The sequence below is a fragment of the Argopecten irradians genome, chromosome 3 (genome assembly GCF_041381155.1).
Source record: "Argopecten irradians isolate NY chromosome 3, Ai_NY, whole genome shotgun sequence".
In the NCBI taxonomy this organism is placed as follows: Eukaryota; Metazoa; Mollusca; class Bivalvia; order Pectinida; family Pectinidae; genus Argopecten; species Argopecten irradians.
Genome location: NC_091136.1, coordinates 50055013 through 50127101, shown reverse-complemented (window position 1 = coordinate 50127101; position 72089 = coordinate 50055013). Strand labels below are relative to the sequence as shown.

At 34.7% G+C, this 72089-nt stretch overlaps 3 protein-coding genes and 1 long non-coding RNA gene across 4 annotated transcripts; 3 read left to right on the top strand and 1 right to left on the bottom strand.

Moving 5' to 3' along the window:
* The first annotated feature begins 13115 nt into the window (after positions 1 to 13115).
* LOC138320071 (uncharacterized) lies at positions 13116 to 20130 on the top strand. The gene is made up of 3 exons (XR_011208082.1): positions 13116 to 13235; positions 13524 to 13815; positions 19999 to 20130. It is a non-coding gene; the product is annotated as an uncharacterized lncRNA (long non-coding RNA).
* Positions 20131 to 37520: 17390 nt separating this feature from the next.
* On the top strand, positions 37521 to 42266 carry LOC138318947 (centriole, cilia and spindle-associated protein-like). Its single transcript, XM_069261773.1, has 4 exons — positions 37521 to 37667; positions 38383 to 38893; positions 39600 to 39841; positions 40540 to 42266. The coding sequence occupies exons 2-4, from the start codon at positions 38404 to 38406 to the stop codon at positions 40783 to 40785; spliced, it is 978 nt and encodes a 325-aa protein (XP_069117874.1). The 5' UTR covers positions 37521 to 37667; positions 38383 to 38403; the 3' UTR covers positions 40786 to 42266.
* Positions 42267 to 53155: 10889 nt separating this feature from the next.
* LOC138318946 (ras-related protein Rab-4B) lies at positions 53156 to 59798 on the bottom strand. Its single transcript, XM_069261772.1, has 7 exons — positions 59674 to 59798; positions 58466 to 58546; positions 56141 to 56255; positions 55117 to 55179; positions 54778 to 54932; positions 54414 to 54509; positions 53156 to 54034 (listed from the first exon to the last, which is right to left on the bottom strand). The coding sequence occupies exons 1-7, from the start codon at positions 59687 to 59689 to the stop codon at positions 53925 to 53927; spliced, it is 636 nt and encodes a 211-aa protein (XP_069117873.1). The 5' UTR covers positions 59690 to 59798; the 3' UTR covers positions 53156 to 53924.
* A 3710-nt stretch (positions 59799 to 63508) lies between these two features.
* On the top strand, positions 63509 to 64462 carry LOC138319726 (octapeptide-repeat protein T2-like). The gene is made up of 2 exons (XM_069262864.1): positions 63509 to 63573; positions 63919 to 64462. The coding sequence occupies exons 1-2, from the start codon at positions 63509 to 63511 to the stop codon at positions 64460 to 64462; spliced, it is 609 nt and encodes a 202-aa protein (XP_069118965.1).
* The last annotated feature ends 7627 nt before the right edge of the window (positions 64463 to 72089 follow it).

The following is a 72089-nucleotide window of genomic DNA, read 5'->3' as shown; positions in this document are numbered from 1 at the left end:
CTCATGACATTTTGTAGGTAAACAGATCCAAGCTGATGGCTATACTAGCTAGCTAACTATACGGTTAAAATGCCACTAACCTTGTAGCTTGTTAGTTTTGCTGTAATAATATTACAAACCACTGACTGAAAATCCTAAATATATGACAGTTTAGGACTCATCTTATAAATCCCATGTGTGTTTTGACTTTTTGCACACGGCCTGCAGCCGGGACATGGTATGGCGGTTCCCTACGTAATGAGCATTACAAGATCTATAAGGATTTTCATATACAATTTTACTAGAAATATGAAGATTTGTTAAAATATCTAAAGCAAAGACACACTAGTCAAGAGAATGTTGATGCAATTTGAAGAATATTTGTTTTGTTTTAAGTAGATACAGACGCATTGTTGATGATATATAGATCGGTTAACCTAACTAGCCATTCAGTTTCGTTAAACTGGATGAGAGGCCGGAGCGTGGCATCCAGTACCAATTTACCTGTATGTGTAATACTATAAGACTCTTTCATATGTTGATATGAAGGATAGTGATATTCTACCCCCGGGATCACAAAATGGTGTAAAACCCGAATCTTTCCGAGGGTTTTACAACATTTTGTGATCTCGAGGGTACAATATCACTATCCTTCATACCCACTTATGAAAGAGTAGTTTTCTTTCATACCTCGACGTTTTATTGCAATATTACAACTATAATATCCAGCCATTTTTGAAATAAATTCGGAGAAATCCACGACTGAAAGTTATTTGACCATACATGCAAAATTACTTGATATTTTCAACACAAATTCCTTTGTTTGCATATTTTATAGTAAAAACAGTCAAATTTTACCGAGGAAATAAAAATTTTGTTGACGCCATGACGTCACGAGGCTTTATTGCATGGGTAGTCTTGCCCTAGATCGGCCAGTATTGCACCAATAGGTATGAAAGAAAACACGGCTACAGTACATACACGCGTCGTTCTCAGTTGGGGTAGCACTGCTGCCTGCTAGTTTTTACCCCCCCCCCCCCCCCCCCCCCCCCCCCCCCCCCCCCCCCCAGGATACGATGTACATGTTATGCATACTATGCTCTCCAACAAGCATGTAAAAGTAACTAATAAGAATGATATTTATGTGTTTCAAATTTATAAACCTTTATGATTTTTAACCGGTAAATTATTTGTTTGTCCTAACAAACTTCAATTGAAACAGTTCTAAAATCACATGTATAAATATACGAAGCGATTTAGCACGTACCCCAACTTCACAACTTCAAACACGAAATAATATATTAACATACCTTTATTTTACTAGGAACGTGGACAATGCAGTCAGATTTCATCGCTGTCGTTTTGCTTGTCCACTGAAATCATCGCAATGGAATTGGCAGGAGTGAGACGGAGGCTTAATACAAAACAACCGTATTTTGACTGACGTTTGTTAGTGATTATAAGACGATGTAATAGATTAGGCAGATAAAGATTATCATGGGCATGATATATACATAGAATATACTCTGAAATACGAATGAATGCTAAAGCTAAAACTAATTTTAGGAACAAAACTAACTGAACTGCATTGTAGCGTAATTGAAAATGTTTTATTAAAGTGAATTGTCGGGCAAAGAAAACCAGTCTAAATGCGTTCATTGGCCTTCCAAAAGTTCTCACATATTAATACGACTGTCAAGTTCTGCTTAGTTTCCCAGTTCTGACCATTAAAGTAAAGAAAAGTTGAAAGCATTGAAAGCGAGGCTGTGTGGAAATGTAACCACGGACATAGTGTGCCGGGAGGACGTTTTAGAATTCCCATACTTTAAATTAATCAATTCGTACGCAGACAGATTTTGACGAGAGATTTTTATTTTTCCATTTCATAAGAAATTATACTGAATATATTCACACCATTTTTACCAACTTTAGCCATCCTTGCCCGACTGTTCACTTTAATAATTCGACATAAGTGTGCCTTTTCCTATTTCAAATAATGATGACACAGAAACTTAATTCATCATAGAACATTTTGGTAGGAATAATATCACAGGCTTCTCGTTATCCGGGCTATGTGCCTGTTGGCGTCTTGTGGAGTATCTCAAAGAAGACATGACAAGAACATCATTATAACACAGCCGAATTCATTGCGACGCCGGATGAGTTTACCTCTGCGACAAAGATTCATCAAAAGACTATTACGTCGTAGAATGATATGTCGTTTCGGCATTTGTGGTCCCCGTGTCGTAATAAATCCATTTTTGTTCACTCCGGTGAATCCTTAATGATGAAGCGGGACAGGTGGGGAAACTACACACAGGTGTTTCTCAGTGTTCTATACAATGGAAATGGTAATAGACACGAGCTTTGTGTTTGTTTTGAAAAGTCAGATCACGAAAATAAACCGTCTGACTTTTTAAAATGATCATAAAATGACAAATACGTGTATGTTAAACTATAATATATCAATAAACTAAATTTAATAGCTATAAATGTTCAGTTACACGAATAAACCACACTTAGAAAGGCCCACAAAGGAATACATCTATATAATATAGTGAACAACTTTTTGTTTTTATTCCACCAAACAACAGATTGATAAGTACATTTTTTTAATTATTTTAGAAAAGAACGAAGCTATACAAGTATTACAAAATCACGGAGAAACATCCTCGGTCTCCTGGGGTTCCGATCACATACGCTCTCTTAGATCGGTCGAGGATATATACACGTTGAACAACAGATGTACGATAAAATTACACCAATCTAAACAACTGCGCGGTGGTCCACACTGATTTTCTCACTTTCCAATTCCATTTCATCTTACTGGGCATCTTCGACAGAGTGTTTACATTGGTGAAGACAATGATATATCTCAAACAGTGAAAAGAACCCAGAACTTCTGTCATGTATGTGAACGCTCAAACATCAAGACCAAGTACCGGTACCAGGTGTGTCACGAAATACATTAAGAAAAGTGAACGTTTCAAACAAGACAGAAACATTAAATAGCCAGTTTTTATCTGCATTTATTGTGGCAACAGGTGCACGCATTGCACGCTATCAGCAAGGTACTCCTATCAATCACCCCTAGTGTTAAATGCATCGTGTTTTGTCTATAAAGAGAGTTAGTATCGATTGTTCAAACATCCATTACAGTATATATATATATATATTTTATCTTTCACATTTATAAAATGTCATGATTTAAATGTATATACTATATAATGAATGATAAATGTGTGTAATCGATAAAACTAAAACTGCATGCCCAATACTTAGTCATACATTTCCAACGACACTTTTGTCCAGTATACTTGAGAAAGTTATATTACTTTAAAAAGGTATGCGGATGTCCCGTACATTCCAATTTGTCAGTATTCGGCGCTCCTTATATAAATCCCTGCTTAAAATGCATGCCCTAATACATCTACCACAAATTATCACAACGATCCATCGTCTGTACGTAACGGAGGGAAACCCCCTTGTATTTTATATACGTACATGTGATACGCATCGATGGAAACTGATCTTCATTAATCTTCAAGATTAAGGGTCTGTCCTAACATAAAGGTTAATATAACAATAAATTAGACCGTTGTTAAAACACGTGTGTTATGTATAGCTATTCTGTTCTTAAAAGGGGATGAGACAATTTTCGGATCAGGTGATTGAACGTAAGGTCGGCTATGACATATCAATCATTGAACGATAAAAGGTTTTAGCCTAAAATTATACCGATATTTGGAAGAATAAAGGACAGCTTAGTACTTATTTTTGATGTAGCTAAATTTAAACATCAACACAAGTTTCACTTTATGTTTATGATGTAAGTTTTCATTTCGTGTAAATTATCCAGCATTGATTGTCGTATTTTGACATGCATTGATGTGTAACTAACGTTGGTTGTTCTAAAACCCAGTCGATAACTGTTTTGTTATACCCAATTGACTCAAAACAATGCATTGACGTCACGAATTGTAGGTCACTCCGGTCCAACAGCACATTTTAACAGTCGATTTTAACAGTTCTTTGGACCGCTCGACGGAACAGTTCATTTATTGGCATTTTTGGCAATAGAGTTTATATAGGAACTATTTTATAGGGGTATAACAATAATGTTTTGTTGATCGTGTTTACAGTGCTGAGCACATCATGTGATCAATAATAGCACTTATGGCAATAAACCATATAGTGCGGTTATCGGAGGGCACCTGTTGATTTGGTAGCGTGATACCTAAAAAAGTTATGTCAGAATTGCTGACGAGTTATTCCCCCTTTTTAAATGAAGACAACTTGGTACAATGACAGCTTTGATAGAGGCTAAGTTTATGTGAAAAAATAATTGGTTTGAACACTCAATTTCTTCACCCTCCCTGAAATCCCTCCCATTGTTGGTTTTTGTTTCTGCTGTTGTTTTCTTTTTTGTGTTTCAGCCATGGTAGTAGAAGACAGGATCGTCACGGCTCCTGGACATCGCCCATGGTTCTACTGTTTTTATCAAAAGACTACTCCACAACTCATTGGACTTTGTGTTAGTGACAGAATTTTCCGTGCAGTTTCTGGTGTTGCAGATTTCGCGGTACATATTAATGATTTATATTGATTGATTGACATCATATTGATTATATATGCTGTTTATATTGACGTGAATCAGTTGATATCTGTTTCCCAGTATCACTGATCACTATTGACATCTGATTGATTGATTGATTGATTGATTGAATTTATTGTTTAATTGATTGAGGATGGTTTCCCAGAATCAATCAATTTATTTGATTGATGGCTTGCCATTATGGTCTATTGATGGACCGGCGGCCATCTTAATTGGTGGATTACTGTTTCCCAGAATCTATCAATTAATTTGTGTTGCAATTTTGATTGAATTTGTTTGATGGCGTGCCATTATGGTCTATTGATGGACCGTGCCGCCATATGTATATATTCATTAAAGCTGTGACCATAAATCCCAAATTGAAATTCTTTGTTGTCTGTGCATCTAATGATAACGATATTACAAGCTTCATTTTACCTGCATTTGCCGTAGAATTAGATTACAGTATGACAAACAATTTGAGTAGAACGTTCTTCGCAATGAAAGTCACTCGAATTTCGTCTTTATTATTTTACTACTAACGATTCCTGATAATGATAGTCTTGCAGGAATTAGTATACACACACATATGTAGATCATCGGCAGAGAGAGTAGTTTACGTGGTGCGTCTTCCTGTAGTAAACACTTAAGACACCACAAATAAATCATTAAATACAGCAGGGCAATAACGTCGTCACCCAACCTGGACCGCCATTAGGACGTACACAAAAACCAAGAGAAATGTTTTATCTCCATTACAGTGTTAATCAAACACCCAAAACAACTTGAATGCTATCGATGTTAAGATCGGTTCGGCATAAAATGCTTAAAGATGCTCCACGGCCGACAGAGCATGAACGACACCCATCATTAGAACAACAACTGATGTATAATCGTATGTGTCTAATCAACACAGAAATGCATATAAAATCATTTATTTTGCATTTGGTGCATACACAATCAGTACTTAATTCCATATAGTGCATAGTGCCATCATTTTTTTTTCGGGAGGCAATTATTTATTTCTAACATTTTAGTTCTATCTTGAATTAAAATAAGAAGGTCAATTCTTTAAAGGTGGTAATGGTGTAAAGTAAGTAACTCTTGTAACTGAAGAACATACTAGTTCATCTGCTCCTGTATTTGATGAAAAAAAACATTCGTTGGAGCATCTTTAAATATGAAGGAGCCCGAGTCGATGCGTTGAGCCGAGAGGAGACTAAAGAAGAGAAAGACAAGTAATCAGGGGATATGTCTTAAGGGGTACGAGGCGCCTGCGGGCACAAACAATTGTTAACTTTTTGAGCAACGCTCAAAACAAAGTAATATAAAGATATATAATATGCAGTTCGGACAAATCAAACTGTTGTAATGGAATAAGACAAAACAAGAGTTGTTTGAGAACTTAAACCTTAGCGAAATATTTTTCTCTATTATCAGCATTTTATTCCTTTAAATAATTTTCCATACCAATCACAACAATTATAATCCAAACTTTTTGTACAAATCAATGTCAGTTGTTACGGATAAGAGTTTTTTCAATACTGGCACCAAAACATTAACCTGGACATTTGTAACTCCGATGCCGACGCAAACGGCATTTCCATAAGCCCACTTCTCTCCGAGAGGCGAGCCAGAAACCGTTAGTCAGTTGATGATATATACATATACAAACACTGATCAACTTAAAAACAAACGTAACATCAGTTATGAACATAAGACAATAGGAAAAGTAGAGGACTCTATCATACAGTACTGTAAGTACAAAATAGATAAAAATTTAATCCAAATGAATCTATGTATACTAAAACACAGTAGATATACTCCAAGTAACGCTGTTAGATTGTTATGATAATGGAAACCAACAAAGCCATGGGAATACATCAGAATAGTGTTATCTAAGGGAATGCAGGCATATAACAAAGACAACATTTGGGTTAAACTAAAATTATCATATGAACCCAATTATTTTCCATAACACATATAGTCTGCAAGAACGATAATGAATCTGGAGTATTCTTAGTGGATCTGCACGACAATTATCTACACCAACTTGTGAATAGAATTAAAAGAAACAGGAAAGGAAAAAAATAATAACTTAGATCTGATAATAAAAGAAATTTAATACAATAAGAAAAGAGATTCAAGATTCAAGATTTTTATTGACGCTCTGACACAATTGTGTGTAACAAGAGGTGAAAATATTATACATGAAATATTACATGACAGGATGGATGGTTACAGATTAACATGATAGTCATACTATCAAGACAATGTACACTAGATGAATTAATTAAGGTTTTTTTAAAGTATGGAAAGGAGACAAAATATCAAAGAAGTGGACCAAGGGAACGTGCCCCAATTTCAATATATTTAGCTTCATTATAGAAGCTAAACATCTATGTACTTTTTAACAACACATTTAACATAAGTATGAGAATTACATCAAGCAATATTTATAGTATACCAGGATACTCGCTATAACTATCATTTCCTGAGTTACTTCCCTTCATCTAACTCTGCAGTACCAAGGGTCACAAAGGGAAGCAACTCTGATAACAAAATGGATAACAGGAGTTTTAAGAACTGACACGGATCTATGATTATTGTACACTATACTATACTGGATATACATCAATCATAAGTCCTATTACAAAAACAGTTAGTACGATTTATATAACTAATAACAGGAATGATAAATACTAGGACATCGGGATATTGAGGATTAACATTATTTCTACTAGTATTTACAAATAAACATAATATTGATTTCAAAGGTATATGGAAACTATATCATATGAGTATTGAGCACAAAAGCATAAATACATTAAACTCTAAAACATAGGTACATTTATTTGAGCAGAGTGATTAAAACATAATTATCCGATGGAAAGAAGTGATCATTTGGTTTTGAGATTGAGATCCAGTGTGAAAAAATGTCTAACTTTCCATAAGAAAACACTCCTGAAATATAGCACATTAAAGGAAACTATGAAAAAATGAGGGAGATGACACTGGAGTGAAATCATGAGAGAGATTATCCTGAGAGAATGAAGAGTGGGCTCATGAGTGAGATTCCCAAAAAGATTGTAGTGGACTCATCTGAGATTATAGCAAGACACTGAAGTGGACTTACGGGAGGGATTTTCCTTAGAGATTGAAGTGGACTCATGGCTGAGATTGTCGAAAGAGGTTTGAGTGGATGAATGAGAGAGAGTATCAAAGAAGATTGGGCTGGACTCATGGGAGAGTCTGTCCCAACGAGATTTTTAGTTTCACCTTCGGCAGACATGCTTAACCAATCACCTGGAGAAGAGAAAACGCCTAAAGATTAGAAAGAGGCCAACATTACAGCCATATTCTAAATAGGATAGAAATAACTACTACAGACTACTACAGAACAGTTAGTTAAGATGTATTATTGTTAAAACTTTGAAAACCTAATGAGAAACAGTATCATAAGCCATGTGGGGTATAAACAATGTACTTCATCAAAAACAATTTAAATTTGTTGCAGTAAGAACAGTGCAGATCCAACTAATAACTGATCTGGACGGAGATTGCATAACTAGATGCAATCTATATGGGCTGCATGGAAGCATTCGATAAGGTATAACATAAACGGTTTTTGAAAACTAGCATTAAATGGAATAGTCAATAGTTTGTTTATTGGATAAGAGGACTTTCTCCTAAGCAATAGATATCAACGTGTCACTGACGAAATATCAAAAACGTACCGAGTAATCAGTGGTTTTATACAAGTTTTACGGAATAATAATATATATCAATGACTCACCCAAATACCATTGTCTTCACTTCGTCTTTTCGCAGATGATATAGAAGTAAGACGTGGATAAACTGCAAATATCTTTAAATAAATAGTTTTAAAAAATGACCAGGATAAATGTTAGGTAATATCAATAGGGCCAAAAGGAAATATTTCGTGAGAGGACAAGGAGGAACATGGAGTTAGTTTAAAAATGTATCTCACTATATTGTAACTATCCGTATCTATCGATGACAATTCAAACTTCAAAATAGAGTACATTCTGTTCTTAATAAAGCACATAGATAAGATGGACTTATAGAATATTATTTTGCATATCGTGATGAGATGATGTTTACGTTGTTGTTTAAAGGCACAACACAGTCAAGTTTATAAAGATGTTTTAAATTGTATAACCGAGGGGTATTGTAAATTATGTAGAATGCCGGCAACCCTCCCACGTAGCTCATAATATTATCATGCAGATGTAACGTTTGAAATATGACCTCAAGTATTTTGATCTAATAACCCTTTTCTAAAGTTATGACTAAGTTGTTTTTATTAGTTTTGAAAAATGATATCCTCACCAACCGTATATTGCTATTTTATAATATATGTATAGGCCTATATCGTTTAAACAATGTTATTTATTTTAAAACTAAAGGCATTGCTATTTAAGAGATATTATTATAAGAAAGCATGCATGTAGTGAATGTATAAATAATGAATATTTCAACTTACATGACGCGCTAGCTTGTCATTTAAAATATCTGTACACACAATGCAGTTTACACACAAGTAAACAACAAAAAATAAATATCATGCCATCTATTTACATTTGAACCGACCATTTCTTTTGATTTTAGTATTCCGATAAATTAAACTTTTGTTTCTTCCACGTCATGCGATTCATGAAGCCGCGAGTGTTATAGCAACCAGTCAATTGATGGAATCCCGGAACAACTGGCATGGTTTGGCGGGAAAAGTTTATGATCAAAGAGTACACAAAATATAGTTCCTCAAAAACTTTATTTGTTATAGTCCATTTATACAATATTTCTTAAATATTATATTTTCTGATATATAATTTCCATTACGTTCATACATTTGTAATGGTCGCGTGACTGAGTATACCTGCTGTGCTACTAAGTGCTGTGCTGCAACTAAAACTGTAGTACGGTCCGTTACCAAGTTCTGTCTTGGACCCAGGCACTGTTAAACACAAACTAAATGTTGCCAACAATATATATACATAAATGGCTAGTCTACTTGACTCATGGTCACATGCAAACAACTAGTTTCTAATCCATTTACACCTGGTAAATATAACACTGAATCACTATGAACAACCTATGTTCCTTAACTATCTGTAATACATTCGTACCAACTAAGTATAGAGACTACTTCACTATAATTGCAAGTCAGTTTCCTGTGTACAAAGCATACAACACCTATGACCGAGTCACCTTTTTACCGCGGCACCGAGTGTCTTGGCAAACCTTGTGTCTAACAATGTTCAAGCAACACGTCGCCCTGTGTTGCTGAACCCCTGATAACAATCTGACACCCCGTTACCCTGTACTCGTCAGTACGCCGCCCTGTACTGCAGTAGCCCGTAACGTAAATCACGAAGTGATAGTAACAGTGGAACCCCTATTTACTCAGCTGGACCCAAATTTATTCTGCTTTGTCACTGACAGAATCTCGCCAGATCATAGATTCACCTCCTTGTTTGACAATCTAGCTGAACTACTTTTATCAGTATGTTATTCTTGGTATACAGAATTTCAATAATACTTATTTATTTCAACTGTAATTAACTTTTCATTTGCAAATATTTAAACCCTACATATAACTGTTAAACCTTTAGAAACTTTCTACATCACTCCAGCCCTACACATTAATTAGTAATTAGTTATTAATTAATTAAGAACCATTATACACTTCCGGAATTCATGGGGAATAACTCTAATTAAAATATCGTACAATCATTCACTTTATTATTCACGCCTCCGATTCAATACGTCCCGCATTGACTATTAATTATTTTCAATCATATATGTTAATGTTCTTCTGTTTCTTTGGACAGCATCACACCATTGTGTGCACATATCATACTACATATTCAGTCATCAAGACTGGTCATCTCCTGACACGACCTTTGATGATATCTAGGAGATCTTTATTTATCAGTCTCAAGCTCTTCTGTGTAAGTATCAACGCATTCATCGTCTGATCCTGCTTGATTCTCATTTTTCCTCCTTTCAGAACAATTGGCTGACACCTTCGCATTCTGTCAACATGAATCACATGTTGTTTCTGAGTTTCTTCACTTGCAACTTTATAAATGACATCGGAAACCTTGTCAATAATCCTAAATGAATCTTGCCAGAAACTCATCAACTTGGGCGTCCTGACAACCTTCTTCTGTGAGAACAATACATAAACCAATTCTCCCTTCTCATAGCTGTCCCACTTTAGCTTCTTATCATGATATCCTTCTATGTGTTCTCAAGAAACTACCACTAGATTTTCTCTAAGACTGGTTTGGATTCACTTGGTACATCATACTTGCCAGAGTACGGTTGAACCTCTCAATCATACCATCATATTCCGAGTGATATGGCGTAGGTCTTGTTTTCTTGATACCAAGCAGAAGGCACATTTCCTGAAAGAGTCTGCTTTCATATTGTCGACCTTGGTCCAAGTGTATGACGTTTGGTACACCGAAGCGCACAATTACTTCCTCCACGATTAGTGCTACGACAATTGTAGCTTCCATGTTTGGCATAACAAACGCTTCTGTCCATTTGGAGAAGTAATCGCCGACCACCAGAATATATATGAAACCATCATTTGACTCAGGTAATTGCCATAGTATGTCGATAGCCAGTCTTTCCATAGGGTATCCTGTAGGCTCTATTTGCATTGGAGCTTTTTGTTTTGTGCATTCCTTCCTTCACCCACAGTGTTTGCATCCGGGGATGTGCTGGCATACATCTCTTTTCGGGCAATTCGGGCCAGTAAAACCGCTGCCTAATGCGACTCATAGTTTTCTGCACTCCAAGGTGTCCACTAGTCCTTTGGTTGTGACACATCTCCAAGATGTGTCTCCGTTCGATATATGGTATTACAATTTGACACTTTTTTTCTGTTTGGGTTGGTTCACCCAACGCCAGCAAAGCAGTCCGTTTTCAATTGTCAATTGATCCCATTGTGCAATAAATAAGTGACCTTAAATAAGTGTACCACGGTACCAAATCTCTGTACTGATACCTAATTTGGTTTTGAGCCGTGTTTCACCCAATCAGTAACTTGTTTTAAATCACTGTCAGACATTTGCTTTTTTGTAATGCTTTTGCTTCTTCACCTTCTTTGACCGTTACTTTGGTTGCTGATTGCTCTTGATAGCCCACACTGGAATTTGTTCTTGATCTCGTTCCCAATCTTCATAGAATCCACACTGCTTGCATGGTATTCGGCTCATAGCATCAGCGTTTTGGTGGAGTTTTCCAGCTCAGTGTTGAATATCTAGATCATAAGTTGAGATGACCTCCAGCCAACGCGCCAGCTGTCCTTCAGGTTCCGTATACCTCATCAGCCACTTCTCAATGCGCTATGGTCTGTTCGTACAAGGCACTTGTGTTTGTACATGTATGAGCGACACTGCTTTATATGGTATACAATAGCCAACAGTTCTTTCCGTGTCACGCAGTATTTCCGCTCGCTCTTGGTCAGAGCCCTACTGTTGTAAGCTATCACACGTTCTTTACCATCTATACACTGTGACAGTGCTCCTCCAATAGCAAACTAGCTGGCATTCGTGTCCAAGACAAATGGCTTGGTAAAGTCAGGATACACAAGAATGGGTGCTGTCGTAAAACATTTCTTTAGAGCATCAAACGAAACTTGGCACCTTTCTGTCCATGTAGAGGATGTCCCCTTTTCTGTCAGCTGGTATGGGGGGTTTGGCTGTCGCGGCAAACTTGTGAATGAATCACCTATAGTAGCTGCAAAGCCCTAGAAATGATCTGATATCTGTCTGTGTCAAAGCTCGTGTCTTTTATAACTTTAAAAAAATAACTCACTCGTGTGGAATAAATTCCATATCCAACAACCACTCGTTGTGTAAACTCTATATAATCACTTATGCCAGCTTTGCATCAATTGTTTCTATATTATAATAAGTACAATACTATATAATCAACAGTTTAGTACATTGTCCCCGTTCTTTTTCTTATACATCCAGCATCATATTCACTGTCATGAATATTTCGGTCTAAGTTAAACCTGATAATCTTGATACTTTGCTATATTCTTTAGAGTGTAGCAGGTTACGCAGTGATACGGTCGCCTTCTAGCTTCGCGCTAGGGGGGGGATTTCCCTTTAGCTCAGTCGGCACACTACTCTCGCCCTGTTACATTTGGTGCCGTAGACCACTCCAAGCGAAAGCTATACGAGATTGAGAGGCTTCGTTGGAGACAGAACCTGGGTTGGTCTGTTTTCGGGGGCGAACACGTTTGAAAGGGGGGAGTAGTATAGCAGGTTACAAGTGTATGAGTTCATACTAACATATATAAATATATAGTATAATACAGAGTTGCAATTAAAATGTCAGATATAGGAAATTGCTAGATGATGGATTAAAATTACGCAATTTAAGAGCAAAAAGAATTGTCTATCAGTGTATGTGCAACGTCTGCACTTACTGTCTCCAGTTTCTACGTAATTAACCTATGAAGATTGATGACTGCGTTCAAAGAATTGGTTGGTTAGTCGAAATGGGTCATTGACAATGGCGTGGTTAAGATTTACCTGTTCTGTATAAAAGCATCGTTACATTCTATTCTTATGTGAATAAGATTCTAATGAGTTTGTAAAGTGATTCCTACAAGGTAGGTAAATATTGAGTTTCGAGATACGCAAATTTAATTTGATGAGTGGTTTGTGGTAATTGTTATTGGTGCAATACATGTGATTTTACTAAAGTTTATTGTATCCTTTACCTCGGTTTATTTCCTGAAGGCATTTTAAATATAATTTAATTGATTGGACGGATCATGCTTTCTCATCCATTTGAATGTTATAAGAAAAACAAATTAATACTAATACATCAACTACAGTGAGTTTTTGCCATAACGGGTATATAAACGGCGCCTTTCGTGTTCTCTTTTCATTAACAGTAAAATGAGGGGCCTTTTGGTTTTCGTTACCGTTTTTTGTCTGATGACGGTCCATACCACTGAAGCTCGTATAAAGATAGGGCAAGTATTAGGCGGGGCGATTTTAGGAGCATTGGGTAGTAATTATTTACGCGGACGGGGACTCCATGGTGGATATGGATACCATGGTGGATATGGATACCATGGTTATGGATACGACCCGTACCATCACCACTACCCTATGCCACATGGATACCCGCTTTTAGGAGGATACTCTTCCTTTGGATACCCAGGGCTGTATTAGAACTATCAGGTAGGTCTACCGTAGCAAAGATTTTCTTTTCATTTTTATTCTTTCAGCCACATGAAAATGTGTTACACGATGATATACATGGTATACAAATAAAGTCGTGATAAGATCGATACATAATTTGTGTATATATATATGTGTATCAAACAATATGAACGCCCATCATGACCGTTCAAAGCCTATTACATGTATATTACCATCTGGTTTACAAAATAAAAAGTCCAGATGCATAAAAGCAAAATGACGCAAACCATATGATAAGCAGAAAATTAAATATAAATAAACAGCATAATGAATTGGGTATTTTCATTTCTGGGAATAACATTTACACTCGTAATTTGAAAGAGATCAATGAGATAGTTTTTTGTGCTAAACGAAATGAGATTAATAAAATTATAAAATAATGGAACATGAGAAAATTAACAGTTCTTGGTAAGATAACAGTGGTTAAATCGTTACTGGTTCCAAATTGCACTCATCTTTTTATGTGTCTAGCAAAACCAAATGATAGATTCTATAAGGAAATGAAAAGCGTTAAAGTTTATCTGGAATGGAAAAGATCGAATAGTTAGAAAATCAAATCATCAAAGATTATAAAAATTGAGGATGTAGAATGACTGATATACAGTCTTTTAACAAAGCCTTAAAACTAACATGGAGAATTGTAAACACAAACTCGAGTTGAATTTTTTTTTTATTTGATTAGTAAAATGCAACAGTAAACAATATGATAAGCAGTAAATTAATTATAAATAAACAGCATAATAATTTGGGTATTTGTATTTCAAATAAAACAGACTGTTAACATTTATGGCGGTCCAACGTCCGTGGTTACTTCTGCCTTTAAACTTGGTTTCAGCGATCTAATGCATGTATCATTGACAATGACATTATAGAAGTGGTTATGTTATTCAAATACTATCATTATTTTCCAGATATAAAATCTAATTAATTTATCGGCATTATATCTTTGATTCTTTTCTGCATAAAGATCTGATATTACCAGTTTTCCTATTAAGATATTTTAAAACATGAAAATAAGCAATGTTACCTAAAGGGTTTTACGGAAATTTCGGCCACTTCGAGTGGTTGTTTTAAATTGACGGATCACCAGCTGTCAATCAAACTGCACGTGACTTTGTATTTTGTATTGTGTGTTCTACGATGTTTGCTCCGACACTGAATAGAAACGCGTGCGTTTGTGAGCACGAGGCGTGGCTATATTACACCTGGCGATCGGTCAATGCTGCCCGTCGGAGCCAAACGGTATAATTCTCATTTTTTTTATCTTAGGAATATCATAAGCACTTAATGGGGTAAATATTGAGCGACGAAAATGATATTTTGAGACTGTCAATATGAGGATTAAAGTATCTAAGTGGTGTTTCTATCGAAGAAACTCAACTCAAACAAGTTAATCCTTCAACAGAAACCTTAGAAACATACTTTAATCCGTAAACAATTGTTCGCAACGCCAAAATGTCTGTGTATCCCCGATATTGCGGGGGTAGCTATCACTGTCGATACATCCTTGATATTTAAGGGGTTACTATCATTATTGTTATATCCAAATTTGGACTAAAAACTAAAAAAACGAACAAAATAAACGAATCGAAATGAAACAGAACAGTTTTGTTTAAAGTCAAAAAGATAGAGGAATATTTTTTTTTCTAATTCACATACACGCTTTTGTGTGTCCCTCGCCAATTAAGTGAACGAGACTTTTGTCAAAAATTCTATCAACCTGTTGTTCGCAGAATAAGTACATTCTGTTTCCTGACTATTTTTTATGATTTCGTTAATGACGATAACAATATACTATTACGGTGGCAACCCTATTTATGACACTTTGTTGAGATTTCAATTACCTTATAGTGAGCCAATCAGTCAACTTTATGAAATCTTCGGTGTGGTCGAATCTCTCGGAAGTATAAACGACTACTAGTTCGTTCAAAGTTGTTTCTATTCTAGGCCAGGGGTCAAACTGAGGTGACCCAAATGAGGAGTTGTTAGATCTTGTATTGGAGCGTATTATTTATATTATCATTATGTTCGATAAAGGAAACTACAGTGAACTGTCTGAGAAACTAAGTCTAAACTGACAAGAGTATTTCTTAAATAGTAGTTTGGATGTCGATGTCCAGTAGTGCCGAAAAACTGGAACAATGTATAAAAGAAACTATTCCGAGTAAATTGATTAACCGTCAAAGAAAACAAACTGCCTTCAGATATAAAACTCATCTTGATAAAAAATACTATCAAACGTCAAAAGAAAAAGCAAATTAAGGCGTAAATATTTATGAACCGGAGATCAAGAGATAACCGGGGAGTATTGTAAAAAAATAAACCAGGTAAAGGCACTAACAAGAACGGCTGTTCGACTGCACGAGAAGCAAATAGTAAAAAGCAATGTTGGCAATACGCAAATGATAAAACTACAACAAAGAAAAAAATTCCAATCTTTATACCGATCAACAAGGAAAGCATAACAATATCCCATTTCGAAAAGGCTTATGTTCTCGAATACTTTCAAACGGTGTTTACTAGATAGTCAAACGAGGCACTGTCCGATATCGATAAAGTAAACGTGGAACCAATTACGGGTCTCGATATTACTCCTGAAAAAGTGCAATCAAAATTATCCAAGTTGAAAACTTCAAAATCTCCGGGACCTAATATGATTCATCCAAGAGTACTAAAAGAAATATGTGATGTCATTTGTCAGCCATTAGTACTAATATTTCAAACACCATAAGATATCGGTAAATTACTGGAAGACTGGAAATGCACTAACGTACATGTATCAGCAATATTCAAACAGCGAGACCGTAAGGAAGCTTCAACATACAGGCCAGTCTGTCTAACCTCTAACCAGTGTTGTATGTAAGGTAATGGAATTAGTATTTAGGAAAGAAATAATGAACCATATGAGAAGAAAAATTATGTTAAGCACAACACAGTATAATTTCAAAAGTTCTATGGTTCTGTACATCTGATAAAGGTTATGGCTAAATTGACAGTAATATTACATAAAGATGGATGTATCGATGTAATTTATTATGATTTTAAGAAAGCCTTTGATAAAGTTCCCCATCAATGCCTAATATATAAACTCGAAAAATACGAAATTTCTGGTAGATTTTCTATTTGTATATCCATCGTTTTTCTCGGAAGAAAATAGAGGGTCGTCGTCAACGGAGCGAAATCAAAATGGATTCATATTATAAGTGGTATACCACAAGGGTCGGTTTTAGGGCTACCATTATCTGTTCTTTATACCAACGACATGTTGGAAGTTACAAGTCAAGGAACGAAAACATTTCTTTTCGCGGACGATTCAAAGGCAATTAAGGCAATTAACAAAGAGGAAGATTGTAGGATCTTACAGAAAGAGATGTATGCCCTACAACAGTGGTCATAAGTTTGGAAACTCCGATTTCATCCAGAAAATTGCAAATTGATGCACGTGAGGCATTCAAATGACAACCTAATAGATTGTAAACTCCAGGAAGATGCAAGAGTTCTAGATTCCGTGAAAAAGATATCGGTGTCACTATATACAGTAAATTAACATTTGATAAACATGTATGTGAGAAAGTCAACAATTCAATTATGGGGATTTTACAGAGAACAATAGAGTACATGAGCTTGAATAGCTCTATGTTGCTTTACATAGCTTTGGTTAGACCGCATATATAGAGTATGCGAATCAAGTATGGAACCCTCATCTTGAAAAAAACACATCGAAATGATACAAAATTTACAATATCGTGCAACAAAACAAGTACATGGGTTAAAGGACTTGTCATATACTACAAGATTACAGAAAATGAAACTACCAACGTTATTATACAGGAGATCACGCAGAGACATGGTCGACGTCTACACAATACTGTCATGGACATATGATTGTGGGGTATTTTCAAAATCAGGAATGATTCCTCAATATGTGGACAAGGCCTCAATGTTTATCAAACACATTCGCAATTAAACGTAAAAAAACCGCATTTACACAGAGAACCGTCGATGTATGGAACACTCTTCCGTCCCTTGTAGTATACGCAAAAACTGTCAATTCGAATATAAATTACATGAACACTGGCATAACCAACAACAAATATAGTGTTTTAAAGAAAAAAATCCGACAATGAATGTTACAATTTTATTTCATATTATGAAAAACATAAACATGGTATTACAGAGCTGAATTTCAAAGCAATGAATACTAATCCCTACTTTGTCAGAAAACAATCTATGTATCTAAGTATCCATGTATCGTCGAGCATCGTAGTGGAGCTGAATTGCAGGTCTTATTAAACTGCCTATGGAAAAATACTGAAGGGTCCACTTTATTCAATGGTAATCCGGACAATGGTTAAATGTGTACATTGTATGATTAATGATATATATCAATACAATATTTATTTTTTATACATTTAAATAGTCCAGTAATTCCAATGATTGCGTCATTTGTTAAATCATTGTGATATAATTATCATATTATCATTTTTCTTTGTTTTCATACTAAATCTGACTTTGTATTTGACTATTTTTGTTCATACCACTGTGAAAACAATCTAAGAATGGCGCGTTACCTACGTTATCACAATAGCGACATCGAAGTTATGTATTGTTTTGATAAAATAACCCCTTGAGGATGTACTCCTCTGAGAAGTCAAAATTTTCTTATTTTAAACTTTTTTTCTCATATAGATTTTTGGAAATAGGAGTTCATATCAGAAAAGAAAATGGAAGAAAAACATATGTCCGTGAGCTCGTTTTTGAGCTATTGTCACTGAAAGATACCTAGTTGACAAGATATTGGATTTTATCCGAATTTTGCCGTTTTGACCACATACACGAGAGATTAAAGCCATAATTTCCCAATGAGGTGTTAGATATGTATGGATGTTTGTAGAATTTATTTTCCAATGGTCTTCTTTAAAATTATACCAGTTATGATTAATACGACTCATATTTTGTCTCAGAATAACAACAAATGCTACCCCTACCCCTTAATTTCGAGCTACAAAATGTACCATTTTCAGCCAATTTTTCCAATTTTAATCCATTATAAAAAGTTCTGGTATTAAACTTTTGTTGATATTTTGCATATCAATAGGGAAATGGTTATTCTTTCTAAATCAGGCAGAAAAATAGGGGGTCCGTGTAGGGGGTCTGCGGTTCTGCTCAAAGTGCAAAAAGACACATTTTCAAAATTGCCGCCAAATGGGTCATTTCTTAAAATCCCTGTATAAAAAAATCTACTAAGAATAGGAATATAATATTTAGACAAAATTTGCAACTAGTAATTGCTACCGACATGGATACATTGTATTTGAAAAGCTCATCAGATTTTTTTATCTATGTCGAAACGAGACTTCAACGGGACTGAAACCTCAGAAGAATACATCCTCAAAATAATGGAGCCGTTCTTTGAAACGTATTTTATTTTGTCAAGTATTCTGAAAAGTTAATTATGAACATTGATGTCACTATATTGTTAATTTCATCGAGTTATGGAAAACTATTATTTGAACAATTTTAAAAATACGCTACGGTGATTCACATTTTCTGTTATACCTATGCCATAAAGCATAGTGATATCAATGCTTGAATAAAAAGTGTTTGGCATTAACATTTCAAGAAGTGGAACAAAACATCTGTTTTCCTTAACACAGTTCTGATTTAAATATAAAGATATTGTTCTCAAAACCTTCAGTATACATGATAAGAAGTAGGCTGAAGTCCTTTTTATATTAGATTATGTCTGACTTCCATTTATATTAGAATTTTCTCTTGTGGGTTTCAGTCTTGTCGAAGTCTCATTTCAACCTTGATCTAAGCGGGTTTTTTTAACTACACATTTGGCGGTTATTTTCGAAATGCGTGTTTTTAGGCTTTGTAGGGATGCGAATTTTCGTTTATTTTATCTTATTTTATTTACTTTAATATTTTCACAGAAATTGTCAGTTTGACAGTATTCCATTAATTTCATTTCTGCTGTAGATATATTAAATGTTTACGGTAAAAAAATGTTATGCATCTTACTTGTGTAGACGTTTTTAAGTATTTTAACCGTAATCATGTTAACAAGGTTTGGAATTTCGCCATTAAGCCGTATTTAATTTGACTTGCGTCATTCTCAATTGTAACTATTTATGAATGTTGTTTGTGTTATTTCAGTCATCCAACCGACGTTGCAGGGGTATTGACGAAGTTGTCTGATTTATGTGAGAATCGGCTGGATATTGCAAGCGATCCGTCTGTCCGTCTCTTACGTTGAAGATATGTTGTGCAATTAAATCTATTTAAACATCCCACTTTTAATTATTTGTCATCGAATACACGATATAAATCATACAATTCAGTTATAACTGGTAGATAGCTTTACCTGTGTTTATACATGAATCTATGAAACAACACAAATTAGTATGAAATAGGCTGTAGATATCATTAAACACCACACGTTAGTATGAAATCGACTGTATACATCATTAAACAACACATGATATAAGCTGTAGAAACCCCATTTTATATAAATAGTGTGAAAGTATGAATGAAATAGGCTGCGGACATCAGTAACACCACAAGTTAGTATGAAATAGACTGTAGTAAATATTTAAGTCCCAATATCCGTATCTGCCTATTTTTTCATGATTTAAAAGAATTATGAAAAACATCCTAAGTGGGTCTCATTTTACAAACAAACAGAAGTTAGCCGACATCTTCCGAACTCTTCTGATAACGGGTCAAGTTTCCGACTTCCGTTCAGCAACAATCGTAATATCTATGGCGGGCGACCAGTTTAAAATGGAGGCATGTTTACAAGTATCGACTTTCAACAACTGCTTTACCAAAGTTATTCAGAAATCATTATAGATAATATTTGATACAACTTCGATATAACTTAATTTCAACTACATCTACAAATACTAACAAAATCGAGGTCGAATCTAACTTGACTTTTTGCAGCTAGTTACATGTATTGTGTGACGTTGGTATGAAATCGGCTCTAGACATCATTAAGCACCACAAGTTAGTATGAAATAGGCTGTAGACATCGTTAATACCACAAGTTAGTACGAAATAGGCTGTAGACATCATTAAACACAAAAAGTTAGTATGAAATAGGCTGTAGACATCATTAAACACAAAAAGTTAGTATGAAATAGGCTGTAGACATCGTTAATACCACAAGTTAGTATGAAATAGGCTGTAGACATCGTTAATACCACAAGTTAGTATGAAATAGGCTGTAGACATTATTAATACCACAAGTTAGTATGAAATAGGCTGTAGACATCGTTAATACCACAAGTTAGTATGAAATAGGCTGTAGACATCGTTAATACCACAAGTTAGTACGAAATAGGCTGTAGACATCATTAAACACAAAAAGTTAGTATGAAATAGGCTGTAGACATCATTAAACACAAAAAGTTAGTATGAAATAGGCTGTAGACATCGTTAATACCACAAGTTAGTATGAAATAGGCTGTAGACATCGTTAATATCACATGTTAGCATGAAATAGGCTGTAGACATCGTTAATATCACAACTTAGTATGAAATAGGCTGTAGACATCGTTAAGCACCACAAGTTAGTATGAAATAGGCTAGACATTATTAATACCACAAGTTAGTATGAAATAGGCTGTAGACATCGTTAATACCACAAGTTAGTATGAAATAGGCTGTAGACATCATTAATACCACAAGTTAGTATGAAATAGGCTGTAGACATCGTTAATACCACAAGTTAGTATGAAATAGGCTGTAGGCATCGTTAATATCACATGTTAGTATGAAATAGGCTGTAGACATCGTTAATACCACAAGTTAGAATGAAATAGGCTGTAGACATCATTAATATCAAAAACTTAGTATGAAATAGCCATCTTCTTCCCCATCGGACAGAGATATCTGCACTTCCAGTGAGGGGAAGATTTCTCTGTTTTACCCTGGGGAAGACAGTCTGCACGTGTAAAACATATTCTCATGATAAACCTGAAGTTGTAAAACGCCATATGCAAATAAAAATTGACCTGTGCAGTCCAAATGGACAATCAATATCACATTCGAACTCGAGCTCCTGCTTCATGTGCGTGCTGAACTTTGACTTAATGAGCATCGCAATTGAAATTCCATCTACATCTACATGTACCTTCATACATTTCGTTGATGTTTAACCAGTAAAAAGATTGATTTCACTTGGTTTTCATCCAATATCAGTAAGAATTTCTATGACTGTAAATATTTTAAAATGATTTAGATTCTTGTTTGTCACAGTGCAACAAGTTTAACAAAGTTTTTGACAAAATGTAATAGAAATCTCTAAGTTGATTTATATTTTTAATCGCGTATTTGTAGTTTTAAATTTTTTTTGGGTAAATTACAGGGGCAGAAAAAGGATCATTTCCTGCCTTGAGAGTAGGACAGGGAAATCTCTAGGAGTAGATTCACGGCAAGCCTCGGGTTGACAGTCGTGAATCTCCTCCTCAGGTAGAGATTTCTCTGCCCAACCCTCAAGGCAATGACAGATCCTATTAATCACCACACGTTAGTATGAAATAGAACGTAGACATCATTAAACGCCACACGTTAGCATGAAATAGGCTGTAGACATTATTACAAACTATGAACAAGTCATTCAGAGCTATCAGAATTATTTTCGTGCTAACGATGTGAAACAAATGTAAGAAATTCTCATAGAGCAGAATGTGGAAAAGTATACATCGTGTTTGATTATTAGTAAAAATACAGACTTTACACAATGCAGAATCAATAGGCTCAAGTCCTTCACTACCAACCATAAAGAATTTTATGGATTTTAACCAAATTTCGCCAGAAACATCTTTTGGGAATTGGGGATTAGATTTTGCATGCATGGTGACTGACACCATCGCCCCCACCAAACCAACCCGTCCGTTCTGGATCTGGAAGGGTTGGGCTTAATAGAGGAAATAGAGGGAATTCGCCACTGGCAAGTGCTTGCTGTAATTACTCCAACTCTGGTCACAAACAGGTAATGTGAAGGGAAATATTTTTGTGCATAAATGTGAAGGAGGCCATGGTGGAAATTAGGGTAAATAAAAATGATTAATTTAAAATACTATCCTTGAATGAAAGAGATAAAGCTATTTCATCTTTGATCAAATTTGATCTTAAATGAGATTTTCTCCATTAGCATGATGAATGGCATTTTTTTAACAGAAAAAAAAATCAATAAAAGTGAGATTCTTTGAAATATAAATCAGTCAATGAATAATTTCATATAATGCATTTTTCGGCCTAAGTCTAACCTGACATCGTAATACTTCGCTACATTCTATAATGTATACCTTCATGCTAACACTTCACGTATATAAAATACGTATATAATACGGAATTGCAATGTATCAAATAAAGGAAAATTGTCCGATGATGGATCAGAGTGAAGCAACCGAAACGCAAACAGAATTGCCTAACAGTGTATATACTACGTATGTACTTACTCTCTCAAGTTTCTGAGCAATTATTTATAATTTATAATTATATTCATTTGGATTTTTCAGTAATACCAATGTTTATGTCATTGGTGAAATCATTGTGATATCATTATTATATTATATTTTTTCTTCGTTATTATTAAATAACATTCATAAATAATTGCAATTGGAAATGACGAAACTGAGTACGACTTAATGACGACATTTCATTGTTCAAATCTTGTTACCAGCGTTCAGTAGGGGCAACTACCACACATGGGATTCGAACCAAGTGGAGCAGTTGCCAGGTACTGACCGCTGGTCGGTGGTTTTTCTCTGGGTACTCCGGCTTTCCTCCACCAACAAACCTGACACGTCCTTACATGATCCTGGCTGTTAATAGGACATCAAAAAATAAACCAAACCATAACTTGATATCATGATTACGGTTTAAATACTTGTTAAAACAGCAGAAACGAAATTGATATACATAATATGTAAATTGCTACCACACTGACGATTTCAGTGAAACCAAATGAAATTTTATCTTTCTACAAAGCGTAAGAAACACAAAGTTTCAAAATAGCTGATAATTATAAATGGGTAATTTCTTGCGTTTCCTGTATAACATATATTCCGATAAACAAAAGAAGTATATGTTTTGTCACATATTTATAAGGCAACCTTTTAAAAATAGGAGAACAATTGTTTGAAAATTAAAGAAAAAAAAAAAACAAGAAAAAAAAAATCAATTATTTTTTCAAAACGATACGCAACGTCAATTATTCTGCTATGATGTCACGATCTATTTTCATAGTGACATAAAAAAAATTATCAGTCAGAAAGTCACATTTAGAATGAAAACAAAGAGAATATAATCATAGTGGTTTATTGTAATCATATATGCTGATTGCATTCGGAATAAAATGAATTGAATTGAATTGAATAAAAAAAAACAGAAAGACAGATTCAGTATAATAACGAAGAAAAAATATAATATAATAATAATATCACAATGATTTCACCAATGACATAAACATTGGTATTACTGAACAATCCAAATGAATATAATTATAAATAATTTTTTGAACAAACTTTGTGTACTGATGATTATATGTTTATTTCCAAAGACTTATATTTTGTTTTTGCCGCGAATATCGTCGGGACTACTTCATCCTCGATACTATAGGTATTTCTATCACTGACGTTATATCTACCCCTGGACTATCTCATAGTAAAACTGGAGGCAACAGAACACAGGTAATTTGATCTTTTACAGTACATCAAAGGAATTGTATAACGGTACACTATTGTTGACTTTGTGGCTTTGAAGATGGGTGTTGCTCTTTCTGTAATCTTCAAGGAAAGTCTCTGCAGGCCTGTGATTGGTCAGTTTTTTTTCTCCTGAACAGCCTCCAGTTTTACTATGAGATAATCCAGGGGTGGATCATCCTCGATATTCCAGGGGTTCCGATCACTTACGATCTCTACACCCCTGGACTATCTCATAGTGAAATTGAAGGCAGCTCAGCGGAAAACATTTGACCAATCACAGGCTAGCTAATATTTCATTTGAAGACTATAGAGAGAGCGACGCCTAACATCAAAGGCACAGACACTGGTAGCCCTGTTCTGTTAATTTTCGTTCTTAAACTGTTATTTTAACCATATTCGTGATTTTTTAAATATTTATGTTGGTTATATCTGTTTTACTGTTATTATCAAAATTTTAGTTATCTTAAACTAAAAGCATGTTATTATTTTCTAGCACACGTTATATTTTTGCTTGTGTGTTATCTCTATCTTTGCATGCGTTTGTCTTTTTTAAATGATGTTAGATTTAGTGGCTGATGTTATTATTTATTTTGCATTGTTATTCATTTCATTTCACGTGTTAGTGTCAGCAATGATTGTTAATGATTTTGTTTCCCATGTTATTGCCAGAATGTTACGTGATTTTTATGTGAAACTTTGTTAGCATCAACAGAACATGTGATTATTTACGTGACCACGTTACGAGTATCGTTGGAAACGTTATTTATTTTAGAAGCGTTATTTTTTTCATGGAAATACCACTGCCTATTGTTCTCATTGACCCCCTACGGCGACAGCGCAGTGAGCCGGCGGGCGAGCTTCGCTAGTGTGTTGACCACTCACCCATAACGAGAGCACGGCACGATATAGTCGACTGGCGGTATCGCTGTCACTGTATCGCTACCGTATCGCATGTGCTGTGCAACTGATATATATATAGTTTTCAGTTACTATATTTACAGTTCTTTTTCTCCAAAGTTTGCATTCACTGTATAAATTTATTGAAAATTCCTTACATATTAGGGTTGTGATGGAATCGGCAAGGACGTTTAAATCCTTGGAATCGGTCATAGTTTAACTACAGTACACTGTACAAAGATTTGATGTGTTTTAACATATTGTGTATTTCAAGTTTATTGATTATTACGTTATAAATGTGATATATAGATATGTTTCTGATAACGTACGTAATCTGTTTTGATTAACGAAATTGTGTACATTTCTTGAATGGCTGATTAACAAAATTATTTGTCGAAGTTATGCATATTGTGGAATCTGTTTTGATTAACGAAATTGTGTACATTCTTGAATGGCTGATTTATATATATCACAACATTATTTGAGGCATATTTTGGAACAAGTGCTATATATTCAAAATGAACATTACAAAATCTACTATACCGACGGTAATTCTATATGATATGTGGTATCGTACAGGGAAGACACAAATAAATATCAAATGCACGTCCCTTGAATACAGTTACAATACGCATGATGCAAACTGACATGCATTTATTTAATTAAATACACTGTATTGTACGTTTGTCTACGTTATGAAAAGTGAAATATATATTCAAGTTCATGCTAAGATCACTGTCAAAACAAACTCCGTTGTATCCGACTTGCTACCGCGCAGGGACATATAACATGTGCAGTGACCCGTGAAAATTGCCCGCGGGTCAAGCAGTCGTGGATCTTTTATTTTCGTCAAGCATTATTATCTACGCTAGAAGGTCGTTACCATTAATTTGTATGTACTGTTTGGAATCGGCTTGTTAACTTAAGCCATTAACTTTTAACTTCAACAAAGATTTTTGAAAAATGGTACCATGACATAGAGTCATCTAACTAAAGGAAAACTATACTCTACTATCAAAGAATTTGTGTCACGATAAAATGAGGTGTGTTCTCCTTTCAAGACACTCGGAGTCATTAGTTGCCGGACACCTAAATATTGTGGTAACGAGACTTATTTGGTGCGTGACGTAATCGACCATATGCGAGGCAGCACAGCTCATCACTATCAATGCTTGCATACGGCGCTCGACACACCTACCTGTGATTTTCAAAAACGTATTTTCAGCGATTTGGGATTGTTGCTACGTTTCTCTGATTTTTTTTTAATTATTAAATAGCATTGTCATGAACTTTCGTTTTCTTATAAAATGTTAAGCAATGCGGGACGAAAGCGTAATTGTGAGAACCGCGATGAACAACGTAACCCTGTACAATTTCACCTGGATGTGGAAGCTGGTGGATAATTATGTATATTTAATGAGGGTAAAACTTTCGTGTAGATTTCTTACTTTTTTCAATAATTTATGCATTCTTTCTAAAGACTGTAGTAAATAGTAACGCATACTTGTATTCATCTTAGCGATTAACATTTTCTACATATTTAATTCTCCTTTTCTCTTTCTTTCTTTCTCTCCCTCCCTCTCTGAGTGACAGGTCACAGCACTTACAGGTTCTCGCCATGTTTGCTAGTGTGATTATACACGGTGGAGAAGGATAACGGAATCGTGATGCGCCCTGACTTACGAGGCTCGACTTACGGGGCGCTTATATTTCATTGTATTTAGGCGGCACTAGTAGGAGCACGAAGCGAGAAAATGGCCGACACTAATTGTATACACTTTATAGACAAAGATATTGAAAGGGAACATATACATGTATGTGTGTGTGGGGATATGAACAGTGTATATAGGTGTATGTATGCATTGTATATAGGCATATGTATCGTTCGGTAATGTAATGTGACATATGTATGTAATGTCTTTATGTATAAAAAGTGTGAATTGTAATGTATATGTAATGTGTATAATATATGTAATGTAATGGATTTATGTATTTATGTAGAATAGTGTATGTATGTAATGTGTTTAATACATGTATGTAATGTGTATAATATATGTATGTAATGTGTATAATATATGTAACGTAATGTATTTATGTAGTTATGTAGAATGTATGAATGTAATGTGTATAATGTATGTAATGTATTTATGTAGTTAAGTAGAATAATGTACGTATGTAATGTGTATAATATATGTAATGTAATACAATGTATTTACACAGGTATGTAAAGTATGTACGAAAATATATTACATGTTAATGTAAGGGTGTATGTAAGGATGTGTAATGTATGTATTATTGCTAACCTTGTAGAACAGTATTATGTAATTGATGTATCTCTGTTCTGTCATCTCTATATGTATTTGTTTGATTGACCTCCTGTTACACACAGCTCGTGTGTCTGGAGTGAATAAAATGAATTGAATTGAATTGCCATGTCTGCTAGTGTGATTATCCTGTTTAGACAGGAATTCACACTAGACCTATACACGGTGGAGAAGGTTAACGGAATCGTGATGCGCCCTGACTTACGAGGCTCGACTTACGGGGCGCTTATATTTCATTGTATTTAGGCGGCACTAGTAGGAGCACGAAGCGAGAAAATGGCCGACACTAATTGTATATACTTTATAGACAAAGATATTGAAAGGGAACATTAACATTGAAAGTTGCTAGTAGACGTAAAAAAAATCTCTTTATGAGTTGCAAATTGGTTGAAATCTTAGCGAAGTACGGGATTAGCTGGGCGGGTGGTTACGTTATGTATAGTAATCTTCAGAATGTGCACACAAGTCATCTACAAGTATTTAAACCAGAGACTTAAAGGATTTGTGCAGTCAAAAATAATAATTTCAGTTTATGCTGGAAATGGCTTTATCAGACCGTGTAGAAACCTCTCCGTGCCGCGCGCGACCGGAATAACCTGTAAACCGCCGATATCGAGGTCAAATTTTCTGACCACCCGATCATGCATATTTTCTAGCTCTAAACCGTGTGACGTCATAATAGTCCGTGGCTATAACTGATGTGTTATCACTTACATCGACGGTCACAGGAAAAGCCGATCAAAGATTTTTTTTATGATTACTTTTGAGTGAAGTTAATCGTACAATAACGTTAACTCTAATATAAATAACTAAAAGAGCGAAATTCGATGTTTCAAATACTCTAATTTATGCTCTAATAGCAGGTATTTTCGTGTAATTATGAAAGAAAATCCACACAGAAATAAAAGTTTCAGATTTTTTATCGAGGAGTTCAGCAACGAATAAGCTTTAATTAGATAATATTTTCCTGTAGTCTGTATCTTTGATACATTGTGAATTGCAAAGTTTGTGACTGTTAAATGAAATTTTACGTTACAATTTAAGAAATCCTTGATTAGAGCATCAAGGATATGATGCTTGACATACGTACACACCGATGTTTGATAATTACAAACATTGTGTTGTGTGTTGCTAACCGAATAAATCGAGATACATTTATTGCAATACCGTAAAACGTTTCAACATGTGGTAGAAAGAATTTACTTTTGATATTATAAAAGATCAAAATATTGAGATATTAAGCAAAACAAACTATTTTTTTCAGACCGAGCAGTCGCTTTCAATTTTTAATCGATATACGAGTAGATACACCGATATTATAGATATATAATTAGCCATGCCTTTGGTTTGATGGTTATGTAATACCTTGACCAGGATGTTGTTTACCTGTACACGCCGCCATTCATCGAACTCACCTGCAATTACCTGGCCGCGGGCAATTTGCTATTCGGTGGACTATATCGGGTATTTGCTATTGTCTTACTGTCAATCAGGTTAGGACATCCGTTAATTGGATTGTGATTTGAATTATGGAAACCCCGTACATCTATGCTCTAAGTTTTTTATTGTCACCTCCATTTTTAAAATGAAGATGTAAAAGCAAATGGAAATTAAATATACCTGATCATACCTAGGAATATATATTACATACACATATATATATGTCGTACACAGGTAAACAAAAATGGAAAGTGACTTATTCAGAAACAAAAATGGTTCTAAGAACTATTTCAACAAAAGGTTTAACCTAAAATTATTCCAGTCTAGTACTGTAATTACGGAATCGTAGCATATAGCAATCTTCCGTAATTTCTAAGGTATTAGTAAAAATTCTAAGCATGTATTTTCACAGTTTCGAATCTAAATGTACATGTATAGTCATACAAGAATGGTGTAAATGGAATGTTTTGAAACTGAAATTATCTACATCTCAAAGCTAGAACATGTATAGTACTATAGGCTTATCTTGTGCAGCCGCGGACTGCTCTGACATCACAAGACCACGAGACCGCCTAGCTCATTATCTCTGAACCCTAGTCGACACTACCCGTAAATCACGACCAAAACCAACCGATAGCGCTAGTGTGATGTAGATAATTTCAGTTTCAAAACATTCCATTTACACCATTTCAAAAATTCAAACAAGCATATATCTTACTTACGATTAGATATTCAGTCCAATTTGATAGCGATATCAAAATGATGTTCGGATCAGTCTGGACTGAGATTTAGATAGCTATGATGTGGATTTCAGTGTAATAAAAAAAAACCAGAATAATGTAACACTTTCTTTTTACGAGTAAAATCCCAAAATTTAGCATGAATATATCTAGAATCCGTGTTTTTATTTCAAACTTCTGCCATAACGATGCAAACACGGCACAGGTTTGAGTAAAAATAAAATGTGGTCGGTTATCTTGGAGTAACAGTACCGAACTTATACCGAAAATTATATGTAAATCTATATTGTTGCCCTTGAAACTTTATCCATAACGTTTACTAAAAAGCACATAAAGTGTTCAAATGAAAATTGAAATTACCTGTATACAGGGATTATGAATAGATATAATATCTTGTAACTTTTTAAAAATATACTAAGTGATATTTAGGTAAGTATATTTAGTGTGATAATGTTGTAACCCTTCTTGTATGACTATACATGTACATTTAGATTCGAAACTGTGAAAATACATGCTTAGAATTTTTACTAATACCTTAGAAATTACGGAAGATTGCTATATGCGACGATTCCGTAATTACAGTACTAGACTGGGATAATTTTAGGTTAAACCTTTTGTTGAAATAGTTATTAGAACCATTTTTGTTTCTGATGAGTCACTTTCCATTTTTTACCTGTGTATGACATATATATATGTGTGTGTAATATATATTCCTAGGTATGATAAGGTATATTTAATTTCCATTTGCTTTTACATCTTCATTTTAAAAATGGAGGTGACAATTAAAAAACCTAGAGCATGATTTACTAAAGTCAATTCAATTTTCAATTGAAAAATTGAATTGACTTTAGTAAGGCAATCAAAGACAATAGCAAATACCCGATATAGTCCACCGAATAGCAAATTGCCCGCGGCCAGGTAATTGCAGGTGAGTTCGATGAATGGCGGCGTGTACAGGTAAACAACATCCTGGTCAAGGTATTACATAACCATCAAACCAAAGGCATGGCTAATTATATATCTATAATATCGGTGTATCTACTCGTATATCGATTAAAAATTGAAAGCGACTGCTCGGTCTGAAAAAATAGTTTGTTTTGCTTAATATCTCAATATTTTGATCTTTTATAATATCAAAAGTAAATTCTTTCTACCACATGTTGAAACGTTCTATGGTATTGCAATAAATGTATCTCGATTTATTCGGTTAGCAACACACAACACAATGTTTTTAATGATCAAACATCGGTGTGTTCGTATGTCAAGCATCATATCCTTGATGCTCTAATCAAGGATTTCTTAAATTGTAACGTAAAATTTCATTTTACAGTCACAAACTTTGCAATTCACAATGTATCAAAGATACAGACTACAGGAAAATTTTATCTGATTAAAGCTTATTCGTTGCTGAACTCCTCGACAAAAAATCTGAAACTTTTATTTCTGTGTGGATTTTCTTTCATAATTACACGAAGATACCTGCTATTAGAGCATAAATTAGAGTATTTGAAACATCGAATTTCACTCTTTTAGTTATATATATTAGTGCCAACGTTATTGTTCGATTAACTTCACTCAAAAGTAATCATAAAAAAAAACTTTGATCGGCTTTTCCTGTGACCGTCGATGTAAGTGATAGCACATCAGTTATAGTACAGCTATAAGCCACGGACTATTATGACGTCACACGGTTTAGAGCTAGAAAATACGCATGATCGGGTGGTCAGAAAATTTGACCTCGATATCGGCGGTTTACAGGTTATTCCGGTCGCGCGCGGCACGGAGAGGTTTAAATTTCTACACGGTCTGATAAAGCCATTTCCAGCATAAACTGAAATTATTATTTTTGACTGCACAAATCCTTTAAGTCTCTGGTTTAAATACTTGTAGATGACTTGTGTGCACATTCTGAAGATGACTATACATAACGTAACCACCCGCCCAGTTAATCCCGTACTTCGCTAAGATTTCAACCAATTTGCAACTCATAAAGAGATTTTTTTACGTTTACTAGCAACTTACAATGTTAATGTTCCCTTTCAATATCTTTGTCTATAAAGTGTATACAATAATTGTTGGCCATTTTTCTCGCTTCGTGCTCCTACTAGTGCCGACTAAATACTATGAAATATAAGCGCCCCATAAGTCGAGCCTCGTAAGTCAGGGCGCATCACGATTCCGTTATCCTTCTCCACCGTGTATAATCACACTAGCAGACATGGCGAGAACCTGTAAGTGCTGTGACCTGTCACTCAGAGAGGGAGGGAGAGAAAGAAAGAAAGAGAAAGGGAAAATTAAATATGTAGAAAATGTTAATCGCTAAGATGAATACAAGTATGCGTTACTATTTACTACAGTCTTTAGAAAGAATGCATAAATTATTGAAAAAAAAGTAAGAAATCTACACGAAAGTTTTACCCTCATTAAATATACATAATTATCCACCAGCCTCCGCATCCAGGTGAAATTGTACAGTGTTACGTTGTTCATCGCGGTTCTCACAATTACGCTTTCGTCCCGCATTGCTTAACATTTTATAAGAAAACGAAAGTTCATGACAATGCTATTTAATAATTTAAAAAAATCAGAGAAACGTAGCAACAATCCCAAATCGCTGAAAATACGTTTTTGAAAATCACAGGTAGGTGTGTCGAGCGCCGTATGCAAGCATTGATAGTGATGAGCTGCGCTGCCTCGCATATGGTCGATTACGTCACGCACCAAATAAGTCTCGTTACCACAATATTTAGGTGTCCGGCAACTAATGACTCCGAGTGTCTTGAAAGGAGAACACACCTCATTTTATCGTGACACAAATTCTTTGATAGTAGAGTATAGTTTTCCTTTAGTTAGATGACTCTATGTCATGGTACCATTTTTCAAAAATCTTTGTTGAAGTTAAAAGTTAATGGCTTAAGTTAACAAGCCGATTCCAAACAGTACATACAAATTAATGGTAACGGCCTTCTAGCGTAGATAATAATACTTGACGAAAATAAAAGATCCACGACTGCTTGACCCGCGGGCAATTTTCACGGGTCGCTGCGCATGTTATATGTCCCTGCGCGGTAGCAAGTCGGATACAATGGAGTTTGTTTTGACAGTGATTTTAGCATGAACTTGAATATATATTTCACTTTTCATAACGTAGACAAAACGTACAATACAGTGTATTTAATTAAATAAATGCATGTCAGTTTGCATCATGCGTATTGTAACTGTATTCAAGGGACGTGCATTTGATATTTATTTGTGTCTTCCCTGTACGATACGACATATCATATAGAATTACCGTCGGTATAGTAGATTTTGTAATGTTCATTTTGAATATATAGCACTTGTTCCAAAATATGCCTCAAATAATGTTGTGACATATATAAATCAGCCATTCAAGAAATGTACACAATTTCGTTAAACAAAACAGATTCCATAATATGCATAACTTCGACAAATAATTTTGTTAAGCAGCCATTCAAGAAATGTACACAATTTCGTTAATCAAAACAGATTACGTACGTTATCAGAAACATATCTATATATTACATTTATAACGTAATAATCAATAAACTTGAAATACACAATATGTTAAAACACATCAAATCTTTGTACAGTGTAGTTAAACTATGACCGATTCCAAGGATTTAAACGTCCTTGCCGATTCCATCACAACCCTAATATGTAAGGAATTTTCAATAAATTTATACAGTGAATGCAAACTTTGGAGAAAAAGAACTGTAAATATAGTAACTGAAAACTATATATATTCCATGCTCAGTTGCACAGCACATGCGATACGGTAGCGATACAGTGACAGCGATACCGCCAGTCGACTATATCGTGCCGTGCTCTCGTTATGGGTGAGTGGTCAACACACCAGCGAAGCTCGCCCGCCGGCTCACTGCGCTGTCGCCGTAGGGGGTCAATGAGAACAATAGGCAGTGGTATTTCCACGAAAAAAATAACGCTTTTAAAAATAAATAACGTTTCCAACGATACTCGTAACGTGGTCACGTAAATAATCACATGTTCTGTTGATGCTAACAAAGTTTCACATAAAAATCACGTAACATTCTGACAATAACATGGGAAACAAAATCATTAACAATCATTGCTGACACTAACACGTGAATTGAAATGAATAACAATGCAAAATAAATAATAACATCAGCCACTAAATCTAACATCATTTAAAAAGACAAACGCATGCAAAGATAGAGATAACACACAAGCAAAAATATAACGTGTGCTAGAAAATAATAACATGCTTTTAGTTTAAGATAACTAAAATTTTGATAATAACAGTAAAACAGATATAACCAACATAAATATTTAAAAAATCACGAATATGGTTAAAATAACAGTTTAAGAACGAAAATTAACAGAACAGGGCTACCAGTGAGAGTCAACCACAGTGTACCGTTATACGGCTCTTTTGATGTACATCAAATGACTAAGTTACCTGTTCTATTCTGTTGCCTCCAGTTTCACTATGAGATAGTCCAGGGGTGTAGAGATCGTAAGTGATCGGAAGCCCTGGAGTATCGAAGATGGGGGTGGATATAACGTCAATGATGGTAACCCTACTTATGACATCACTAGAAGAGGCTCCACTGACGGGCAGCGGGAATAGCGCTAACAGTGTACATTACAAGTTGGATTTAAAAATAACATAAAACGGAAATATAAACCTTAAACTGCCTTCTTGGGTGATTTATGATCTTCTCCCAGGATTGCAGACAAATAAATCATCCTCGAGAATTATAGGACCATAGATACCGCAAGAAGGCGCTTTAATGCTTAAATGCATATCGTACCTAAAAGTACCGGATGTCCCTCTGCCGTCAGTAAAGACAATGAATCGCCAGGAGTTTGCAATCGCTATGTTTATATGTTTCTAGATATTTTGGTTAGCTATACATTTTGTGTATCTCAAATCTCTATCATATTTACTCTTTTGTCTGTACGGTGTATGTATGATCCATCTAGAGCTTAATGGAAAGTGTAAGCGAGAGTGTTTGATATATAGAATTGCATTGTATGAAAATGATTTTGCACTTCAAAAAAAAGTAACTAATTATCTATTATAAGTTATAATTTCTTAATACCGCTTAATTTTCTATTGTAATCTACTACACCCATGGGAAAACTGTGTAATCCCAATTTAATGTTATGGGCGGGGATGTTGTGTATATTTTGACGGTAGATAAAAATACTTGGAACAGGAAACACGTGTTGTCGTTTCTATCACTAAAATGTAGCGAGTTCCCCAACTCAACCTCACATCTACGACACTTCATCTCACCATGTCACACACCCAATATCAGGTATCTAGACAGAAATATTTTAGTCAATTTGACCTGTGTGACCATGAATGAATGTGAATGTCATTAATTGTAACAAACTCGGTAGCCCTTCATCCCAGTATTAGGCATCTTAGTTATTCACAAGAGGTCGTTTAAAGATTTCAGCCTTTTTTACCCTGTGACCTTGAATGAAGGTCAAGATGATTCATCTGAGCAAGATACAGGCCAAATATCAGTACGTACCCTGGGCCTTTCAGTTATGGAAAAGATGTCATTTGAATGAAAAGTTTAAGCATGGCGGACGGCGGACGATGCATGATGACAATACAATGTAAAAATCGAAAAGAAAATGAAAACTTGTGAAACACTTGAACCAATTACTGAAAAATGTACTATTCCATTGTGCGGAAGCCGAATAGATGGCGGACGGCGGACGATGCATAATGACAATACAATGCAAAAATCGAAAAGAAAATGAAAGCTTGTGAAACACTTGAACCAATTACTGAAAAATGTACTGTTCCATTGTGCGGAAGCCGAATAGATCACCATAAATATAAATTGTATGTAAATGGGGAAAAAAGTATTTTTTATTCTCGTTATTACTTGTAAATATATTTTTTCGATATTACAAGATTTTTCTCGCATGAATTTTTTCTAAGATACAAGATGGATTATCATCAAGATTTGCTTTAAGAATATAATTTGATTGAAGGAACTGCATTAACATCTTAATTTAGTGTGTATATCATTTGATTTCTATCGCCGATACTAAGTAGGAGGGTGGACGTATGCCAGAAGAGAGAGTGTGTGTGGTTTAAACAGACTTATTTAGAGAAGGCAAAGATCGTACAGATAAATATAATGAGTTACATGTAGGAAAAAGTCGACGGAAGGAAGGGAAGGCGATATTCAAATAGGTAATCATGATCGCTCTAAAAAGATGGAAGATGGAAGATAAAGATGATGCACTTATATCATCCTCGATGCTCCAGGGGTTCCGATCACTTACGATCTCTACACCCCTGGACTATCTCATAGTAAAATTGGAGACAACAGAACAGAACAGGTAATTTAGTCATTTGGTGTACATCAAAAGAGCCGTATAACGGTACACTGTGGTTGACTGTGTGGCTTTGATGTAAGGCGTCGGTCTCTCTGTAGTCTTCAAAGGAAATCTTTGCTGGCCTGTGATTGGTCAAATGTTTTCCGCTGAGCTGCCTTCAATTTCACTATGAGATAGTCCAGGGGTGTAGAGATCGTAAGTGATCGGAACCCCTGGAGTATCGAGGATGCACTTATATATGCTGCATACTGTGTTCCAGCAGGTTCAAGTACCCAAAATGGAACAACTTCTAAATATGCTTTGATTAATAAATTTCTAGACACAGTGAGACTATTTGGACTCACATATTTTTAAGTCAGATATATGTCAAAAATATATGGTATGTTTAGGGTTGGCGCACGACGTCGTTTTCCGATTTCTTTAACCATTTTATTATGTTCATGTTTAAATAGAGATAATAAGCCTCAGGAGAGCACCTTAATTTTATCATGGCAGTTATTGCTAGTTTAGATTGTAAACGGAAAATTCTGTGTGTAATGTTCCATTTTGGGTAGCGTTATGTTATTTTTTTTTTTTTTTTTTTTTAGTTTTTAGGTGAAAATATATGTGGTATTTTTCACCCGAGTGAAAATTTTCATTTTTCATTTTTGGAGCATAAATGATCTTATGTTATTTTTCCACGAAATGTGTGCCATATGTGTAGAACTAAGAGGGAGATGATAAAAATGAAATAAATAGAATATTCATTGATTTTTGATGAATGACAGTTACATTTCATCTAGTGATCAAGGTGAAATGTATCTTCTCTATATGTGTACATCTGTTATAATTCATGTACATGAATATAATATAAGGTTCTACTGATAATAAATTCCAGTGTGATACAGAGCTTTTACTGTAAAAGGATGACTACATATAATAGCTTAATCACATGATTAATTAATGAAATTTTCATTTCTCATTTTCTGCAATATTGTAATTATATCTTCATTAAAATCAGCAAGAAAATAAAAAATTGAGTTCTTCATCATCGATTACCCACGAAATCAGCCTACCCGGTACTGGTCTTAAGTTGTAGAATTCGTATGAACAGAATTATTTTTTATCTTGATTTGAAAATTGTCGTTAAAATGTGATTAAAGCCTAATCACCTTTTGAACAACCCCAGCTAATTTTCATGACAATCCGTATTTGTCCGTTATCCGGCACCACGACGGTTTTAGAATACCCCTAGCATCCAAATCAACTCTGCGCTTGACGAAAACGTACGTGTTATTCTGAGCACTTTCTTGACAACGATTGTTTTCTTTTTAACGACTGTTCCATAGCCAATGAAAGTGGTAAGTGTATATTGGTATTTAGGAGTAACGTTAATTTGTCGGACAGTTTGGTATTTCAACATGAGTGCAACTAAACACTTGATCTACTGTTCAGCAAAATGTAATTAGTTTAATACAAATATGCGGTTGACATTTGACAAAACAGAAAAGGTGTCAAAGCGCGAAACACTTGATACAAGTTGAAACAGATCGCAGAATTAAAAATCCTGAACTGTCAGTATGGAAATATTTAGTTTCATACAGATTTTAATTCGTAATACATAATCAGTTGATTTCAATTATTTCAAACTTGATCGCGATCAGGAAAAAAAATATAAATCAATTATAGCCTATTGAACTGTTATCTTTTCTATGTAGTATTGTACTCTACTGCATTAATAAAGACAGAAAATCCCTCACATGAGAAAAACATAAAAAAATGACCCTAAGTAAGATATAGATTTGTACCCATAAGGAAAAAAAGGGGGGGGGGGGGGGGTTTCCAAGTATTTGGATCACATATATCTGGTACAATTTGTACATAGATATAGGCTTACAGTCAGATCATTTTTGTCAATATTTTTTTAAGACAATTTACAGTGGTGTATTTATAAAGTCAATCATCATAATTCCATTCCATATGCATAAACATGAACAGATTATTATTAGTGATTTTAATCTCAAATTTTAAAGATATTACATACATAATTTTTTAATTTGCGTTTTATTTTTTAAGGTGATATAACCTGACTGCAAAATGGTCTTCAAAAGATCAGAATATGGACGGGTATTCAAGACCCAAAATCATGTAGTTAACATACCTACATACTATGATAACCTTACCTACCGGAATCAGCGGAGAGAACTGGAATATGCTCATACTTCCATTGCATGGGTAGATTCTGACAGCAATGATGAAACAACACAAACTGAAAATTCTAAAGAAAATAAGTCATTACCAAACAAAGAAATGAAAGTAGCAGAATCAACAAATGACCCACTCTCTGATTCCAACAAACAGGAGGAGGCCTGTAAATCTGAAGAAAAAACACCTGAAAAGCAAACTAAAGAGCCTGCTGAAACAAACATGGGAGATGTTAATGTTCAGTGTCAATCTAAAGAAGAAGGAGAACTTAAGAAAGCTGCAAAGGAAAAGCTTGTCAAGTACACTTGTAAAGAAAACATTGATGTAACTGAACATAAAACAAAAGTTGTTCATAAAAAATCACGTGAAGGAAAAGGAGATGGTAATTATATAGCTTTAATAGTTCTCATCAAAGAACGATATATATATGAGGGAAATATCAGGTACATATATATATACTAGTAAAGTAATTATAAAATCCTTATAAATAGACAAGTTTTTAAAAACATGCATTTCATTATTTTCAATGCACATTATCATAGACTAGTATACTAGGATTATTGCAGGTTTAGCAAGTGTTTTTTCTAATCCTGAAAACTTTTTTTTAGTATTTTTACAATGCTTTGCATTCTCAGACTTTATCCCTTAGAGCATGCATTAATTAAGAATATTGACTCGCATGTATATAGATACACATGCACAGTAGCCACATTATGTAGGGAATATCTGGTTTGTTTTTTCATTGGGTGTCCTACATTTAAACAGCTTATAGTCATTTATTATTATTAAGTAATAGCTAAAACAATCTCTTTAGACTTGACACTGTTTGTTCACCATATATGTACATGTAGATATAGCAAACTTCACCTCCCGAATCAAGGATTCTTAAGTATTCCTTTTCTCTTGGATACTCATGATCATCAGTCCTGTCAATAATTTTACTACGGTATGTTGATATTCTTGGTCTTAAGGTATATTTATTTAGCTATTAATTCTCTAGTTAAGCCATTTATTAAAATATAAGTATAACTGTATGCATTATTTGTTATAAAAATCAGCATGATTCAAATGTCACTAACATTTTTCAGAACGCTCCAGTTTTAATCTTCGACCAAGGAAAGTTGATGATAAAACATTTGTCAACAAACCTAAGATTCCTGACCAACCTCGAGTGTCAAAGTCAGCATCAGGTGCCCGACCAAAGTCTGCGCCATCCGTCAGACAGTCTGAGCCAGGAAGACCACGACCACCATTCCTGCCGTATGGATGTGGGGACTCTGAGAGGATGACAGGAACACAGAGAAGCCATAATGTTCTTGCCTCAACGGATGTGAGTTCTACAATCACTTTCCATTATTTCCTCTATATTTCTTGTTTAAGTGCCTCTACCCAGAAATGAAAACTTGTGTAATTGGCACACATTTTCAGTGCTGAAAACACAATTAGATGTCGGGTGAACAACCTGCATGCATGAATATACATGTAAAAGGTTTCAAAATTTTGTTCGGTAAAATTCCCAAGGTCTTCCAATCTTTTAATAATGATGAAGTACCGCTCTGTTATAAGAGTAGACAATTTTATTTCATAAACTAAAAGGTACAAAAGATATTTTTTTTAAAAATTCACTTGTACACTTAAAAGTCACTCCTTAGTCCTAAATGTTGTTGTATTTGGATATTACCCATTATACATATTAAGTTTCTGAAAATTATGTATCATCCAGAACTTAGACTTTGTTATTTTTATACCTTTAATGTTACTACCTACTGCATGTACATATACTTTAAAGTGATCAATAGAGTAACTTTTATTCATATCATGTCCCTGCTTCCATTGAAATAAGACCAAAATATCCTACTGTATGTCTTCAAATTGCATATAATTATAAGCTAGTATATTTAACATCTGAATGATAAAAACTTCTATTTTTCACAAGAGATGATTTGTATGTGATTAATTCATTATTTCCATCGTCCATATTTGTATTATTCACACGTACTATAGAATATTTTTATCTATTTAACATAGGTATATCCAGCAGCTCTTAAAGCTCACAAAAAACAAGTGGAAGATGCTATACGACGTAAAGATGCCAATGTGAAGGCCGCAAAAGAGGCCAAGAAGAGACGACAGTTATTCCGAGATAAAATGCTGCGTGATGCAGCATTCTGGAAGTCCGAATATGGCTTTAGGTATCCTGCTCATCCAACAACTGAATATGCTAAGAACTGTGACAGACCTAAACGTTGCAAAAGTGCATTTGGACTGGTGTGAAGTTTTATAGATTTGTGTTTTTTTCTGTAGTTTAGACTCACTGCTAGTTCAGGTTAGAAAGGAAGAAGGTTATACTGACAGGAATAATTACAGGACTAGTTTTCTTCCTTTTTTTTTTTTTTTTTTGTCTTTTGTCATTGCATTGAGAAACATATCAAGTTATAACTACAGTTATAATACTTTATAATACAGCAATTTATGTATTTTTATTATAATTTTTAAGTAAAGGTTTACATAAAAGAAGTCTATTTTTCATCAATAATACTGAGTAAAGATTTCAGGTTAAAGAGTAATATTCAAATATTAATGTGAAGTTTTATGGATGTTTTTTTGTATACATGATGAATGCTTAGTCAGAACTGTCTGTGATATCAATTGTTTTGTGTGAAAGTTTGTGTTGTCATTAGAAAGTATGAATGTGAAAGTATGATATGTTAATATTTTATTTTAGTTTGTTAACTTGTTTATGCAACCTCAATGTGTTAGTAAATTCCACAAGTTTTGATGCCATCAACTTGTGTGTGACGTTTTGATAGATAAGCTTCATTAAGAGCATCATGGGCTAATAATTCTGTTGTACCAGTCAATCTCAAACTGACATGAATATTGACCTCTTGGGTGGCCTTGATCTTGTAGGAGAGTTTGAACTCTATAAAGGTTCCAAGTCATTAGGGGAGCTCAACTTCCATGTTGTGGTATGAAGTTGTTAACACAAATATATAACTGCAAATCTAGCCATACAGTGGAGGGATTGACATCACAGCAATCTCGCTATACAGCGACAGCTGTACATGTGTTCTAAAGCTCTAAAATTAGGTATCAAATGAACTTTTTTGTTACAGTACAACTTTAAAGTTTTACATATTTTTGTTAAGAGTACATGAAACTTAAACTTATACTTATCTGTCACACTTTTTATCGATGTTATTGTTAATTCAAACATTGTTTTCTGTGTTGTTTTTTATCGTTTTTTGGCACATGTTTGGTTAAGATTCTAATGCAGTCTATAAAAATTATGTTATCTCTATATATATGTTTACTGAACAGGCAGTATTGCTAAAAAGCAACCATTTACAGTTATCCCATTGCTATATTCATACAAAATACATGTATTGGAACAATTAAGAAAAATGCCTTGATTTTTTTATGTACTATTGTAATGTATAAGTAACAGTATTTCAGAAAGATAATCTTCCACATGTTCAATTTATTGCAGATAAATTATTCTTTAATTTTGTTTATATTTAATCAAAATTTACTAATACAGGTATATTTACTTCAAAACACGGCAATTACACCAAAATACATAAAACTCTATATAGCTCATACCTTCTGTCATTGAATGTTAGAGATATATTTATATTCTGGTAGTTAGGTGAATACTATATAATGATACATTATGTACCTGTACTTCACAATGCAGCTATTTTGTAATTACAGCTATCACTGGGTAGTACAATAAAATCCATTATACAAAATAATCAATAGCGTTATTTCTATGTATGCCATAGATGGAAAAATTTATCATCTTCCTATCATTAATTGCACGGTATGAAGAAATAACCACAAAACTTCATTCCAAGCAGAAAGGCGACATACATAAATAATCCTTGTATACAGTCAGAAGCATCCTCTATACTCCAGGGGTTACTATCACTGCCGTCATATTCACCCCTGGACTATCTCATAGTGACACTGGAGGTATTTCAGGAGAAAACAAGAGGCCCTATGGCCTTAACGGTCATCTGTCTACCTTATATATCTTCCTATATAGGAAATTACATGGTGTCATGGTAGCCATCTTAGATTTTGGATCGACCCTAAAAATAGCAACACTGTTGGGACTATGTCAGTTGTCAAATCGCACCGGTAGAAATTGAGAAGAAGTTTTAAATGTGTTTTCAAGATGACGGCAGTGGCGACCATCTTTGATTTTGGATCGACCTGAAAAATAACAACACTTTAATTTGTCGGGACCATGTCGGGATAATATCATGCAATTTTCAGTCAATCGCACCGGTAGAACTTGAGAAGTTCAAAATGTGTTTTCAAGATGGTGGCTGTGATGGCCATATTTGATTTCGTATTGACCCGAAAAATAACAACACTTTGTAGGGACCATGTCGGGATCATTTCAGTGAAGTTTTAGCCAAATCGTACCAGTAGAAGTTCAAAATGTGAAAAGTTTAGGCACGCCTGACGGCGCACAGTGGATGATGATGGAAGAAACATGATGACTATAGGTCAGATGACCTAAAAAGCTGACAATCACAGGCCTGCAAAGACTTCCTTTGGAGATTACAGAGAGAGCAACGCCTGACTTAGAAACCACGCAGTCTACCATATTTGATTCTTTTTATGTACATCAAATGACCAAATTACTTGTATCTCCTGAACTGCCTCCAGTTTTACTATGAAATAGTCCAGGGGTGGATATAACATCAGTGATAGTGATCCATTGAACATCGAGAATGAGACAGAAGTAGCTTCAGAGATACTTTCCAGTACTTTGTTTTCCATCTTGAAGTTGTGAGCTTTAGGCCAGTTTATATACCGTCTTTGCATATTACAGAGTTAGCTCCCTTGCGGGTAGGTATCCATTGTGATGTCATTATTTTACGAGCACAATTCCCGTAGTTTTCTTCAAAAATTATGACGTTATGCTTGCAAAAAACATGACGTCAAAATCACAAGGTCAGACAACTCTGTAATATGCAAATACATGTACAGAATAATTATTGCCAGATGAAAGCCACATTGAGTGTTGTTCTCTGGACACTACAGTTTCCCTTAACAGCAACTAGCACAATATCGACAGTGATAAACAAAAACTTAGCCAATTATATGTTATCAATGACAATACAAGACCATATCTATAATATGTAACATTTATGTTTATTTATATTAAAAAACATGATGTACATCAATTCATGAATGGATATATCAATATTTTGATGATATTGGACTTCTAACAATTTCACAATGAACATAAAAGCATACCATATACATGATATCTCTACAGAAATCCATGAAAATGGGTACAATTAGAATGCCAACAAACTCGACCAACTTACTGACATTCTCACACAGAGATTCCAGAACAACCAGCTACAGCACAAGTCAAAGGTATATACTGTAGGATAAACAAACAATTATAACAAATATATCAGGAACGTTTAACAGGGAAAAGCATGGATGGACCTATTCAATGTCTGGTATTAGCCATAATTTCACAGAAAAAGTAATAGCTGGTAAGTTCACTGTGATCCGGATGAAATTAGTAGATAAAATTACTGACAAAATCAGAAGAAAGGGTTGAAATAAATTAAAGATTCTGATTTTCAATTCGTAAATTAGAATGGCTAAAAATTTTGTTTTCCTGATATGTAAATCTGATATCAATTTATAAAATATTTCCAAATTATATTTGTATTCTTCTGAAAATTTATTTAAATTACAATATGAAATGTAAGAGAATTGCAGAATTATACTCAAAAACAACAATCTAATATCGTCGGTTTAGCATTATTCACTTACGCCCTCTTTCTTGGAAGGGGCATTTTTAGCTCCCAATACAGCAAGAAAAAGAAGGAAAGTAATTCTGAAAGATCTATTTAAAGATTAAATGTCTATTTAAGGAACGATTCACAATTCAATATTACTTGAAAAAGTTGGAATTGCATTCATCAATATTGCCAGTTACATTATACATGGTTTCCTCAAGGTAATCTTATTAAAGATTACAACAGCAACTTCCAGACATCAGCTGGAGGCACACTTAATACAAATATATCAATGGATATACAAAACACACAGCATTAATTCATAAATTGTATATTAAACATTTGTGTGTTATATATTTCGTTACTATACAGGATTCATTTGTGATACAACTTGACCACAGAATTTTGTTTGAAAGATATTTTAAATTTATGAAGCACCTAATATGTCCCTTCTCTGAAATTAGGTGGCTGATAAATTAAACCATACAGCACTGTATGTTGTATACAATATGAAGAGTAAAACACACATGCACACAAAACTTATGTTATACCTAAATCATGTGTAATATCTTATAACATATTGATGTTTTTTACGTACAGTATTTGACTGTCTTTAGCTGGACAAATCTAGGATAGGCTAAAATACATAAGTGTTTCCTTTGGAATGTGTCTTTAAGGAGGTGACATGCTAAATAGAAAATTCTTTCATCTTATATTAGTAACATATTAATATCAACTGTACAAGAATTACAGTGATTAAAATAACACGTGCTTTTTAAGACATAAGTTCAAAAAGGGATCATGTTTAGTGATTAACCTTATCATTGAGGGTTTATCTTTCTTTAGCTGTTCTTTCTCCTTTGTTCTCCTTAGTCCTAGACACTGACTAGAATAATAATAGTAAAATAAAATCTTGAGACAAAAGGGGAACATTTATCTGTTGTATTGTTTTAGGTAAACTACAGCATCAAACTTTTTTACGGGGCCAACAATAGATTACCAATAGCAGGTCTGAAGTGTAACAGACAACAAACACAACTAAAGGTCATGATGACAGAACAGGTGTAGATATGCGTCCAAACCCAGACTACCAAATACAACTAAGGTCATGATGACAGAACAGGTGTAGATACGCATCCAAACCCAGACTACCAAACACAACTAAAGGTCATGATGACAGAACAGGTGTAGATATGCATCCAAACCCAGACTACCAAACACAACTAAAGGTCATGATGACAGAACAGGTGTAGATATGCATCCAAACCCAGACTACCAAACACAACTAAAGGTCATGATGACAGAACAGGTGTAGATATGCATCCAAACCCAGACTACCAAACACAACTAAAGGTCATGATGACAGAACAGGTGTAGATATGCATCCAATCCCAGACTACCAAACACAACTAAGGTCATGATGACAGAACAGGTGTAGATATGCATCCAAACCCAGACTACCAAACACAACTAAGGTCATGATGACAGAACAGGTGTAGATATGCATCCAAACCCAGACTACCAAACACAACTAAGGTCATGATGACAGAACAGGTGTAGATATGCATCCAAACCTAGACTACCAAACACAACTAAGGTCATGATGACAGAACAGGTGTAGATATGCATCCAAACCCAGACTACCAAACACAACTAAAGGTCATGATGACATAACAGGTGTAGATATGCATCCAAACCCAGACTACCAAACACAACTAAAGGTCATGATGACAGAACAGGTGTAGATATGCGTCCAAACCCAGACTACTAAACACAACTAAAGGTCATGATGACAGAACAGGTGTAGATATGCATCCAAACCCAGACTACCAAACACAACTAAAGGTCATGATGACAGAACAGGTGTAGATAGATACGCATCCAAACCCAGACTACCAAACACAACTAAAGGTCATGATGACAGAACAGGTGTAGATATGCATCCAAACCCAGACTACCAAACACAACTAAAGGTCATGATGACAGAACAGGTGTAGATATGCATCCAAACCCAGACTACCAAACACAACTAAAGGTCATGATGACAGAACATGTGTAGATATGCATCCAATCCCAGACTACCAAACACAACTAAGGTCATGATGACAGAACAGGTGTAGATATGCATCCAAACCCAGACTACCAAACACAACTAAGGTCATGATGACAGAACAGGTGTAGATATGCATCCAAACCCAGACTACCAAACACAACTAAAGGTCATGATGACAGAACAGGTGTAGATATGCATCCAAACCCAGACTACCAAACACAACTAAGGTCATGATGACAGAACAGGTGTAGATATGCATCCAAACACAAAGGTCTAACAGGTCATCACAACTAAAGATGATGACAGAACAGGTGTAGATATGCATCCAAACCCAGACTACCAAACACAACTAAAGGTCATGATGACAGAACAGGTGTAGATATGCATCCAAACCCAGACTACCAAACACAACTAAAGGTCATGATGACAGAACAGGTGTAGATATGCATCCAAACCCAGACTACCAAACACAACTAAAGGTCATGATGACAGAACAGGTGTAGATATGCATCCAAACCCAGACTACCAAACACAACTAAAGGTCATGATGACAGAACAGGTGTAGATATGCATCCAAACCCAGACTACCAAACACAACTAAAGGTCATGATGACAGAACAGGTGTAGATACGCATCCAAACCCAGACTACCAAACACAACTAAAGGTCATGATGACAGAACAGGTGAAGATATGCATCCAAACCCAGACTACCAAACACAACTAAGGTCATGATGACAGAACAAGTGTAGATATGCATCCAAACCCAGACTACCAAACACAACTAAGGTCATGATGACAGAACAGGTGTAGATATGCATCCAAACCCAGACTACCAAACACAACTAAAGGTCATGATGACAGAACAGGTGTAGATATGCATCCAAACACAACTAAAGGTCATGATGACAGAACAGGTGTAGATATGCATCCAAACCCAGACTACCAAACACAACTAAAGGTCATGATGACAGAACAGGTGTAGATATGCATCCAAACCCAGACTACCAAACACAACTAAAGGTCATGATGACAGAACAGGTGTAGATATGCATCCAAACCAAGACTACCAAACACAACTAAAGGTCATGATGACAGAACAGGTGTAGATATGCATCCAAACCCAGACTACCAAACACAACTAAAGGTCATGATGACAGAACAGGTGTAGATATGCATCCAAACCCAGACTACTAAACACAACTAAAGGTCATGATGACAGAACAGGTGTAGATATGCATCCAAACCCAGACTACCAAACACAACTAAAGGTCATGATGACATAACAGGTGATGACATAACAGGTGTAGATATGCATCCAAACCCAGACTACTAAACACAACTAAAGGTCATGATGACAGAACAGGTGTAGATATGCATCCAAACCCAGACTACCAAACACAACTAAGGTCATGATGACAGAACAGGTGTAGATATGCATCCAAACCCAGACTACCAAACACAACTAAAGGTCATGATGACAGAACAGGTGTAGATATGCATCCGAACCTATCCAATTAAATGGATTTAGTAAAACAAAAATTACAGTGTCATTCATGGTGAAAACAATCAAATATATATAAAAAATCTATTTTTCCACCTTTAATACATTATACTGTATATAAAAAGATGTACAAATGGAAACAGACTTTACATGTCTATAGTTACATTTTGCCCCAGAGACTCCCATTGATAATCCTGATCTGAGTCAATAAATGCAGCCTAGACTTGGTGTAGTGATTACTATATATATAAATGGGGGTCCTGTTTAACGACTCCAAGTTAGTCCAACAGGCGCTATGTCAAGATCGAAATTATGTTATAATTTAGAAATGAGAAAGTAGAAAGAACTTGTACCAGATCAAAATGAAAGGTAATTTATCTTTCTCCAGAATTTTAGCAAATAAATACTGAATTCAAAAATTCATATTTACAATGTCTTCAAATGATCATGACTGATGGTGACATATTATTGTTCCAGACTGATATTATATCTATAACAAGTCTAATCATCTCTCTAGTCTCACAAATATCCTGTATTTATAAACATAATAAAAATTTATTTGTTTCGATTAACAAAATGGAATGAATATCGTGCCTGTACACGAACCTGGTTCTCTGGTTCCGACCCACAAATGTGAGGTTCATGTCAAACTAGCAATGGCAAGGATTAAACACCAAGATGTATCAAACATCTTATTGCCCACAAAAACACAAGGATAGAAAATACTTGTTTACCTTTCATTCAATTCCCACACCATATAAATGTTAAATTATATTATCACTGAAACAACTGTCGGTATAACCACTTCTTTTAACATTTCATTTCATTTCTAATTAGCACTTAAAAACTGATGTCCATTTGAAGAATGCCTCTTAAAGCTTAAAAGCTTTAAAAATTTTAATTAAACATTAAATCAGTTTTTCGCTTTCTATTAACAAAGAGGTTAAAACAATACACATATTTTGTAAATGTCACATAATAGAGTAATCAGTGTTGCCATATATTTCTATTAGAATATTGTATCTCACGGGATCTCGTAGTACTAATCAGGAGTGAAGGCACAATTCAAAAGTGCTCCAGGTTAAAAAATTAGGAATTGTAACTTGAGAATTTATCTAAAAGTAAATCCCAGACATGAAATCTGAAATTTTCAATGAATCTTTAGATATGATGTCGGGAAACAACTTTTTATGGTTTACAGGGGAGACAACTCAATAATTTAAACATACACTTATATGATTTCCATTATTTTCAGATACTCTCATGATTGCAGAATTTCAAAATAATACATGATAATCTAAACAATGAGAAATGAAAACTTGGGTAGTTTTAACACAGGAACTGAAGTATTTTTCTCACAATCTGTTGATTTACAGGCTGTCATTTCCCCTTATTCTTGTAATTATGAACCTAATAAGAAAATAAATTATGAAAAAAAGTACAAAATATAAAAATACAGCAAACAAAACATTAACACAGAAATTTCAAATATCAAACATCTCATACATGTACAACAGGTTTGCTTCCCAAATACATGTACTTGAAATAATGTTAATCAAACAATGTACATTTTCTATGATGATATGAAATACCGTATACACACTCTATAGGTCATGGGGAATACTCATTGCCTCCTAGGGGACACACATAGAGAGTATGCATACTGACTATAAGCATTAACTATAAGCTCATGACATACTACATACAAATTAAATCTGTTAAATTACTAATACCCTATCACAATGTAAAATTTACCAGTCAAAATTCTTTCACCAACTATCTTGGTCCCAAATGTGGTAGAACTGTCCTCATGTAATGAAACATTGCGAGTTAGCTCTGAACAGTTCTCAACAAAAAAACACAACAATTCTAACACACTAAATGTCTCATCCAATACAAACATTTTACAGAAATGAAATATTTGTTGAATTCTGTACAAATATATAAAGCAATAAATTATATTGACAATTATTTTTTTTCCTGATGCATTACATGGCACCTCTAGATCTGATATTACATAAAATACATGGCCAATACATGGCCAAACCTCACAAAAACCTACTTTCTGCTCCATTCCATACCCTAGTTGGTCCTATGGTATTGATCTTGGGTAGTTAAATGGTGTAGTACATGTATTTTGTCAATTTTATGTGTGAGATACCTGCCCTTTGTGTAGATATTGATTGTTATGTAACATTTCTCAATAAAAGTTTGGTCAATTTTATCATGTATGTATGCTAGATTGTTTTTTAACTGTCAAATGATCATCCAATTTAAGTCTGATTAAGTTCCAACGCTAAGTTTATCTGGTAACAATTTGCCGTCATATATACCGCAATGAAATACCTACACAACATTGCAGAATTGATTAAAATTTATTTTTATTTACTATAAGTGAGGGACAGATGGCACTTAATTAACTAGGGTATAGCTAGGTAGGGTTTAAGATACTGTTATAACGGAAAAAATATCACCTTCTGACTGACTTTCTTTTCCGCTGCAACAGTAGCTAGGTAGGATTTGAGAATAGCGCACATTACCCATCAACAGTAGGGAGCAAAAGGGTTATGAATTGGAAAACAAATTTGATTTCAATTACTTTTAATAGAGATTGTATGTATGGCTATCATTTAACCTGTATAGGACAACACTTATACGGATCCAGTATAATTTAATTACATTTAGTGCATGAAACAAGTAATGAAACATACAAGTGCAATGTCCTATCACAACCAAGATATGTACATAAATTTCTCCAAAAGTGTTGTTCATACAATTGATTTAAAGCTTGGTAGCCATTTTTACAAGTAGGAGTAATATCTATTACTACAACAACATATCTACTAAATTTCAATGGCTGTTTGAGAATTATCTATATGGGAGGCACTTACATTGAAATTGGATGGCTAGTGGAAACAGATCTCCTTTTTTTTTAATGTATCTCGATCTCAAAGTGCCTCCTCTTTCTTGCACAGCGATGAATTTTGGACAGCTCCCAATAAAGAAAACATGATAACAACAAATCTATATTACACACCATTATGATCATTGATCAAGTTGTCTAGTTGATTTTAGTCAATCAATTTTCAACAGAATATAAAGTCAACAATAATGGAAAGACAAGCATGGTAATTGGTATCCATGGTAACCATACCCAAGTATATATGGTCCAGAAAATTTACAGAGACAATTAACTTAACAGTGTTTCAAAGTACATGTGTACTTTTAATCGACTTGAAGCTTTACAAAGCTGGAGTCTAGCAAACAACTGTTTCGATATCAAAAGTAAAGTATTATGAAATATTATCATACCTATATTACATGTTTCAATGTTTATGTGATGTTTACAACAGAATTTATTATACCGTTTGTTGAGAAATATTTTCTTGTTGATTTCATCATCGTCTGAAACCCACGAGTCACCGTTGTACGTTTGTGACACAAACGTAGACCGGTGACTTGTGGGTTTCCAACGATGTGATTTCATATGAATTATCAAGGATGAAATATACCATTTGGCAAATATATTATATTATACTGGTTTAAATGTAAAATTTACAATATTTATAATTTCAAACTACCAGGTATAGTACTCAGATCTGTGTATTATCACATATGTTTTGTAACTGGTATCTCAATTTGTACTATAAAACACAAATTAATGGTTTGTTTTTGTAATGCAATATCTTTTTGGGTGCCTGTGAACCTGAAAAAACTGCGGTGGGAAAATATCACAATGTTTACTTGGCTACGAAAAATCAAATTGAGGTAAAAATATACATGGAAAACTAGGTTATCAGAAACCCACGAATGATTTCTCTTCTGTAGTCCACCAATCACCAGTGGACTATGTGAAGCGAGATCATCCATAAATGGAGTAAGAGCGAGATCAAGAGTGAATTTGAGATAATGTAAAACGATGTATGTTGAAATTACATTAAAATTTGGCAATATGTTCATATGTAAAAATAATTAATTCCCAGCAAGCGGAAACAATATGAACTGCCCATCAAAGCAATCCTGAAAGAAATTTCAAAATCAAGTATGTGTAAATACAAACTAGTGAACAAAGAAAAATTATTTATGTAGCATTGACTTTTTATGTCTGTTTTTTTATCATTCTAATATTTTATGGTAATTCTCTTAACAAGAATATAAAAGTGACCTAATCTAATTTTGCTCAACAAACTAATGACAAAAATTGCTGTAATCAACTAGGAATCACCAGGACCAGGTCGCAGAAACTTACTACAAACATTAATATTGATACAAAGTTAAATGAAATATCTGCCAGTTGCTTTTTAATATCATACACTGCCAAAGACCCTTAGTTGATTGTACTTATCACTTATTAATAAGTTGATTAAGTGTAGTGCGATCACCTGTGTGTCTCCCAAGGTACTTATTAATATGATATTAAAGTTGTTAAAAATTTGTTTTAAAGCACTTATATTAGTGAGTGTTCTTGTGTTTTAAAGCATTTATATAACTATAAGTTTGCATTCTGTTAGCTCTGTAAGTTCTGCACAATGTTATACTGATATCAAAATGATTCAGATAAATAGTTAAGATAATTATCATATAACTTTCCTGATAAATAATTAAGATATCTATCATATAATTTCCAGATAAATAGTTTATATATTTATCATATAACTTTCCAGATATATATTTAATAAAGATATTTATCAAGTAACTTTCCAGATAAATAGTTGGAATAACATGTATATCTAGATAAATTATCAAATCAGTATCAGCTCTTTCAATTAATTTCAAAATGGTTGAATAGAAACAAACATATTTTTTTTAAATAGGTTGTATAAGCAATTAAAAATCACTTTATAAGCTTGCATATTAATTATTTCATTACATTAAGATGCCTCAATGTATTATTGCATTAAAATCATGTCATAGAAGAGTATTTGTCAGCATGGAAATTGATACTTATTTTAAAGTCACATTTCCATTATACATGTATTATTACTCAGTAACCTACAGAAACTGCATGCTGTGTCTAAAAGTATAAAGATTTTATATATTTGATAGCTGTTTAATAAAAGGCTTTTTTATCTATTTATGCAAATTTAACTTATGTATATTCAATCAATTTGATTCACCTATTATTTAAAAGTAACACCCATTGTTAAAGCAAAAAATATTCACTTGATACTATTTGTGAAATGTAATCAATAATCATATAACATTTTGTTCCACACTAAACACATCTTGCATTGGTTACTAAAACAACAATAGATAGATGGATAGATTGTTGACAAATAAAAATTTACACACAACAAAAACAAACACCAATGTTCACTTCCAAAGTCATCTTAATACACAAGTGTATATTCATATTTTATCCATAACTAATATGGTCCAGATCTTAATCTTGTACTCCAAAGTTATGAAGAATTGTTATAAACCACATGTTAACTCCCTACCATTTCATCCTTGAAAGTGCATTAAACATTTTTATCAATGGTAACACTGTGCATATAATACAGCAGCTCACATTTATATATCCAATGGAAAAATTATGACAATGGAAATATGTCCCTTTGAAAGAGATTTTTTACATAAAAGACAAAATAACTTAGGAGTCAACAATTTCCACAAATATTTATCTGCAATATAAAATGAAGAATAAATCTGATGACACATATAATTTTTGCAAGTGTGTAGCACTAGGTAAAATGTGAATTACACTGAATTACTATACCATATACATAGCACTCTCTCCATACATCTTATCTCAAACATTGCACTTAGCTCACACAGGGCAGGTTGATAGTCGTGAAGCTTACTCTACATTGACGAGAAGTTCTAGACAATGTTCAGGGATATTATATACACTGCAGTGCATATGCATGGCATAAAGTTCAGGAGGTGCATTACCAAGCATCTTACATTTTGACTAAATGGTTACCATCAAAAGCTGTTTATTTTCTCCCATCAGTCTTGTAAAATACAGAGTTGTATCCCTTTACCAGAGGAGTAACGTCCCTTGTCTTGGCTTGCCTGCCTAGTATACTGATTCACCATGAAATACGATGATGTTTTGTAATTAGAACATTCTTTTAATCAGCAACCACAGTCTGGTTTCTTTTGCTGTAGTTGTTCTTTCTGTAATCGACGCAGTGAGGTGTCACCGTACTGTATACCAGAGCCCATTCTTTCGGGATCAAGCTCACCTGGAAAGACAAAGTGAAAAATTAAACATAGTGAGCAATTACATCAATAAATGAAAGAGGATTTATTTCCTGTTTGAGCCCACATTTATATAGAAATACAGACAGACAAGCATCATCATTTTGTATCAAAGCCCCTCCAGTACAGATACCACCATGTACTAACTGTTACTATAACATTAATCAACAGTTTTTCAATTAAAACATTTTAGCTTTTTTCTTACACTGACATTGAGTAAAAATAAAATAATATATCTGATAATAACAAACACTCTTTAGGCAAAAAATTCTATTTTATAGAATTTTATCTTATAATGACAGCACAGAATTTCAAAAACTGTCAAAAGTTGTTTTTTTTGAGTTAAAAAGAACAGGGACTTACCAGATTCAATTTTAGTTAATATAGATCTAGCACATTTCAAAAATGTTTCTTCGATATTCTCTCCAGTCAGGGCACTTGTTTCAAGAAACATAAGATCTATGAAGAAATAACAATTCAAGAGTATTAATTATTGCACACCATAACACAATACACACATTAAAAATTTACTTAGTAGAAACGTATGGAAACTTATATATAGTCACAAGGAAAGATCACTTAGAACCTTAAACTAACACTAAAAGTGACTTTTAAATGTGATAATCAACAAAAGCAAACCTAAGGTAAATTATATAGTGGCTATCCTGCAAAAGTTAAACAAAAGGTTGTGTATGTTTTGACTGACAATACACAAAATAATACACACCATTTTCCTGAGCAAATCTGCTGGCTTCTAGAAATGTAACTTCGCGTTCAGCTTCCAAATCTTTCTTATTCCCCACCAAGATTATCACAATATTTGGACTTGCTAAGGTTCTTGCATCAGTTAACCAGTTTGTCAAGGCATTGTATGTTTCACGGCTACAACAAAGGTGTAAAGACTTCGTGTTTGCATTATGATTTAAATACAGGACGAGCAAATTGAAAGTAACTTGATAAGTCATCCATAAGATTCAAATAAGAAGAACTGAAATTCAGTTACAGTATCATTTACTCTTTATATTGCAATAAACCAAGAAGTTCTTTATCCTTGATATTGACTCACCTTGTGATATCGTAGACAAGAAGAGCCCCAGCGGCTCCTCTGTAATAACTGCGGGTCACAGATCTGTAACATGACATTGTACATACAAATTATCTGTTGAAATTCTAAGTAATATTTGTTCTACAACAAGAGATCCCAGAGTAATCTTGGCGCCCATCAAAGATTGATATATGTCTGACAATTGTCAGATGGATCTTTTCTCTATACTTTTCAAACATCATCTACCATAATCATAGATGGTGGCCTGACAGATCAGTCCCAAAATGCACTATGTACCACCAGGGCCCGAGGCCTTAGGGGAACCTTCATATGGAATTTGAGATAGATCCCTGCAGTGCTTTCTGAGAAATAGTGGTAAAAAACTTCACCTATCAAAATTCAAGATGGCGACCAGACTAAGCCATCTTGTTGACCGATCGATCCCAAAGTGCAATATACACAACTAGGGTCAAAGGCTACAAATAAAATTTGAGAAGACACCAAGCAACACACCCCACCCGGTCACATCATACTGACAACGGGGGAACCAGTCGTCCCACTCCCTGTTTGCTGAGCGCTAAGCAGGAGCAGAAACTACCACTTTTATAGACTTTGGTGTGTCTCGGCCAGGGGACAGAACCCAGAGCCTTCCTCACAGGGGTGAACGCTCAACTCAAGGCCAAAAGTGAGGTGATGCCAAGGGAGGCATTAGGAAAGATAAAGTCGGATAGGAAGAAGAGAAAAGATAAGATCCTAAATTTAGTCGCCTTTTACGATAATGCAATAGGGGCAGCAGGTACAATTCTAATGCCCTACCTGCAGGGTCTGCTTTCTTCACCTGAATAAGATTAATTGGGCAAAAGAGACAACCAAATAAAGCCCATAAAGGTGAAACCTGTCAAAATTAATGCATTACCAGTTTACTTCAAAAAAACCTTGCACTACAATGACATTGCCTACATTTATCTGTGATAATAAGAAGTATTTTGTAAACATAAATGAAGTTCTACATACACATGTATGTTAAGACATGAGATGTATCTACCTGAATCTTTCCTGGCCCGCAGTGTCCCAGATCTGAAGCTTCACCGACTTTCCTCCAACATTAACAACCTTGCTCCCAAACTCAACTCCTATTGTATGGTTAGAGTCCTGTTTAACTGTTAACAGAAAAATAATTTATCAACTACTAGGAGAATAATTGAAAAAGGAAACACAGAGACAATTAACCAGAATAACAATGTCATACATATGAAAAAGTATTTCTAAATACCTGTTTTTAACGTTCAAGGTAATATAGCATTATATTATTTATTTACTTTCCCCATTTTACATACAAATATTATTGGATCTTTGTATCTTCTTTTATATGATATGTAACTACATGTGGTGTAATATATATAAATGATAAGAATTTCAGAGTTTGAAAGTTGGACTAATATATAATTATCTACATATATCTTTCAAGTATGTTACACTGTGTAGGTCAAGCACATATAGTACATATACTATTGTAAATATGAAACACATGTGCTTGACCTACACAGTGTAACATACTTGAAAGATATATGTAGATAATTATATATTAGTCAAACTTTCAAACCCTGAAATTCTTATCATTTATATACATGTATATTGTAACACATTCGTCGCCATGTTATACATTATATCAAATTAGATATAATTTGATATAATAAATTATAAAATTTCTAAAATTCTTATCATTGATCATTATTATATCATTATTATGACCATTGTATTCTAAATTAATGATGATATAGAATTGCAGTACGAACTGCATGTACATACATACAATGAAAATTTACAGTTAAGTTAAAATGAAAGTAAGACACTTTCAAATAATTTTCAATATTTTGATTGAAAATGAAATATATAGAAAGAAAATGAAATTATTGATATTAATGTTGCTTGAAAAGAATATATATAAAGCATAATAAGTATAGTATGTAAAATGTAGATAGTTTATTAAAAACACAGTATTCAAAATATAACTTTAAAATGTCCAACGTAGATATAGAAATGTTTATAAATATACTGTCGTGTGATGAAAAGTTAATGAGTGTTGAAAACAATGTACAACCATCTTGAATCCAACGGTAATTTCTTGCACAACAAGGCTAAGAATTATTTAAGATGAGAGTTCCGTGTAAAATTGTAGAATATAAGTTAAACTAAGTGTAATGAATCCTCTCCGGAAATGAAAATATAAAACATGTTTTCCCTGGCATAAGACTACATCAGGTATTTCCAAATCAATTGAGCACTTCGAAGATATAAATTGACGTGGAAGGTGTTGTGTTGACTTCATCGGAAAAGGAGATTTATACAATTTTCCCGGCATTAGACTGCTTCGGGTATTTCCAAATCCGTTGATGATAATTGTGTTGACGTGGAAAGGTGTAGTGTTGACTTCTTTGGAGACTTTAGACAACATTCCGGCATTAGACTGCATCGGCTCCTCCCTATCCGTTGAATATGTAGGTGTTTTTTGTGTGAATGTTTATGTCTTCAAGCACAGAGATATAATTGAAAATTTGCGTGAAATAACACATCACTATCTCTGACTCTGACATAGCCTGGCATACGTAGTCCTTATAACAATTTTCACCTGGTGTTTAATCACTTCAGGGGACTATCCAGAAAATATACGTATGTTGAAACAATAGATGTTAAGTTTCTTTTGTGGAGATATATATATTAACAGGAACTCCAATGATAGAATGAAGACGGCATACACAAAACAAGTCAAATATAAACGAAGACAAAATAAAGTCAGAATTATGATGGGCTACTGATCCACTTCTACCACTGGCGGCGGCATTATAGATGACAGGCGTGGGTATATAGCTGTATTCAGGTGTTGGTAGTCATAACATGGTGGTATGAGAACTCCAACGCAGATTCAGTGAATGGTACGATATGTTTATTGGAGTCTTAGGAATCGACTCTGTACAGAGATTATTGGCGAGTTAATATAGCAGTACATCGGGATAAGTTAACATATGTCAATATTTGGGTATGAAAGCCAAAATCTGGAACAGTTGACCCAACGTAGATGCTGTATTACATAGGGAAACATGTTTACTCATTAGAACTTATCATGTATCATAATTAATAACATGGCTATGTAATTAGTAGTTATACAATGACCCTAACAGAAGTTGGTTTCCAATAGACTTTACATGACGTACGTACATATACTATTGTAAATATGAAAGAGTCGATTCCTAAGACTCCAATAAACGTATCGTACCATTCACTGAATCTGCGTTGGAGTTCTACATCTACATTTCCTCAACATACATTTATACAAGATTATAAACATCATATACATGTAAACTCAACTCACATTTGTTTTCTATAAATTGATGCAGAATACAAGACTTTCCAGCTCCAGCACTGCCTATCACCAAAAATTTAAAGAGAAAATCTGAAAAAAGAAGAGTAAGTTCATTAATATATTGAGGAAACATGTCTTACACATCACGTAAAAATGTCAACAGCATGTATTTGTATATGCATGCATCATCATTAAAGCAACCTGAAGACAAATGATCTTTTGTGGCTACAATTGAATACATTACAGTATATGCTGTGAAAATGAAGATTCAGTTGTTGAGCTTTATTGAAATATTTCATCAAGGCCACCATCCAAATGAAAAATAATACTATGATACAGTATAGGCCTAGTGCCTTTTCAGCAATACATAATAAATCTAGGCAGGTAACAGAAGAGGAGAAAATGTACAGTAGCAGTCAGACCGGGATTAGAACCCAGGATCTCCTTCACTCGTAGAATGCTCTATCGCTGATCGAGCTACCTGGTCACCAATGATTGACCCAGCCCAATCCTGGCATCCTGCTAAACATGAATTCGAGTGATTTATTTAGCATATGTCATTTTTATATTAGCATTTTTAAGAGCAGATTGAACAAATTCTGGAACGAACACGAAGTAAAATTCAATCCTAGCGGTTTTCATAACCTTCCGTGGCCTGAATAAACAACTGTGTTGGGTCAGAGAGGCCCCCTGCCTATAATTATAATATGAAGACCTCTAGGAGAGGTAACTGGTTACTAACAAAGTCTTCGACTGATCATGATCACATTAAGTTTCGTAACACAAGAGTTAACATTACTGACTTTGACCTGTTATTATGATTGTGCACGTACATGACGTGGATGGGGATACGTTTTCATATCGTAGTCAAAATCAGCTGATCGTTCAAAATCCATCTCATCGATTGGCAAAAACAATGTGATCAACTGCAGATCTAACGATATACGTCGGTCTACAGCTATACTTCAGTGCTAGCACGTGAATCTTTATTCATCATTTCAACAATTTTCATTGATTTTGACAGTCGATAGAACATTTACAATACGACTTCCGTGTCTGTGTAAATAAAAAGTAAACGACGGGGGGAGGGACGACAGCAGACGGCCCCAGTTCACAGACAAACAAGTGAAGATCTCCAACAGTACGGTGTGTTTTGGCGGAGGAATTAGATAAATGATAGAATAAAGCGAAGAAAAAGTCGTGACAAGTAACATTACCGTATGTTTCTGACATTTTGGCAACGTAAATGCCAGTGTTTTCGTCCTGGCTAACTTCGCAAAAGATGGCAATCGAAGTCTCGCTCACTTCTCGTCGTCATGTAAATTACGACACGGGAGACGGTAAAAAATATCAGGACCGGATCGCGGTAATATTTATTTGGACAATCTTATCATAGCCATTCTAACTTGGCATGTAACCATCACTTGGATGGTTCGCCATTATCAAGTAAAAGAAATTTACTCAATATCTCTGCATATGTTTTAGTTTTTATTTTTAATTCTTTATTCTGTAGTATAGCCTACTTTGAATCATTTGGTAGCCTAACCGTTAACCAGACCAGGGCCGTTTTCGTTTATCCGGAACAACCGGTTCGACGTTAAAGACGGACCCGGTGATTTTATATTGTTTTCAGACGAGCCTTGACAAAGCCCTAATAGGCCTGTAGCAAAAACTGCTGGCCCGCCAGGATTTATACATGAACCGGTTGTTCCGGATAAACGAAAACGGCCCTGGCTGGTTAGGCTACCAAATAATTCAAAGTAGACTATACTACAAAATAAAGAAATAAAAACAAAAACTAAAACATGTGCAAAAATATTGAGGAAATTTCTTTTACTTGATAATGGCAAACCATCAAAGTGATGGTTACGAACAACTTGGTCCAACCAGTCAAACCGTATAATCGAAAATGGCCCAGTTAATACAGATGGTCTTCACCGGGACTTATATCTAGATTTATACATTGTATTTAGATATATTTAAATTTCTGACCAGGATATACATGTAGATGGTGTACAAAATATCAATAACTAACAATTAACACCAATAATAGAGGAAATCATGGAGAGTGAAAATCAGACTGAATATTGAGGGACAAACGAAGAACTTGGATGGATTAAAAGTGAGAGAAAAAAACGTATTAAACCTTTATGAAGCACTGCACGAATCTGGGACAGCAAGGAAAGATGAGAATATAGAGAAAATCTGTGGCCATCTTTGTGTAGAAAGCCTGAACATACAGGAGATAACAATTCGTATAATAAAATTACGAGGGTAAAACACGACCTATAGAACTTACACTTGGAGACAAAACAGACAGGCACACACCTTTGGAAAAAGGTAAAGAGATAAAGTTTCCAGTGTAGCAACTTCAGGATGACGATTAACTAGTTAAAAGCTAACTTGAATGTGACAGGAAATGTGAGAGAACGCCAAGAGAAGGCAAAATTAAATATCACATCTACAGTGTAAGTCAACAACTCGGAACGGAGAGCGATACATCGAAAACCACGCATGTATTTGTACATCAACAGGAAGAACCGAACAACAACAACAATGTTCAGTAGTCCTCTTTGCCAATGTGGATTCTCTTCTCAACAGCTAATTAGGCTCAACGATACATTTGTACATTGGACTCGGGAAGACCGGGTACCCGGTGTTATCATATTTCCAGGATGAAGAAAAGAAATCAAGCAACATCTCATTCAATTAGCATGTGTGTTGTGAAATATCACTATCTAATTGACTGAAGGTAATACTAGGAGGAATTTACAGAAGACCGACAGGTACAGGTAAAAAAAAAATGGAGAAGTACTAGCTCGTTGACCAAGCAATGACTTGTAATCCTAGACGACTTCAATTATCCAAATATCAATTGGGGCGATGGCATAACAACAGAACCATCAAACTTGAACACTTCTCTAGTAGATTCCTAGATTGTAATTAGACTGTTTCATATGTGGATATGAAGGATAGGGATATTCATAGCGAAGGTCACAAAATGTTGTAAAACCCGAGGCTTGAATATCCTTCATATGGATCCACGTATGTAATACAAATGTAGTATTTTTCTCGCATACCTTGACGTTTTATTCCAATTACAATGATGATATCCAGATATTTGGAAATAAGTTCGAAGAAAATCGCGACTGCAAGCCAATTCTCCATACATGAAAATTACGTGATATTTTCAATGCAAATTCCGTTGTTTGCATCTTTAATAGTAAAACTAGATACACTACATCGTTTATTATAGTTTCTGAAGAAAAAATGTTAAAATTTTACTGAGAAAATAATAATTTTCTTGACGCCGTGACGCCCATGCAATTCAGCCTCGTGACGTCAACAATATTTCTATTTTCTCGCTAAATATTTTCAGAAACCACCACAAGACCTTGGCAAGTTTTACGAACAAAGATGCAAACAACGGGATTTATGTTGAAAATATCACGCAATTTGCATGTATGGAGGATGACGTGCAGTCGCAGTTTTCTTCGAATTTAAAATGACACAATATCATAATTGTAAAATTGCAATAAAACATCGAGGTATGAGAGAAAAATAAGCCAATGGTATTACAACATTTTGTGATCCCGAGGTAGAATATGTCCTTCGTATTCACGTATGAAAGCGTCTTATAATCTATTAGCATGCATAACATTTTGAATCTTATCCTATTTACAATGAGAATATAGTCGATAATATAAATTACAATCATCTACTCGAAAAAGTGACTATTTGCAGTTGCTATTCAAAATCAAAATGCACCAACCTTGAACCTCTGCCATAAATAATAAGTATCACATTTTCTAGTAATCGTCAGCAAATGGGGAGGATACTCTTGCAATGTTAACTGAATCTTGGAACATGTTCTCAAAAAAGTATTGAAATATCGAAAAATACATATCGGCAAGCAAAAACAAGTCAGACGAGAGAGCAATAAATACAGTACTACAAAAAACTTGATACAGACCATGGTAACAAAACATGTTTTGTATGTACACATATCAATATATCAATAAATACTATATAAACGAAAACCTGGACAGATAGCGTAGCATACATTAAGGAGAGGGATAATACCAACAAACTAAAAAAATAACCACATATTTAGTCAGTATCAGTATGGTTTCAGAGCTGAAAAGTAGGGTTTTTCACTAAATCGATGCGATCACCGACATCATCAGGACAACGGAGGGCTTGTTGATCTTATTTAACAAAGAGTTATGCTTAATGGTCAAACCTCTTCACGGACACGTGGGGCGTGGTAAAACAGGTTCTATTCCTGGTGTAAATAAATGATCTACCAGAAACAGTTAAAGCAATGATGACACTGTTTGCAGATGACAGCAAAATAAAGAAAGAAACATAATGCAATCATATTTGAATAAACTGGATGATTGATCCAAGACATGACAACTACACTTCATCTGTAACAGATATTTGGCCACAGTTCCAACAATGGGTATAGACCAGGAAATCATTGCACAGTTTTAGTTTAGGAAATGATCTTGGAGTTAGAGTGGATATAGCCATCAATTTCAGCAAACTTGTAAAGGAGGCAGTGAAAAAAACCAACCAGTTACCGGACATGTTAAAAGAAGCTTCACCCACAAAGATTTTTTTTTGTGTTTGTAATACTTCCTATGTGAAATTTTAGATTTATGAAATGTTCGTGAAACTCGACCCTAAGTTTCTTCTGTGTAAAAGTTTGGATGAACCTTTTACACAATGAAGTCATTAATCACATCGCAGCGGATTTACATCGGTGAGGTCAGACATATGGACTCCCTCATGTTTCATACTCAGGTCGATAATGTTTGCAATGGTAGAGAGAATTCAACTTGTCAAAAGCTACTTTCTGCAAATAGTGTCTTGGTTTGAAATACAGACAAAAGAAATGTGGTGGTAATGTATGAAGATCTGGACACTATTTGAAGCGAAAAAAGAACACAATAATTAGACCAGGAGTCTGATGACAAGCCACCGACGAACCAGTGTTAAAAATGTACTATCTGTAAGCAGTACTTTTAGACTGTATCATATATGAATATGAAGGATGCCGATATTCTACCCTATTTTCTTCCCGAGGGTCATACAATGTTGAAAAACCGGAGGTTTGCTGAGGATTTCAAAACATCTGAAACCATTCTGTGATTCCGATGGTAGAATATCTGCAAATCAATACTCCACACATGAAAATTGTATTATATTATAACTATCATTTTTCTGAAAATAACGCTAAAATTTACCGAGAAAAACAAAAAAAAGTTTATGTAGTGACGTGACAAGTTTGTATTGCATGAGTGGCCAATAATACAGCCTCAGGCGACATGAGTTTATTGTATCGGATAAAGCATTATAATACGGGTTCATTAATTATAAGGTATAAGAGAAAGTGGATTTACAAGTAATGGCAGTATCAATGAGGAGAGGGAGAAGGAGGAGGGGTAGGGGTGAAGGAGAACGAGGGGGAGAAGGAGGAGGAGAGGGAGAAGGAGGGGGAGAAAGAGAAGGAGAAGGAGGAGGAGGGGGAGAGGAGGAGGAGGAGGGAGAAGGAGAAGGAGGGGAGAAGGAGAGAGAGAGGAGGAGGGGGGAGGAGGAGGAGGAGGAGAGGAGAAGGGGGGAGGGGAGAAGCAGAAGGAGGGTAGGAGGGGAGAAGCGGAGGAGGAGGAGAAGACGAGGGGAGAAGGAGGAGAAGACGAGAGGAGGGAGAAAGGCGGAGTTGAGGGAGAAGGAGGAGGGAAGAAGGAGGAGGAGAGGGAGAAGGGGGAGGAGGGGGAAAAGCAGAAGGAGGAGAGGAGGGGAGAAGCAGTAGGAGGAGAGGAGGGGAGAAGGACGAGAGGAGAGGAGAAAGAGGAGGGAAGGAGGCGAAGAGGAGGGCAGGGGAGGAGGAGGAGGGGAGAAGATGAGGAGAAGAAGGAGGAAAGGGATAAGGAATGGAGGAGGAGGGGAGGGGGTGAAGGAGGTGGGGGAGAAGGAGGAGGAGAAGGGGAGGAGGAGTAGGAGGAGGAGGGGAGGACGGTTAGAAGGAGGAGGGGAAGACGACGAGGAAAAAAGGATGAGGGGAGGAGTTGAGGGGAGAAGGAGGAGGGGAGGGGACAAGCAGAAGGAGGAGGAGGAGAGGAGGGGGGGAGGAGGAGGAGAAAAAGGAGGAGGAGAGAAGAATGAAAAGGAAAAGGAGGAAGAGGGAGGAGGTGGATGAGAAGGGAGTTAAGGAAGGGGAGGAGGAGGGAAGAAGGAGTAGGAGGGAGGAGAAGGGAAGAAGGAAGAGGGGATTGGGAGGAGGTGGGAGAGAGGAGGAGGAGAAGGAGAAGAAGAAGGAGGCGAAGGAGAAGAGGAGGGTAGGAGGGCCGAAGGAGGAGAAGGAGGAGGAGTGGGAGAATGGGGAGAAGAAGGAGGAAGAGGAGAGAAGGAGGAAGTGAAAAAGAGGTGGGGGAGAGGAGGAGGGGAGAAGGAGGAGGAGAAGAGCAGGAGGAGTGAAGGAGGGGAAGGAGGAGGAAAAGTGTGGAGAAGGAGCAGGAGAAGAGGCGGGGAGAAGGAGCAGGATGGCGAGGGGAGATTGGGAGAAGGAGCAAGAGGAGATTAATTACAACAATTTTATAATGCAGCTATTGTTGACTTAATTGGACATGTAAATAAATTGTATTCAAGTGATTTTAATTTTTGCTGTTATCGGTGTCAAAGTCGAAAATGAACAGGTAAGACTATGTCTCAGTTCATGTTCGTTCATGAAAATAAAAAAATTACATTGAAAAGTAGTATCGTATATGGAAACAAGAGTTATGTCCCTTCAACCACACTGTACAGTCTCTGTTTGTTTCCAGATATGCTTTCAGAAGTGGGAAGACGAAATTGACATTTGAATTAACATGATTAACATGAAACCAGACTGTGCAGCCGATGGACCTTATTGTGATTAGATTGAGCTTCAAAACGGGTTTTTTCTTATATTCACTTTAAATGCATTGATGAAAATAGCATCACTAATTACTTTTTGATGAAATGGTATTTGCTTATCTTCATTCACTCTCACGGTTTAAATAGATGATTATTAATTGTATTTGTTTTCATACTAAAATCCGACTTTCTGAATTGGCAGATTCTTTTTCTTCATTTACTATAATTAATGTTTATTTGTATTTATACTAAATCTGGCGTTTTGATTTTCCGATTTTTTTTCAAAAATAAAAATCCGAGATTGGCACGAAAACCGACGTTATCGTGACGTCCCAACGGCTGCATTTTGATTTGGGAAAACAAATCCTCGGAAAATTAATGGAATGGTACGTGTAAACGTATTTTATTTTATCAAACGATCTGGAAAATGAATTATAAACATTGATGTCACTATTTTTTTTATTTCATCGGGTTATAATTTATTTTTCTTTGTTTTCATACCAAATCTGGCTTTTCTATTGGCAAATACGTTTTTGCTATGAATGGCGTGAAACCCCACAATAAAGACTTTGACGTTGCGTATTGATTCGGAAAATAATCCTTTGAAAAATCACTAGAATTGTACATTTAAACATACTTTATTTTATCAAATAGACTATACAAATTTATTATAAGCATTGATGTAACTTTTTTTTTTAAATTTATCGGGATATATAAAAAAGATGTTTGCAAACTGTTCTCACAAAAGTTTGCAAACATTTTTTGTTTTGTTTTCATATACTACCATTAAATTCAAAAATAGTGACATCAAATGCTTAATTGAAATAAACTTTGTTTGCAAACAAAATTTCTTTCATAGCCGATGAAAATAAGAAATAGCGATATCAATGCTTGAATTAAGAAAACATCCATGAACGACACGAAAACGCGACGTTATCATGACGTCACAATAGAGACGTCGACGTTGCGCATTAATTTAGAAATAAATAATCCATTGGAAAATCAATGGAATCGTACGTTTAAAGGTATTTTATGCTATCAAGTATTCTAAAAAACAATTATAAGCATTAATGTAACTATGTTTAGCTTTAACGGGTTATAACTAATTTTTATTTGTTTCTGGCTTTCTGATTTGCCTATTTTTTTTTGCATTCCATGATGAAAAAAAAATCCGGGAATGGCGGGGAAATCTGACGTTAACGTGACGTCACAATTAAAAAACATTTACGTTGCGTATTGATTTGGCAAAATAATCCCTTGAAAAAAATCAGTGGAATCGTACGTGTAAGCGTAATTCATTTTATATTATAAAGTAGCCTGACAAATTAATTATCGGCATTGAAGTCACTATTTTTAATTTCATCGGGTATGAAATAAATTGTGTTTGCAAATTGTTGTGAGAATCAGCGTACTTGCAAACAAAATTTCTTTCATACCCCGATGAAATTAAAAATAGTGACTTCAATGCTTCAATGAAATAAATTTTGTTTGCAACTTTTGTGAAAATCCGCAACGTGGTGAAGTTGAAAAACAATGACATTAGTGATAGATCGTGACGTATCATGACGATAGATCTAAATATGGCACAAATATGTTTAAGTTTGTTTCTTTTTGTTGTTTGTCTTTTTATTTTTCTTCCGCTTACAATCAGCAAGGAAGTGAAAAGAAGAAATGTAGCATTATATTCACATGGTCGCTATATACAATACAAATTCTAATTATATGATTATTAAAAATCTCTTTCACGAATATCTGAGAATGACGCGAAAATCCGACGTTATCATGAAGTCAAAATAGATACGTCGACGTTGTGTATTGACTTAGAAAAAAAATCATCCATTGGAAAATCAATGGAATCTTACGTTTAAACGTATTTTATTTTATCATGAAACCTGAAAAATTAATTATAAGCATTGGTGTAACTATTTTTTTTAACTTTATCGGGGTATGAAATAAATTTTGTTTGCAAACTTTTGTGAGAAGCAGATTCACACAGTTTGTAAACAAAGTAAAATCTATTGTCGCGTTAATAAAACAAAATATGTACGTATCTCATACTTTGTGCATTTCCTGGACATCGTTTCATAAACAGTTCTTTAACGGAATTCATTAATGTAATATTCACTGAAGGAAAGCATTACAGATGTAAAGAAACCATCTTAAGTTAAAGAACCTTCCTTAACATATGTAAATAAAAGGTTTTCCATGGATAATTTAGTTAAGGAATTCTATAAGTTAAGGAATATTCATGAAACTGGACGCAGGTCATTAAAAACACCTCATTATTTTACAAATCGAGCTAAACTTTTAGCCCCGTAACAATTTAATGACTATAACGGGATCAACTTCGACATGAATTTCCCTGACCAAGAGTATTTGGTATGTTCGGAGAGTACAGTAGCGTTCTGAATATTCTTTGTTAGCGAAGTGGCTTCACCATGGTCTTTGTCAAACAAATTTTACTTTAAGGCTGTTTATATTTCAGTTTTTAGTCGACATTTGTAAAGGAAATCACAAGAGTTGGAATAATTTCAACCCCAAAGACAAATCTAGGTATGTGTTTCATTTAAGATATCTTTCACTGAATGGGTAAATGACCCTTTTATTTAACTTCCGATTAAACAGTCGTCACTTGAGCCAGAGTTGTTCTCATGATATATAACATCTAATTTTAAATCTGAGTAGCATATTTATAGTCAGAATGTTTGTGGAAATGGTTTTGAAAATTCATTTTTTTTTTATTTTGATAGGAAATATCATTGGCGACAGCAAATTAAACTATTCGAAAGCATATCAAATTACCCACTTGCTTACAATTAAACAAATTCAGGACGCCAAAAAAGCTGTTTATGCTTTATTGGTGTTTGCTACAGGTTATCCTGCTAACGGGCACAATATTATGAGCATAATCCGAGATTTTTCAACACGTTCTTAAAGTGCTTTTAAAGGGAGATAAAATTGACTATAAATTGTCATTTAACGGATGCATAAAGGAAATTGACTGCATCTATTGCCACTTAGCTGCCGTTAATCTGTACAGAGACGGTCAATATGTACCGGGCCCCAGCCCATCACAGAAAGCGCAGTATACCCGAACCAAGTGATACCGATACATTTGTGATAGCTTGTTATTTGGGCCTACTTCGACAACCTTACAGGGAACTCCGAATAGATGAATTATCTCACTGCTAACCAGCACCTGTAATCCCGGGCCATTACGGGGCATCGGCTTTAAATTAAGATAAAGCTTCTCACACTCAATTACCACTTGTTTAATGTTTTAATGTTTGAAGTTTACAGTATTCACGTCTAAAGAAAAACTTTAAATCTACAATCTAAAAGTTGTTAATGTCGTTACACCCATACGTGTTTAATTGAACTAAGTAAGTATCTTGACAAATCATAATTAAAAGCGAAACATGTTGATACATATATCTTAATTTGTTTACATTTTGTAGCTAAAACAAAATTTCCATGTATAATGCGATTTGATGTCCTGCCACTCAAATTAAAAGTTTGAATATTTTCTCTTTCATATTGCATTAATGTTCATTTATTGTTTTCTTTTATTCTGATGACAATTACTAGTATACCCACACCTTCTTAAATTCTTCCGGTTAACCTCTTGCTGTTTTTACTTTTACTTGTAAATGTACACCTTGCATTGAATATGTCAAACAATCATTTCCACTTTCATCTATTATTATTCTCTATTCAAGAGTCTGTGTACTCAAAGACTGGAGACATTTAATCAGTTGATAGGGTATCACTTGAAAGCATGTAGAAACAAGGCAATCAACGTAAACAAACGAAAGCTCTACCAGCTTAAATATTGTCCTAACATGTTATAAATAATTTGCCTCTACGTAGTAGTCTTAATTGCAGCCGCTAAATATGACTGTCAGTCCTTGGCAAAGCTTTTTTCCCCATCTCTTTAGAAAGGACATTTTAGTCCTATTTAAAACTTGTTTCCCATATGTTTAGAAAGAGTAGTGACCCTTAATAGGGCGGAACATTTGCCGGGGTCAGACTTGATGTGTAATGACCTTAATGACTATCAAGTCAGATTCTTTTGTACCAAACATAGAAACACTTTCAGTTGATAATAAATGTATAAAAAAATATGTTCGTCAAATGGCGGCAATGACGCTTGAATCAATTGGGATAGTGATTAATGAGGCAAACGTTCTACGGACTTTGAGTAAGGCAAATGTACTTGATCGGCCACGCAGACTATCAATATCGAAAGGAGATAGGTAATAGCACATATGATATTCATTATATCTGTTCGGAGTATACGACGCATCCGATTTTCAGTACTTTTAGTTCTTACAGTCGTTAACAAGCAATATGGCCAATTAATACTGCATTTCTTGCTTTGCTTTGCTTTGCTTGACTTTGTCATCCATTGAATTGATTGAATAGTTATCCGCTGCTGCTTGATTGCGTAGTCCTCCAGGTTTGCCATTAATTGATAGTTAGACAAACTTTAATTCATTTCAGTATTAAGGGGCAAGCATATCCACATGTATGTTCTGAGGTTTCAAAATATTGGTCCGTTCAACTTTTCCATCTAAAATGATTAAGGTTTCAAATATTTTTTAGGTTTTTTAATCTAATGCTGGATGCAGGTTAGACAGTTGACAAAGTGTCAAAAATGGATGGATTTTAAGTTCAACTGTAAAAATTTGAGCATCTTTATTTGATTCCGTTAACATTAGTATACATGAAGAATATATTCACCATTGGATACTGTTTTCTGCTTTGTTACTTCACGCACAAATCTAGGCTAAAGCCAAAGAATAGTGCTATCTAAAGAGGAGAGCATACAAACGACTGGCCAAATGTTAGTTTGAATATCATTTTGTTATTCTGCAACAACATTGACATTGTCGACAACATTGATATTTAGTTGAAAATATCGGTTTTTGGAAGTTGAATTCTTTTTTAAAGTGGGTTGTAACAATTCATTATGACTTCTCTCACTTCATGTAAAATGTTCCTTTCGGCAACAAATCCGTTATAAATACAAGTTTGATGAACCAAACGTCATATCTTAGTGTTCATCACTTTGTGTAATTTTAGCCAGGTGAGGGGATCTTGTAGTCGCCCACAGCAGCGTGTGACGTGATTCGTGTGTTAACTCCCTAGGGAGCTGTTAATTGAAACTTGGGTATAACAGTATTTCAGAAGATGGTTGAATAATCTACAAATGAAACATGCATTGCACGCGACCCTATCTTGGCTAGCCTCAAAAATTTGCCTCTGGTCTTTTAACATCGTTTCAACTGCGTCATCAAAGATAGAATATAATAAACAAAAGGCCTATCTGATGACGGTTTAATTTTTCCAACATTTGTAATCCTTTAGATAAAATCTGTTTAATTCCGTAAAACCGCTATGCCGGTTTCAAAGTCGTTGATTAGTGTATCCGCGGGCTATGACGACAAGGGACTTAGTAACGGATCGGGTGCGGTACGTATTGCCATTGATGTGTAACCATGCATATGTCGGGTCTGCTGATGGATGGGGCCTTGATCGGGTAAGGATAGCGACGGGGTATTGTCTGCAGGAGATACCCGTGACGGCCATGAGTCATAGCCTATACCCGGTACGTTACCGTTATCCCTATCAAAGGACTTGGATCTTGCAATTGGGAGACGTAACGGAATCAAATTCATTTTACTTTGAATAAGATAAAAACAGACATGCACCATCAGGCACTGCACTCAACCATAATCAGAGAGTTCATTTGTACTGTTCCGATTGAAAACTTTATTTTGGAAATATATTTACATCAAAAAGATTTTCCACTCTACTAGCAATTTCCCCCCCATTATCAAGTTTTTTTCTGACAAAAGTGTGGTCTTAACGATATTCCAACAACTGTAACATCAATAAAAGTAAAGCGGTGTACTTTATGCTTGGAACAAAAATCTAAGTTTGAAAATAAGGTAATTATATCACACGTACTATTTCAATGTGCCAATTCAAAAGAAACAGCATGAACAACTGCAGTGAATCCATTAAAAGGATATAAAACAACCATTTTCGGACACACATTATATGCCCAGTGTTTAATTGAAATCCCAATTCAATTTCGTCATGAAATTTATCATGACATTCACAGACCACTCAATGCCATTGCTTTATTGATTATTAATTTATTTAAATGGTGCAATACGATTTTTCACTAAAGTTTCTAAACTGATATTTGTATGCTAACATAACTTCTAGTCTTAACTGTAATGTTGATGAATGTATGCAATTTATGTAAAATAGCAATGATATAGAAAACTTGAGTTTCACTTTGAAGTGGACATTTTTTAAATTTTAAAACTATATGTGGATATTGCTTAATCTTCTCATGCATCTAACATACACCGTTCACTTTCTATTTTGACAAAACTCTTTGTCTTTGTAATTTAATTATTAATGATATGTATTCCCCGTTCAATAAATTATTGCAACTGGCAACATGTCAACAAATAGCTTAACTATTTTAGAGTCAATAGCCCCTGCAATGGTATTTATATTTACATATGCACTTTCCATTTAAATCCAGTAAACCGAGCGCTATGATTATAACATGAAATTTAGTTTAGGTTTAACTCCACCCACCACGACAAAACATGCATCATTAAAAGTAGGTTACCATCTTACTGACGTAAAACGATGGTATATCATTGAATGTATTGGAATGATTGTTCAAATGGTTGCAGTGGTAAAACCT

Excerpts from the sequence above, each read along its gene's own strand:
- LOC138319726 (XM_069262864.1), top strand. The coding sequence starts at position 63,509 with ATGAAGGATGCCGATATTCTACCCTATTTTCTTCCCGAGGGTCATACA. Across the intron at positions 63,574-63,918 it reads ACAATGTTGAAAAACCGGAG|GAGAACGAGGGGGAGAAGGA; the intron begins GTTTGCTGAGGA and ends GTAGGGGTGAAG.
- LOC138318946 (XM_069261772.1), bottom strand. Across the intron at positions 54,933-55,116 it reads CTTGTCTACGATATCACAAG|CCGTGAAACATACAATGCCT; the intron begins GTGAGTCAATAT and ends CCTTTGTTGTAG. Across the intron at positions 54,035-54,413 it reads ATTAACTAAAATTGAATCTG|GTGAGCTTGATCCCGAAAGA; the intron begins GTAAGTCCCTGT and ends TTGTCTTTCCAG.
- LOC138318947 (XM_069261773.1), top strand. The coding sequence starts at position 38,404 with ATGGTCTTCAAAAGATCAGAATATGGACGGGTATTCAAGACCCAAAAT. Across the intron at positions 38,894-39,599 it reads ACGTGAAGGAAAAGGAGATG|AACGCTCCAGTTTTAATCTT; the intron begins GTAATTATATAG and ends AACATTTTTCAG. Across the intron at positions 39,842-40,539 it reads ATGTTCTTGCCTCAACGGAT|GTATATCCAGCAGCTCTTAA; the intron begins GTGAGTTCTACA and ends TATTTAACATAG.